The sequence below is a fragment of the Rhipicephalus sanguineus genome, chromosome 3, assembly GCF_013339695.2.
Source record: "Rhipicephalus sanguineus isolate Rsan-2018 chromosome 3, BIME_Rsan_1.4, whole genome shotgun sequence".
Lineage (NCBI taxonomy): Eukaryota > Metazoa > Arthropoda > Arachnida > Ixodida > Ixodidae > Rhipicephalus > Rhipicephalus sanguineus.
Genome location: NC_051178.1, coordinates 58,622,436 through 58,694,524, shown reverse-complemented (window position 1 = coordinate 58,694,524; position 72,089 = coordinate 58,622,436). Strand labels below are relative to the sequence as shown.

Sequence of the window (72,089 nt, the reverse complement as noted above, 5' to 3'; positions counted from 1 at the left end):
GGTTAACATGAACATGAATTTGCCGGCGCCCGCGCCAACATTGCCACAACGGGCTTTTAGCGAATAAAAAGTTATTGTCTCACTATCTTCAAACAACTGAAAGGTAAACCCGAAAAACTGGACGTGGCAGTGTTATTAAAAACCCTCAGGACCCATTATGCGTACTCCTAAGACGACTCGAAGGCGAATGCCATCTTCCTTTGTTTTTTTTTCTTTCTCAGTCTATTTATTGATCCTCCCCAGCGCTCCTCCGAAAGCTTTGTGCACATAACGTTGTTTTGCACTGCCTCCGCGATCGACCTACCTTTGACCAAGCGACAATGTCGTAGTCCCAAATTTTGGCGATCTGTGAAGTCATGATGACGTCGTAGGGAGACCTCATCACGTGCTGAAAATATTTTGCATCACTCGTGCTGACGTCGACGACGGTCAATTTTCGCGTACGATGAGGCTTTTAAAGGGACACTAAAGAGAAACAATGAATCTGCTGAGATCGATAAGTTGTGCTCTGAGAACTCTACGGTCGTTAATTTCGCCATCATAGGTTTGGTAATAGAGAAAAAAATCAAGTTCAAAGTTTCATTTTTAAATTTCTCGCTGAAATCTCCCCGCGTGACGTCACAGATTTCAAAGTGTATTTATCATAATTTGGCGCCATTGGCTCAACAAAATTACCCCAAACTTGGTGTGGTAAGTCTATGGCCCCCTCAGAGGACAATGTACTTCATTTTTACCGATTAGGGACTACGTAGTCTCTAGTAGGCGCCTTCAAACCATGTGACGTCACGGCGAATGATGCGGAAACTTCAAGGTGGCGTCGCCACCCACATTTTGTTTTTGCGCGTTTTCTCGCTTACTAAGCGTTTTCTCGTAGCAAGTGTGGTGTTCTTTGTATCGTGAAAGAGTACTTTACTAATATGAGAAAAATCGTTTTGCTCTTTAGTGTACCTTTAAGGCTTTCACCTTAATAATAATTGTTCGCGTTTTACGTCCCAAAATCACGATTTGAATCTGAGGGACGCCGTAAATGAAGGCTTGGGAAATTTCGACCACCTGGGGTTCCTCAACGCGCACGTAAATCTAACTATACGGGTCTCTAGCGTTTCAGCTCCATCGAAATGCGGCCGCCGTGTCTGGGATTTGAGCCCGTGACGCCCGGGTCAGCAATCGAGCGCCATACTCACCAGACCACTCATAATGATTTTTAAGGCAAAAAGGAGGACAAACCCAATATAGGAAACGGGACGCTTGTGCGTGTCCTCCTCTGCGCCTTAAAAATCAATTATGAACGTTCACCAGCTTGCCCAACAAAAAGTTCTCCTCACCAGACCACCGCGGCGGGCGAGGCAGCAGTGTGGAACTTGCAGATTTGGACGAACAAAAAGCAGACGAGGGCAGGAGGAGGGGTCAGTGATGACGAGCCCTCCTTGATCGTGATCGACGGCATAGTTTTTCAGTAATACCGCTTTACTGGATATTGGTAGCGGCCTCTTCTGACTTTAGTGTCTTATAAACTGGTTTTTACATTTCGTGCGTATCCTTTCCATGCGAAAACTTCAACTGACAATGCCTTCGGAACATCCGAGCCAAGCCGCTACTGTTAAGTTACACCAGTAGTGAAGTAGAGTACGCTTTGTTAACGCAATATTAGCTCCATGTCTGCCTGATTTATCTTCGCACAGCCGCGTGGGGCAACCGCTGTGGCTGGTCACGCTTACGCCTCAGTTATCCCGGCCATTTGATAACGCTAAGGAGTTTGCGGAGAAACTAAGTTTCTCTAATAACGCGCAGCCTAATCTCCTCCCTTCGAACGCTCACGCCATCCGCGTGTGAGAGCGCGAAAAGCATCGGCCACACGTTTCACGTTTAAACAAGAGCTTCGGCTTCCGTCAGACTTTTCTCCCTTGATTGTTGTAGTCATGACTGCCAGGCACCTTCCCAGCCTGTGGTGGTTCTTGAGTAGGAGGCAAATATCGCGTTATCTATATATCGCAGCGCTTTAGAGGGCACGGCCGATTGCTTCCTGCTATTAAAGACGATAGTCTTTCTTGGGGAACTTAAACGCAGAAATTTTGGTCTGTCTTTCTGTCTGTCTTTCTGTTTGTCGGCACCTCACTCGATTCAGCCACCCGGCCAAAATTGAACCACTTGCCCAAGGGCCAGCCACCTTGAACAGATGACTAGGTTCATACTTGTGTACATTTTTGATCAAAAAGCAAACATTACGCATATATGAGGCGCAACATCACTAAATAAGTATTAGGCGCTGTGTTCCTTTAATAGAAAATACATAGGTACGTAATTCTAGAGACCTTGGTTCTTAAGCTGCGCTGAAAATGCGACTGCGCTGAAACTTGTCTTCCTCCGTGCCCTCTGCACAAGCTCATTGTTGTGTTTCGGTTTCGGTTACGAATTGCACTGTACGAATGCCATGGGGCGCCGCTCTGGGATTCCTGTTTTACTCAGGCGACGTGTAAATAAAAGAGTGTGTGGAGAGTACTCGTTGAGTGCGGACGTTTCTTCTGCTTCGGCGCTTCGCGCCAAACCCCGTGTTCGGGCTGGCTGGCGTCCCCGACGGTCGCGTTCGTCACCGCCGGTCTTCGCCTGCTGCTGCGCCGGGACTACCAGCCCGAAACACAGCACTCATGTTTCCCGACGTATTGTCAGATGGCGTCCATATCACACGCAGCGCCTCTGCTATCGTCTTTAGACGACATTTGCAGCGAAGCACGCAGATACGCGGCCAATTTTCTTCATTCAAAAAGACGTCTAACCCTAAAAATTTCTGTACCATAATACATCAGCCAATTAAGAAGCGCGACATATCATTAGCGAAACAGGCTGACCAGTGGGAAAACGCGCTTACAGATGAGGAGTTTTGAGAATTCGGCCCAGTTCTCTTTTTAATCAACTCACTTCCCCGCGGCGCTAAGCACTCCTGCCCTAGGGCTGCACAAAAAGGCCCCGCCTAAGTGAGAACGAAATCCGCCAACCTGACCGATTTGCTTGTCACGAAGGCGGCTTCTCCCAACAGCGACCGCATTGGCTGAGTCCGGAAGCAAACCTTCCCATGCGCATGTCCACTTAATGACACATTGCTATGTCATCTACTAGATGACTCGAGCACACCAACCTTGCGTTGTTGTGGGTAAACCTTCAGTTTCAGTTGAATACAGCTAAAGATGCTTGTGCACCGTTTGTCAAGTACAAGCGATTGCAACATGTTTGGTAACATGAAGTACAACGAATCTACAAAGTATTTATCTTATATATATATATATATATATATATATATATATATATATATATATATATATATATATATATATATATATATATATATATATATATATAACTGTTAATTTGTTCTTCTTCTTTATATCGTCGCTAGAAGCCGCGTAAGAAGACAAGTCATTCTCCGTTAAAGGCCAGTGGTTTTCTGGTGCGGGTTGCGCTTAGGACTTTGGGGCATCCACCATATGGCTCGCTAGGCACATACGACTGCATAGTGAGGCGAGTGAAGTTCACGTCCCCAAAACGAAAGCCTGGAGCCCCTTGAGCGGTGTAGCGCATTGCGCAGGGATACGTCTGTAAGCGCAGATGCAACAGCGCACACGTATAAGTGGCGCTTTTTTTTCTAAAAAAGCGAAATCCAGAAACCGAAAGCGGGCTAAATTTCGCGGTAGCTCAAAGTGCGCCTGAGTGTCTTTATCTTCTAAAACAATTGTAATAAAGTGGGGCAATTTCTTACTTTTACGACAACTCAAAAAAGCAGTTTAGAATCGAGAATGAGCCAAATCCTGCGCCTCTTTCAATCAAACTGAACCAGATCCATTAAACCAGCGCTGCGTCAACAATCGTGACCAAAACAACCGACATGGCCACATCTCCTCTGTTTCATTTGTGTCCTAGTTGCTTTGCTATCGTGCTTTGGTTCAATAATTAGTTTTTCTTGGGCGACTTAGTACTTATTGAGTACTTATTGAAGGACATGATCTTGTAGGGCAGTACTCGAACGTAAAGAATAAATGTCCGGCTTTCGAGCATCTTTCTGCATCTTGGTGTTTCTTTTTGATTTTCGTGCGAAAGTATCATGTCTATCTTTCGGTACAAGACGGTATATTTGAAATAAAAGATATATGAAATGAAGATATTGGGCACCGAATCTATTCCTTGAAGAAGGAGTGATCCGAAACGGCGTAGCATAAATCGAGCAAAAAGAAGAACAAGAGCTAAAACATTTTCTAAGAACTTGAATACATGTCAAGAACAAGATAACGCAGCCGACCGCCCAGAAGCTTTTTGCATGGAACGACCACTCGCTCTACAAGTCTACTCATCGTCACTACGCCCATGCAACAAAGGACGGCACCGACGGAAGCCCATGGGTGATATATTTGTCGAAAATTATTGCTATATCATTCATTCGCTGCGATCTAGATTTCTTTTACGAGCTAATTCAAGCCCAAATGAAATGTTTCAGTCTTTAGTAGCCAAATGCAAACTTTACTACTGAATACCGACAATTGAGGGCTATATATATTTTAGCCGCAATATAGATTTGAGGTATTTTGAGGTATTTTGGTTAGCACGCTGGCAAAAAATTGTTGGAGCAGGCCCGACCATGCTGTCAGCAGCAAAACACTGCGTTTTTCTCAGTTTCAGTTAAAGTTGACCTGGCTCTATTAGAAAAAAAAAAAACGCCATATATTGGTTCGATACGCGAGCCCCCATCAGCTGGGTGAAGAGCGGCCCTGGCTGTTCAGGGCCGCGCGATACACTCGTTCTATGCAGCGATCATTGGCTGGAAGCACCGTCCAGTCCTGCAGGAAGAACTCTCAGCCGTAGTAACCAAAAAGGACATATTCTGACGCTCCGCGCGGTGAAGGCACACGTTCGCGTGTCCACGCCGTAATTATGCAACAGGTTACACCTTGACAACAGCTGAAACCCTATTCACGTATGAACGCAAAAATGCGTACAGCCGAAGTGTAGATCGAGAGCGTCATTGCACTCTCGCTGCCCCAAGTTGGATCCGCGTTCAATGCTCCAGATGCGTTGGCTGCTTGTAAGTCGAGGCCACCTTTGGTCAGACTCATTCAAAACAAGGTGAGTATGCCTCACAAATTACCGCTCAATAAAGGCACACTGAAACTAACAGTGCAAAAGCGCAAAGACTGTGGTGAAAGAGTTATTTATTTGAGCGTTCCCAGACACTTTTTTTAGTTGATGCAGTAACATCATTACACATACACGTATGCTGTACGACAGTCAAAAACAATGGTTCTACACTTCTTATCGGCGCTCGTCACTCGTTTTCTTTCCTCTTTTCTGTGCCGCTCAATCTTGGCGTCAGAACAGAAATTGGGGTAGCCAATTAAAAGAATACTCTTGTTGTGGTTCAACGTCCCCAAAACCACGATATGAATATAAGTAACGCCGTAGTGGAGGGCTCCGGAAATTTCGAGCACCTGGGGTTCTTGAACCTGCACCTAAGTCTAAGCACACGGACCTCTAGCATTTTGCCTCCATCGAAATGCCGCCGCCAATATATCCCGCGATGGAACCGATATTTAGCAAAAAAAGAAAAAGAAAACGCTACGTTTTGACTATTGCTCAAAATTATCGCGCAACACAAAAGGTAGCGGATATTCTTCCTGAATACCAAATTTGTGGCCATGAATCAGGTAAACGATTTGAAATTCGAAGGACGAAATTGTAGGCGCTAAATTTTCCTTAGTTGACAAAAAAATGTGAACGCGAAAGACATTTCATTTTCGGAAAGTAGAATAAAATGCGCACTTTCTTTTTTCTTTGAAAGGTAGATATTGTAATCTTGAGGAAAACAGTAATGAACGAAACCACTTTTCTAAAGTTGTCGTCCAAGCCACCTCTTCCGCATTGCTGGCGCACGGTGCTCTACCAATTAGGCACTACGTCTGCGGCTGAGCTATTTTCCATATTCTTCACTATACTCGTGTGTGTGCGTGGTCACGGCCCTGGGACCATTAGTAGCACTATCAAACAGCCTCTAGCCCTTACGCGAAAAAAGCCAACAAAGTCAGAGATAATAGCGGCATCCGTATCTCAATTGGTATGCGATGCAGCTGCGCAATAGAGAAGAAGAGGGCTCGATCACACCGCCAGAAAGCTCCCGTTCCGCTTTTTTATTTTTCACACCATTACTGTTGCTGCATTTAAATTATGAGCACTGCTCAGTGTCCTTGTATGAGCTTCCTAGCTTCAATGACTCTTGGCAGGATGCGTTGCTCCACTAGGCAAGACGAAGAAAGCTTCTGAGGAAAAGAGAAAATGTGAATTACTGTAGTATTATCAGCGGCCACGCAAGACTTCTTGAGTGAAAGGCTGTACAATACGTCAGAATTTCACATTACACTACTGTAAAAGGCACGAAAGTGGAACACAGACTAAAGGAACACACGATGCAGGTGCGCCGTCGTGCGTTTCTTTAATTAGTTGGCTGTTTTCGTGCAGTTTCCAGTAGTATGTCTTCGAACCGAAAAGCCAGTCTGACAGCCCTCTTGAAGTGTAACCATAGCTAAACCGGCTGTTCCTGCAGCCGAAGTATTAGCTGGTGTCCTTCAGCTAAGAAGCACTTCCGAACTTTTCGATCGCTTTTTCGAGAGCACTGAGCGCATCCAAGGCTACGTCGAGGGACGACAGTTCTCTGCGACGCCTCCTGCGGCCGGCGACTGTGGTGCTGACAGCAGCGCCTGCGGTTCCGGCGGCGAACGTAGCAAACAGGGCACCCAGCACTGGCAGGAAGATGATGCCGGCTCCGAAGATGATGATCAGGGGCACCCAGTAGATGATGTCCGAGAAGCCCTGCGAGAGCAGAACCCCATATTTAGTGTATAGCTGTACTGGGGCCGTAAGCAAGACAATGCCGAAGTGTGAACTGATATACTATGTGTCTTATTTTATATAGTCAACAGAATTAGGTAACACGTCTATTTCGTAAGTGACGCATTTACATACCAAGAGCTGGAATACTCGCAATGGAGCACGTCACTTGAACAAGAAAGCATAAGCACAAGAAAAGTAAAAGGTGTCGCAAATTCACTTGACTAATAGTCACTTTTAGCCACGTATGGCAATTTAGGAATTGTGGCTAACAGGGGTAAGCGAACTCACTTATTAGTCGAGTCACTCAGAGTGACTTAGACTCAGATCGAGCCGTGAGTCTGAGTCTTACTGAGTCTGTGTGAGTAATAGTATGGCGTGTTTGAGTCCGAGTGAATCCAGTTGAGGAAAATTTGGCCGAGTCTGAGCGCGAGTGAGTCCAGTTGAGGAAAATTATGGTGAGTCTTAGTCCGAGTGAGCCCGAAGCGCAAAATACATTTCTTGAGTGTATGTGAGTGGGCTCCTCTTTCTCTGACCTGTGATCCTATTTACTTATTGTCAGCATTACTACCAGCCTCATGTCTAGTCACATTCATACTGACGTCTATGCTCACACATGTTTCAACGCGTTGGCGTTCACATCCCAGCTGAATATTTTATTTATCAGAGGCGTGAGTTATGGAGGGGGAGTGTGTTTACGTCCCATTCGCAAGCTATTTGACGGGACGTTCTTAATAAAAAATGTCTCTCGTGATTTGTCTTTCTATAAAAATATCCTTACTTGGTTGCAACCATTAAAAAGTCACAGTTTCGCCGCAACGGCGAAGCAATGAATGCGATAGCAACGAATTGGAATGTAACGCGAAGAACGGAAAGCAGCTCGAAATTGCCAGCGCGTCGCTCGAGCCCAAAGGACGCACGAAAAGAACGCACACAGGACGAGCGTGAACTATCATGCGTCACAGCTCGATACTTGAAGCGCACTGCTGAAACATAAAGCAGGACGCACGAAACGAACGAACAGGTACACACAGGACGAGCGCGAACTAAATGTCGCAGTTGGTTACTTATTTCTGTTTGAACAGCGCGCTCCTTTCGTAAACGCGGCCGCTGAAGCGAGCGAAGTGACCTTCGTATGCTCTGTGACTTCAGCGCGGCTGAAAAATCAGCCGAGACTGTCCATATAATCGCTATCGCAATAATAAGTCGTGCTTTAATGTACGACATCAAAAGCCACAACCTATAGAGCACCCACTATCTGAGATACTGGCGTTAAATATACTATTCGATGCGAAGCACCTTATGGCCGAGTTCAATCCGGTGGTGGTGGTGTGCAGCGTCAACGCCCTTACTGCGCATGCGCATCCTCCTGCCCCTCCTCTCCAGCGCTCCCCCCTCTCAAGCGCCTCATTCTCTCCTGCGCAACGCCGCCATGAGCGCCAGCGCATGCGCGTCCCCTCCCCACCTCTCTCCTCTCCTACGCTCCCCCCTCTCGCGTACCTGTCGACCGCGTTCCCCGCTCGCCCTGTGAGAATTAACGGACAGGCTAGAGGGAAGACACGACGCGCGTAGCGTCCCTCTTCGCGTTCCACGACGCGAGGTCGGTAGCATGCGCAACGAACGCCATCGGAACGCAATAGTGCATGTGCTCCTGCTTCGCATCGCCTCATGGTCCCCTTTAGCGGGAGATGGTGTAATTTTTTACACCATGATCGAAAAAACTAATTATATGCTGACGCACTCATCACTCAACTCACTCCGGCTTACTCAGACTCATGTCTGAGTCTGAGTCTGAGTGAGCCCGATTGAGAAAAACCTTACTGACCCTAAGTGCCAGGGAGTCCGGTTGAGAAAATTTTGGTTAGTCTGAGTCGTAGTGAGCCGTAAGAGAAATACATATTTCTTGAGTAAGTCTGAGTGACCAACGCTTTCTTTGTCGACATATGGTAGCTGATGAGTTACACTGGCGCCAGTTTTGAGAATGAGCACCATAAAACGAGCAGTAATATTTAGTATCCCACTGCATGTCTTAACGCACGGTGCGGCAGCTACTAAAGCGCGTATTCGCGAAATGCTTGAAATTATGTACTCATTGTTTCCATCGTTTCTGACGTGAATATTTTGATGGAGAAGTTCTTAAAGTTATCGTTACTGTTCAATGTTTTTTGCACGCGAATAAGTCAAACAACAGATAAACGCTTCTAACAACAAGTTTTAGGCGGAGTCTCTAATGTGTGTACACAGTGGCTGTGCTCATTGTAGTAAGGTCGAAAGCTGGACTAGTTGGAATGATGCGCACTTTTTAATTAGCGCTGAAAGCGACGGAATACGCTCGGAACTTGTTTCTTTTCCTTTTCTACCTGAGTGCCTCCCGCAGCTTTTCCGCACTAAATCAAAATATGCTCTCATCTTTCTACGCCACACAGCGTATGTCTACAATGGTTCCTACCCAGTATGTGCTTAACTGAACATATTATAAATGCAAATAGCCGATCCCACCTTGTCATAACCTTGGTATACATCGTAGAATCCGTGGCTCTTGTAGCCTCGCGGCGTGGAGGAGGTCGCCGCTGCGTGGCCGCTTGTTGTGGAGTAGCCGGATGTTTCGGCAGTCCTCGAGCTTCCCAGACTTTCTTTGTCTGCCGTTCTCCTGCCTGAGTGTTCCTGCAGCGGACGCCGCGATGTTGACGCTGAGGCCGCGTCTCTAGAAGATGTAGCGATGACCACACCCAGCAGCAACAGCCAGACAACCCCGCCTCGCAAAAGTCGCTCTGTTCCTGAAATTCACGAACGTAATTAGGTCGGACACATTGACTACTTGGTACAGAACATAGTAACACTTGATTACTAGCGCAAAGGAACAGGGACGTGAACAGGGAACACGGTAGGGGGGTGATCGTCTGTTCCTTATTTGCGTACCTGTGCCGATAAGAGAGTAGCCATGTCTCATTACGCAAGAAAAACAAAACCCCCACTCTCGTAAAGGATGTATTGAATAACTAAAGTTGTAAGTGTTGCTTACGTCATCTTACTGCGTTGATTTCTCATCTCTTCTTGAGCAAGACACTTTTTGTAAGACGCCTTCGTCAGTAGTATTGTGAAATATGAGCAAGACGAGGCAGAAAGTTGCAAGGCAATGATTTTTTTTACGAATATCCTAGAATGTATCCAAAAAGAAGCGTTTATTTGCTTTCGTGTTGATAATGCCTCTTCCGTTCGGCCGTGAAAACCAAACGCCAGAAAATTTCAGGCATTCAAGATTCCATATATTGTTAACTTTTGCTCCTAACTGCGGGGTCCAAGTTTCCGCCTTTAAGGAAATCAAAATCTAGTCCCTGCGGTTGAAGTAAGTGAAACGAGCATACTGGGCTCCTACATGATCTTTGTCTCCGACCATGCCGCATGCTTCGCCATGCGTCCAGACGCAGTCTGGCAAGATTTGGCACATGCTCAACATGAGAAATAGCGCAGACCCAATGAAGATATTGTCAGCAATAATGGTGTAGTTTATTGTCTTCATCTATATAAAATTAATAGTAATCATCATCATCGTTTGTGTTCCCGGGTGTTCCGTCTCTATCTCGTGCGGCGGCATTGGAACACAAGCGATGTACCTTCGTACCGAACGTCGTTTGATGCTACCTGGAATTTGAGTGTTCTTTTTTTTTTGCTCACCAAAAAAACTTACAGCAACGAAGTCTAAAACCAGTTGAGCCTGTTGTCTTGCTCATTCCCCTGCATTTCTTATGTGTTATCATTGTCGTCTGTGCTACTACTACTAACTTTGCGGCCAACAACCTTTCTGAAATGACTCCGTCAATCAACATACGGTGACTAAATACTATGCTTCACAAAGTCGGCAAATTCGTTTTGAAGCAATATCCTTCTGCATTACTCCCAAGCCTTACACTGTCTGGTCAGTTATAGCTTCTCGCCGAGTTGAGCAGCTTCATCGAACAGACATTCTAAAGGTGACCGCTGTTCCCAGAGAGGATATAATGAAATGTGAGCTCAACCCATAAGCTGTGCAGTGAATCTTAGGCTAATTGCTAAGCCTCTGAAATCAGCGATTTGATGGGTCACGTGCTGGGGCCCTACATGTGTTGCTGACTCGCCCGGGTCGGCGCATGATCGCTATGCTTCAAGTCATGGTGCATCACGACAAACGCTACCAGCGCGCTACCTCAAACGAAACGAGACAAGATTTATGGATGGGGAAACAGCGAGCACACGCGGCTGTGCCGTAGTTGAGCATAACGCTAGCTTGCGCATATTGCTCGTTATTGCGCTTATAAAATAATTAAGGCCTTACATAAAAGTCTAGCTCAGAGTTGTTACTGTGCAGTATGCTGTTTTTGACAAAATATTTTACAGTGACTGTTACTATGCGCTCACTCCCCTGGTTCTTTGCATGTTAGCCACGGGCCATCTCTGGAGCCTAAATAACTTGACTAAATCGCAAACAAAAAATTTGATTGTGCCGCTAGGACTCGAACTTACGAACAATAGATTGAAAATAATATAATCTAGATCTCAGCCATTCTTTCCAGGCGGGTGAAAAATACCGTTGTTCGAGAACACGATCGCCTCTCAGCTGTGTGATTGGCTTTGTACAAAGATAGAGCTGACGTCCACGGCTACTTGTTTTAGTACCTCGCCGTTCCAATTTCAGAAACGATTCCAAAATGTAATTTCTTCATTTCCATGCACTGAAACAAGCGAACACGTCACCCTCACATTCACTAGTCTTCTTTCACCACTCAGCCTCTTCTTATGTACACTAGAGGCGCTGACAAAGGATTGTTTTAACGGCGAAGCTGTTTTACCTCGGCGTAAAGCGCGTGACCATGACCGAAAACTATCATCATCATGAACGGGTGTGTGCCACAGATTTTGGGCGGATCCCACTACTCACCGCTGCGGCGTGGCCTGTAATAACCCTCAGAACGAGCACAAGGATAGAGAGAGAATAGAGTAAGGACAGAAACAAACAGAGAGCTGGAAAGAAAGATACAAAGAAAGACAAAAATTCATGTCTAAAAAAAACGCCAGGCCTGCGCGGAAAGCGCAACACAGTCACAGCGAAATCTGGAAGAGCGGTATTTCTAGAGCTTGCTATAAACTCTCTTGTGGCTGCTAATACAAGTACACTAGCAACGTACCTACTACGCCACGAATCATAATTTTTGTGAAGTTAGGAAACACCGACCACGACATTATTCGTCATTCTGTGGAGAAGCGAGCTACCATCTGTAAGGCATTATGTGCACTTTATTGATGCGACGGTTGATGACGATGAAGAATTATGGCTGAGCCCTTTGTAATGGGTTGGAAGCTTCAAACGACCCACTAGTTGCGTAATTCGCATTGTGTAACGCCCGGTCGTTATTTAACTCTCCCATCACGCTTTATAACATGCGTCAACGTGAGACAGACAGACAGACAGACAGACAGACAGACAGACAGACAGACAGACAGACAGACAGACAGACAGACAGACAGAACTTTATTGGGTCCTGAGAAACGCTACTCTGAGAGCAACGCTGCGGGCCGCTCCCACGTGGGGATGGGGAGGCCTAGCCTCACCGCCGCATCATGGGCTCTCTGAACAGCCAGTGGTTGTGGGAAAAATTCTGAACTTCGTAAGGCAGAGTCCCAATCCTGTTCTGTGAGCAGACTTAGGCCCCGTAACGGGGGGCACCGCCAGAGCATATGTTCAACGTTACACATCTCCCCGCAGTCAGGGCAGGTAGACTCGAAAGCCTCCGAAGAGACGATGCTGGGGAAAGATAGACTAGGATAGGACGTAGTCTGTAGCATTATAAACGTGATGGCCTGAGATCTAGACAACTTGCGGTGCGGGGGGGGGGGGGAGACCGCCTACTCAACTGGTAGTGCTCAGTGACTTCATTGAAAGTAAGTAAAGCGTCCCTAAACGCCCCACAGTCAACCTGCGGACGTACGTCCACCCCAACGCGGAGGGTTAGTGTGCGCGCCCGGGAGTGAGCAGTGTCGAGGTTTGCGAGGGAGTCATGTCGGGGTTCGAGATGTGCAGAAAACCAGGTAATGCTATGAAGAGAAAGTGTCCTATTTTCAAGTGTTTTGAATGCTTCGGCAGAGATTGAACCAGAGGCAAAAGCCCTGACCGCCGAATGTCGGTGAACATTTGCGGTCTACTGTCGTCCAAAAGGGCAAGGGCTATAGCCATCTGCTCGGCTCTCGAGGGAGTAGAGTCCCTAAGCGATGCAGTATTTATAGTAGAACCCATGTGACTGACGGAGATAACAGAAAACCTAGCCGAGTGATCGTACTGAGCGGCGTCGACAAAACACACTGAACTAGAATCGTTCCTGATGGTCTTAAGAAGCGTGATGGCCCTCGCCTTGCGCCTGCCTACGTTGTGCTGCGGATGGACTCCGTGGGAATGGAGAGACATGAATGGCAGTACGCTGTTCATCCGGAAGCTGAAGACGGCGCTCCTCTGCGAGCGTAGGACTGAGACCTAGGACGGACAGAATCTGCCTACCAGCCGGCGTAGACGACAGACGCACCAGCTGTGTAGTTTCTTGGGCTTCAATGATCTCCTCTAGGGTGTTCTGGACACCCAGCTGCATAAGGCGTTCAGTGCTGGTCCGCTCGGGGATGCCCAGCACCCTCTTTATGCTCTTCCTGATCAGCGTTTCCAGCTTCTTCTTTTCGAATCCGTACCATGCGTCCGTGGCAGCAACGTACGTAATACGACTCATCAGGAATGCGTGAAAGTCTCAGGAGATTGTCCTCTCTGAGTCCTCCCCTTCTGTTCGAAACACTATTAATCAACCTGATCATGTTCTCGGTCTTGGTATAAATCTTTGCAATGGTCCGCCCATTGTACCCGTTAGACTCAATTATCATGCCCAGCACTCTATTAGCATCCACCCTGGGAATGGGGGCGCCACTGCCAGTGTCAATTACTATATCCACCTCTGATAAAAACTTCCAGTCCTTCGGTTTAGCTCCCTTTCTGTTGGGCCTGTATAAAAGCAATTCTGATTTATTCGAAGAGCGTCTCAGCCCTGTGCCGGCGAGAAATCTCCGTCTGATCGATTGCTTCTTGGAGGGCAGTCTCGACCTCTCTGCGCTGCCTCCGGGACATCAGATGGTAATGTCATCAGCGTAAAGCGTGTGGCTGATGCCCTTGACTTGACATAGCAGTTTGGACAACTCGCACATGGCAATGTTAAAGAGAAGCTGGGATATCACCGCCCCTTGCGGCGTGCCTTTGGGGCCCAGTGCGAAGGGAGCGGACTTGAGGTCCCAGATATGGAGCGTGGCCTTCCTGGATTCGAGAAAGGAGCTGACGTACCTGTGAAACGTTTCTCCCAGCCCAAGCTCTGAAATGGAGTTAAGGATGTGCGCGTGAGAGATGTTATCAAAAGCCTTTTCCAAATCAAGACCTAGGATGCCTCTAACATGTCGTGTTCACGTCTATGATCTGATGTTTGATTATCTTCATCGTGTCCTGCGTCGACAAGGACGGACGAAACCCAAACATGTTGTAGGGGAAAAGACCCTTCTTCTCGATGTACTTAGAGATGCGGTTGTGAATGACGTGTTCCGCCACCTTGTCGACGCAGGACGTGAGGGATATGGGCCTAAGATTGGCTAGACCCGGAGGGCACCCCGGTTTGGGGATTAAGACGACCAAGGCCATTTTCCAGTAGTCTGGAACAGAAGCCTGCTCCCATATCCGACTGATTTCATCAGTAAGCAACTTGATGGATTCTTCTTCCAGATTCCTGAGGGCTCTGTTAGAGATGCCATCCGGGCCCGGAGCCGATCTTCCATTAAGGTTTTGAAGAACCTCCCAGACCTCATTGGCGTTAAAGGGCTCATCGAGCTCAACGCAAGGGAGGCTTGTGTAGGACGGATAGTCAGAACAGCTCGAGGAGCCAATAGGTAGGTCATCTGCGAGCCAATCCGTCCAGTGTGGTGTCTTCATATTCAGACTGTCTGGCCGCAAGGAGAATTTTAGCAATGGCTTGCCTTTGATCAGTCTTGGAATTCGACTCGTTCAAAAGGTGTTTAAGCAAATTCCACTTGCCACCTTTTCACATTTGGCCATCGAGAGAATTGCACACCTGGGAAATTAACTTTATTTTGAACCTCAGGAAGTGGATCACTGGAGCCCTATGGGCTTCCTTGGAAACCAATAGAAGTTCACTTGCGAAGAACCCACTACGCTATAAATCATCATAATTTTTGTGAAGTAGGGAAGCAGCCACTATACAATTTTTCGTCATTCTGCGGAGAACCGTGGTACCCGCTAAACACCTGCAAGACATTATGTGCCCTTTGTTGATGCTGTGGCTGATGACGATAACGAATTATGGTAGAGCCCTGTGTAATGGGTTGGAAGCATTCAACAACCCACTCGTTGCGCAATTCGCATTGTGTGACGCCTGGTTACAGAATCCGCGTTGTGCGACACCCTGGTTGTTATTTTACTCTCCTACCACACTACATTACATATGTTAATGTGGTTCCTTCCCGGCATGAAGCCTGTATAGGGTCTTTTTGCGACGCAGTTTCCAGCACCGGCATGGCTCTGAGGTAGAATACTGGGCTCCCACGCAGAGGACCCAGGTTCGAACCTCGTACCATCGCGCGATAGTGGTTAGGACGCAGGCGGCGGCGGCGGCGGCGGACAACTACGGTGCCAGAAACGGTCCTTAAGAGCCGTTTCTGGCGTTGTGATCTCACAACATCTTTCGCTGTAAAAAAGTTGTTCACGAGGCTGGATTCGAACCCACGTACCCTTGATTCAGAGACAAACGTCCTAACCACTCGGCTATCCAGGCACTCTAGCATAGCATAGCACAGCCTTGTATAGTATAGTGTTGTAAAGGGTGGGAAAGGGAAGTGAGCGTGAGAAGGAGAGTTGTGATGGTGAGGAGGAGGGAAAGAAAGAGGAGAGTAAAGCGTAGCACAGAAAGAATTTGAAAAAAATACAGAAAGAAGAACAGACAGGCAGAACATCAACGAGAGAGAGAAAAAGATAGAAAGAAAGAGCAAGCAAGCATCGCGTCGTCTAGCGACCAGATACCTCACCACTTGGACAAGCTGCGCATGCGCTGTAGCTAAGCCACGCCTATCGACGAAGACATCGCGCGCAACCTCCGCTCTATTGTGCGTAACCTGGCTGCGTAGTTCCGATGAGGAAGCCACGCATCTCGAAGCTAGACGTGTCGGTCGACGGGTGAGTACGAACGGTGACAGGCCCGTGCTTCGCTGTGCCAAGCATTGCGCGACTGAATGCAAACTGCGTGCAATCTTTTTTTTTTTTCGACAGTAGCGTAATACCTTCCTCAGGACAGCACAAATGGAAAATTAAGAAAATTTTAACGAATCCAGCAGCAATTGTTTCAGTTGAGACAAATTGTGAAGTTAAAGTAGGTAAGACAAGGCAGGAAAACAGACAGCCGTGTTGGGGTAAGATTACCCTAATACGTCTTCAAATGGCATAAGCCTGCCAAGTGTCACGATGAAGACATTACATTTCAGCCTGCGCCTGACATCAAACTTTTCCTTACACACCCGTCGTCAACCTTTGACCAAGGCACGGATTTAAACAAAGAGGCGTATCAGACAGAACAAACATATGAGCGAACATTAGTAACGCATAGCTATAAACCAACTGCAACACGAGACAGAACCTATACTGAAGGCAACCTCGTCATTGCCAATGTTATTCTATCATACAAACATGCTACACAACCGTGACAGTACTTTAGAAATCATTACGAGCCGATAGCATCCCTAATCAGGCAATAGTGAATGCGATTACGAGATACTGGCTGAAATAGTGGGAACACCTAGCGGCTGTAGAAAGTGCGCACGAGTTGCACAGCCATAATTCCGTTTATTTTCTGGAGGCTTTGTAAAGGGAGAGCCTGCTCGCGATATTGAACGGTGTAAAGAAAGCCAGTCTCAACGAGTGCCTTAGAATGAGTATATTTAAGCGAGGGTTGCTGTTTGCACGCGAAACGATGAACAGCGCGCGGTCTCTCTAAACCGGGTGCATGGTATCCGTGATGACGCTGACCCCCAGCGATCGGCGGAAGAAGTCCTTTTCTGATGGATGGTTGGGCGTCCAGGTGATCACATGCACACCCCAGTCATGCCAAGCATTCACGTATTCGATGCTCATCACGTTATCGCTAATCATGACGACCGAGGCACCGGTTAGGAAAGGCAGCAAGCCGGAGTGGAGAGCCTTGTCTAGGAGCCAATCGGCCATTCTGTCGATCATGTGCGCTAGAACTGACTCGTGGCGTGGTCGCGTGTTGTTCATGTCCTCGTAGGCCAGGATTCCCGGCTGCCAAGTCAGCGCTGTCACAATTTGTGGATTTCGGCATCGCAGTAGGTACACGTAGTTATGGTAGAAAGAGGCGACCAGCGCCCGTCCATACAGCTCGGGTCTTTCACGAAACAGCTTGTCGACCACCTCGATGGCACGGGAGTCGGGGTTCTTGACGTCGATGATCAGCCGCATACCGAGACGAAGGCACTCCTCGACGGCTTCTTCCAGCGTGGGGACGCGCTGTCTCGGAAAACGCTCTGCGAGCGGATGTTTGCACGAGGCGTCCAGCCGACGCAGCTCCTCGAAAGTGATGTTCTCTATCGGGCCCTCACCGTTGGTGGTCCGCTCGAGCGTGTCGTCGTGGAAGATGACGGGTACGTTGTCCCGCGTGAATGTCAGGTCGAACTCGATTCCGTCAGCGTTGTTCTTCTTGGCCTCCTGGAAGGCGGCCAATGTGTTCTCGGGGGCGTCGAGGGCACAGCCGCGGTGCCCGAAGACGGGTGGCAGCTGTGAGTCGTCGTCGTTTTTCACGCCAATCACCTCTGAGACCAGGCTGTCATCGACTCGCGGTATCGAGGACCACCGAACAGCCAGGCCGCCGATAATGGCGATGATTGCGACGGCTTGAGGGGAAACCATGACGCTCTAAAGAGACACGTTTCAGGCAGACTTGCGAACGCTCAAACCGAGCTTGCGTTGGGACTCGCTGATGTCCCGTTGAGCGCCGGTTTCACGACTAAATGCGCAGATTCCAAAGCACGTTCTTCATTTTCTTCAGTTTTCACTAGAGCGTGCGCGCCCGTGTCACGCACGTGACTGAAGAAAAAGAGCATTGTTGTAGCTAACACTTTCTTTTTAAAGGGCGCCTAAACAGCGTGTAATATACAAAAAAATTAGCGCGTTATTTTGTCTTCGCGTGTCTCGTCTTTTTGGCAAACTGTGTGACGGCAGAAGGATTATTCACATCACGTCAACACAGGTACATAATCTCGTTATAGTCCATATACGAGAATTATCAGTTGTGAATTGGCTGCGTTTCTGTGCAGCCGCCTTCCTTGCGCCGCGCGCCTATCGTGCACGATCAACTGATTTCACTTCGTTTTGTGTTTCCGACTACGCTTTCCGAAATAACAGCGTGTAAGCGACAAAAGTGATATTCTGATAGGTACGGCGCTTAAGTGGTGGCGAAGAGTAGACACTGCCTGCAGGAAGGATAGTGAAGGCTAAAAGGAAACCACTCTCTCGTCTTTATGCTCGGTTTATGGGCCTTTTAATAGATTTATGGCTATTCCAGGAGCAGCAGCAACAACGCCATCGGCATTAGGGCACAAATGATCAGGTTCAACTATAAATAGGTTGACCTGCTTATTAAATTATGGCAACCGTAGAATATCAGATTGCGCAGTAGTACAGAAGCGAATTTAGCAGCATTGCTGATGATGCGCGGTAGAAAAGCTTGAAAGTTCAGGCACGACTTAATGGTTGCTGTGGAACAGCGTGAAGTCATTGTTATACAAGGTGATCTTTGACGCGAATTTCACACCTACTGCACTACTCCTCTCGGTACAAACGCAGAAAACGCCTGCGTGCGTGCGTTTGACCTTCAAGCTCAGCCAATGTGAAAGCCGGCGAAGGACCTTCAGCGAGCACTCGTGCGGCGCCTTCGGGAAGGAACTGCCGTTCAAGGTGAGCTTTGTGCCGCCACCGCCAGAGACCTGGCTGCATGGAAGTTCACTGCGCGTTCCCTCCGACAGTGGTGACGACGGCGAGCAGCGTGTGTGTGTTGTCTTGTAGCGCAACACGTTGGCTCCCTTGTCGCGGCTCGTAGTAGAAGCGGGTAGAATTCTTCTCGCTCTTGCATTGATGTCAAATCTCTGCAAGCCAATGGACTCGTCATTCGCCGAAGCAAGAAAAACGGAGCTCTCGCTCGAAAAACTTGGTTTACCGCGTTCAGCAACGGCAATCTTTTAATTTAGGATTTCTCGCTGCGCTCTTGCGAGAATTTGACGGAAGGGACTTTTTGTCTCAGTCACAAGGTCCTTGAAGCATTTATCTCTTTTATCTATTTATCTAAGACAACTGAAGTCGAGAGCCATCTTCTTTTTACAGCGGAGCTATTGAGATTGTCGTTAATCCGCGTGGCGTGACCCGAAAATTATCATCGTCATGAACCGACACGTGATCTCTTAGTCCTCTTCTTCGTGTTCGTCCTCGACATCTTCTGCTTCACTCCCAGAAAACGTGCGCAGATTTCTCCGGTGCGGGATGCAATAACTCTGATGGGCGAGAGAATGAGTTCAGAGAGAGAAAGAGAAAGACAGAGATACAAAGAAAGAGGGAAATCGAGATAAAGAAATGGAAGAAAGAGAGCAAAATATAGAAGGCGAGAGGGCGTGTAGAGAGAGAGAAAGAGATAGAAAGAAAGAGAAAGTGGGCAACAGTGATCAACAAACAGAAGAAAGAGAGAAAGATAGAATGTAGGAAAACGAGTACGTATGTAGAAACAGAGAGCGAGCAACGAAGAGATAGAGAGAAAGAGAATAATAGAGAGAAAGAAAGGGAAGAAAGAGAGACAAAGTAGAAAGACAAAGAAAGAAATAGACAGAAAGAGAAAGAGAGCAAAAAACAAACACAGAAAGAGATCGAAAAAAGAGAGAGCAAGCATAGCCACGTATCGTATTATATAGCAAGGGGTGGGAAAGGGAAGTGATGGTTAGGAGCAGTATTGTGAGGAGGAGGGAAACAAGGAGTCATCTCTGCCTGGCTGCCCGTCATTTCTCGCCCCGTGAGAAATGACGGCCAGGCAGAGAGGAGACACGACGCGCGTCACGTTTCGCTTCGCGTTTCTAGCCCGGCCGTGGTATTATCGTTTTGTTAACTCTCTCACATTCCGCGAGATGGTGACCTTAGCCCAAGCTCAGCATCCAATCAAAGACGCTCGTATGGCAGCGCCACTGCTTTCTCTCATTACGCTCTCCCCGTGCGAATGGAACGGCCTGAGCAACGGCCTGTTGCCGCAGCTAATCTCGGAGGCCACGTCATGAAAATAACGAGCGCCAAGATTGAACGCTTCGGTAGTTTTAGCTTTCCGTGCAGCGGTAAGTGGAACGCCTTCCCGCGTTCACGGCTCAAGCTACGAGCCACGGTGCTACGAACTCTACTTTTCGCGTTCCTGAAGCATTGTGCTGTATATGCGTGGGTACAGGCGTAGTGCACCTGCCGTTTCTATCCTCAAATAATGACGCTTTGAATGATTGCATATCGAGTACCAGTATTGTGTGCTTGCTGATGCCATATTTGCGCAGCATTCAGGATGTGCTGTGTCAAGGTAGTACATCTTAACTATTTCAGCTACCACATGAGTGAAATCATGATTTCTGGCGTTAACCGTTGGGCTGGAGATGTGCTTCTAGGTGTCAACGTGGGTGCATCCATATCAAACGGTGCTACAGCTTCCAAACATCAATAGACTTTGTTTGTGCAAGCTCTCATACCGCAATGTACAAAAAGCAATCAACTATATTCCTGTGAATACACGGTTCACTTTCGAGTTATACCGAATCCTATGACGGAGGGATCAACCATGTTTTTTCTTCTCACTCGACTCTATTCATCCCGCCCGAAAGCTTTCCACAACCCAGCTTGGATTTGCACTGCCTCCGGGATCAAAAGAACTTGAAGCTTTCTGCACCTTACGCGGTTTTTCATGCCACCTTTCACCGGTGACAATGTCATGCGATGACGTCATCATGTAACGCCAGGTTATGTGACATCATAGTGACGTCATGATGACGTCAAATATGTTGGCGACCTTCGACGTAATCATGATTGCACCACTCGCGTTGCCGCCGCCGACGATCACTTCGCGTTCGACGAGGCATCTAAGGCTTTCGCCTTAATAGACGCCTCGCGCTAACTGTCGTTGAGAAGGATTATTGAAGCGCTGTGTCATCTTCAGCCAATAGTTCCAACATTACGCCGTATGCTGGTAATTGCTGTTCTGTAGAACATAGGAGCTGTTTGGCTCGAGGTTGGTCCTGTGTCGTTGATAAAAAATTAAAATCATCATGAACGGGCACGCGCTGCCTTCGTCCTGTTCTTAATTGTCGTCCTCTTCTTCCTCTTCTGCTTCGCTCCCAGAACACATGCTCCGAGAAAAAGATAGAAAGGCGTAGAAAAAAATTGGCCGCGTATCTGCGTGCTTCGCTGCAAATGTCGTCTAAAGACGATAGCAGAGGCGCTGCGTGTGATATGGACGCCATCTGGCAATACGTCGGGAAACATGAGTGCTGTGTTGCGGGCTGGTAGTCCCGGCGCAGCAGTAGGCGAAGACCGGCGGTGACCAACGCGACCGGCGGGGACGCCAGCCAGCCCGAGCACGCGGTTTGGCGCGAAGCGCCGAAGCAGAAGAAACGTCCGCCCTCAACGAGTACTCTCCACACACTCTTTTATTTACACGTCGCCTGGGTAAAAGAGGAATGCCAGAGCGGAGCCCCATGGCATTCGTACACTGCAATACAGAACCGAAACCGAAACACAACAATGAGCTCGTGCAGAGGGCACGGAGGAAGGCAAGTTTCAGCGCAGTCTCATTTTCAGCGCAGCTTAAGAAACTAGGGTCTTTAGAATTACGTGTATGCATTTTCTATTAAAGGAACACACCATCTAATACTTATCTAGGGATGTTGCGCCTCAGATATGCGTAATATTTACTTTTTGATCGGCAACGTTCACAAGTAAGAACAGCTGTGCCAGTTCAAGCTGGGTGGGCGGTAAGCAAGTGGTTCAACTTTGGCCGGGTGGCTGAATTGAGTGACGTGCCGACAAACAGAAAGACAGACAGAAAGACAGACCAAAATTTTTTCCGTTTAAGTATCCCAAGAAAGACTGTCGTCTTTAATAAAGAGATATGTTGAAGGGGCTTGTTGTTGGGCTAGTTGGTCACTTGTCATTTTGAAGATATTTGGTGCATTTTGGCTTTCACTCGAAAAACACACTCACATTCACACACGCATCCACTCGGGAACACACCCCACACACAGACCGCTGTGTGTGGGGTGTGTTCCTGAGTGGATGCGTGAGTGAACATGTTTTTCGAGTGAAAGCCAAGTTGCGCCTAATATCTTCAAAAAGAAAGATTGAAATAGATAGAAACAAAGGGAAGAAAGAGAGATAAAGATAGAAGGTGAGAGGACGACCGTAGAGACAGAGAGCGCGCGCGAAATAAAGAGAAAGAGAGAGAAAGAAAGGGAAGAAAGAGAGAAAAAGACAGAGAAAGAAACTGACAGAGAGAAAACGAGATAGCAAAAGCAGAGGCAAAAAGAAAGAGAGCAAGCGTAGCCATATATAGTAAAGTATAGCAAGAGGCGTGAAAGACAGAGGTGAGAAGGCGAAAGCCTAGCCAAGCCAGGACCAGCCCACCCTTACAAAAACGGACTTAGACAATCTATAAACCACCTAAATTCATTTTTAGACAGTCTATAGTCTGTCTATATCCATTTTTGTAAGGGCACCGTCTCTGCTGTGACCCAGCCTTGCGCGACTTAGTGCAAGCTGCGCTAACTTTTACTAATATTCCATGGCTAAACACATCGTGATCCTGTCGTGGTTAAGTTAAACGAAAGACGATGGGTCAGTTGGCATTTTGACGCCATTTCAAGTCAGGCACGGAATGGAGCAGGTTATGCAGGTCTGGCATTTTTTGAAGTCAGAGAAGCTGAAAGCAGAATTGCTTTACTCGACAGACTAACGAGCATGAACGCAAATAAGTGAACGGTCATCGTGAATAAATATTTCTAGCCTGGAAGCAACTTCATGAAACCAATAGAAAATGAAGCTAAAGAAGATATAGGGCACATTATGAATAGGTTTTGAATGTAGTACGGTAATTATGTTATGAAAGGAAAAAAACATGGTTGATGCCTTCGACATATAGGAATCGGAATAACACGGAACTAAAACGTGCCCTTAAAGAAGCAACCGAATGTTTACTGTACATTGATATAAGAGAGTTTGCACAATGTATATTGATGTCTGGCAGCTGTAGCACCGTTTAACGTGGATGTACCTACTTTGATGATTATTGGTACATCTCCTTCCCGACGACTAACGTCCATGCTAAATGATTAAACAAACCCTTGTGGTAGCTGTAGTAGTTAACGGTAAAAGCGTAATCAGAGAACGAGGTGTGATAGCCAGAAGAGCGTCGCGTATTGGACGCAGAACTTGGTCGCCATCCCGCGGCATGTTAAATTGTGATTGAACACCACGGCCGGACTAGCGGGAAACGCAAAGCGCGTCGTGCCGCCCCGGTAGCCCGGCCGTGATTTTTCTCGGGGCGAGCGCGTGAGCGGGGAACGCGATGTTACAGCCAGGTGAGGCAGGCGCGCGTCGCAGAACTATTTTAGGGGCGTAGCTCCTCTTAGTCTAACCTTGTCCCATGTCAGGCGTAACCGTGGCAGTGTTTGCCGAACAGTATAATAGATGGCGCTGTCCCATAGAGATGCATGCAAACTGCAGTTGGGTGACGATGTACTAGATGGCGGTGTCCCATAGAGATACAGAAAATAAATAAAATAAAAAATAAATAAAATAAATAGAAAATGAAAAAAATTAAATTAAACAAAATAAAAGAGTAAAAATGGAAAGTAATAAATAAATAAATAATAAAACAATAACAAACATTAAAAATTTAAAAATTAGACAGATAAGAAAAGAAGGAAAAAGGGAACAAGGAAAAATAATCAAAGCGGCGTATCGCTTTGATTACTGCTGGGCGAAACCACTGAACATTTCACGGTGTACACATGATTGCTTCAGGAGCTTCGTCCAAGCTCTTCATCATTCACCCGTGGATATGCTGTAATTTTTTTTTGTTTCCTTGGTTTGGATTAGCGTGATGGTATGAGCGAGGCCGACGCTTTCACGACGCTTGCGCTAAGGTCGCCACCTCGCGGTGTGTTAAGGCATTGACAAAATTGAACTTGTATTGAAAACACACTGAATGGGACGGACGTAACGCGTTGCATGTGCTAATCGCGGAGGCCGCAGTAATGACGAATTACTTTACTCTACAGCTCCCAGAGGTCAGCACCAACCCGCCGACCGGGAGAGTGGTAGACATAAAAGGCGCGTTTGTAAAACCTCTAGAGTCTGTGACCGTGGCGCAGTGGATAGCCCCCGGCGTCTGTTGTCGCGTACCGAGCGGTCGTGTGTTCGATGCCAGTTGACGGAACTTTTTTTCTTTGCCATCTGATCGTGTAAATTTTTTCGACGTCTTCTCCGTGACGGAAATACGTCACTGAATTCTTGGTGGACCCCGGCATAAAACACTTTCGTGTTAAAAAATCAAGTGGATCGAAAATCAACTTGCCGCAAGTTGGTACATAACCTACAACCTTCCGATAACGCGTGCAATTCTCCGCCACTTGAGCTACACTATAGTCGGTATTTTATGTTTTCTTGCGTAATCCTGGTAGTGTTAGCCGGTGCCGCTCGCAGCCATGACGCCGAGTGTGGAACACTCATTTTTTTTTTCAGATGGCGTCACGTAGCACGTGATGTCATTGCGAGCTGGACGCTGACCAGTAAGCCCGCACACACTACCTAAGGCACCAAATCTGCCGGAATGAAACCCTCGCTATGAGGGCTTAATCTAGGGCTCGTTTGGCGCTGGCGCTGGCTAACACTCCAAGGATGGCTCAAAAGGAACATAAAATTCCCATTAAAGTGAATGGGAAAGCGACCGTCGCTGTAGCCCAATTGGTAGAGCATCGGGCGCGTTATCGGAAGGTTCCGAGTTTGGTCCCTACCTGCGGCAAGTTGCTTTTTCATTCATTTACATCCCTTTCCATTAGTGTGATAATTTCTATACTGCAGATAAAACCTATAAATAATGTACCCTATCCTGAGCATCGTTATCTGTTGGTTTCATTAAATAGTTTCCAACAAAGAAATGACCTCTCCATCAATTCCCCTCGTTTAGCTCGGAAGCAATTTCATGAAATGGAAGGTCTACAATGTTAGAGGTTAGCCAGGGGTTACTTAAAGCGTAAATAAACAAGCGGAAGTCATCATCGAGAAAGGCAGAGAAACGAAGGCAGTGAAGTGGATTTGAAAGTGAAACAGAAACAAAGACACCATGGATATTTTCGAATACTCCGAAAATCGACATCAGAATGAGAAATATGTGTAAGCACAAAAAGCAGTGTCTCAGTGTTTTGGACGTGAGCTCGTGGCCTGTGCACAAAACTAGAACCATTGTCGGAAACAAAACGAGGCATGGTCCTGGTGGAGGAAAAGTTCGGATACTCGTTAAGAGGTTGTAATGAAATGGCAGTATATTTAGCAAGCAAGATGCGAAGACGTCCGCCTATTAGAGGTTGTGGTCTTCAAAGCAGATGGCAGTATTGAGTCATCAGTCACTTGCAAGCAAGACACGTTTAGTTAACATATGGTAAAAACAAGAGAATAGATTAACGTTGGGCAGTTCAGTAGCAGCTTAGGTAAATGATGAATTAGGTAATTACGTGTTATTGTCAAGACAAAATGTAAAGCACAAATCTACCACATAGCAGACCACGATTCCTATTAGCTGACGCAGGCTAGATGACCAAACTGGAGCCATCCTGTTTCACCGAGCGACACCAATATGAATATTCATCGGCAATTGGGGATATTCATAATGCTTGGTGCTCCGGCAACACTGGGCGCGTCCGCCATTTTTTGCTGCGCGCAGTCGCGGATTCGTCTGCTAGCGGCTCTATAAGGAGAGGCCACGAAGAGGCTGAGCACAATTCGTTGGCAGTGCTTTCGGACCACGAAAATGCGGCCGTTTCTTTCGAAATCCAGCGCCAAATGATCAGCGGACCTCACTGTGCCGTTATGAATCGACGAGATCAAAATATTAGAGTTCTGCGCGCTTATCAACTCATGCGCACGGCAGTTGCAAGAGGCGCACCGCTTCGCAAAGCCGAACTGTTGTTTTCTGGTGACGTGCGCTTCCGATCTGAGGTAGGCGTCCAAGAAAGGTGTTCGCTGCCGAGGAGATGTGACTGTCAAAGTTCTAAGATAACTTTGCACTGCAATGTGTCTCTATTGCATTTCCCACTGATGTTATAAACGCACGTCATATATCGAAACCACGCTGTTTCCGCACGACCTTTGCAACTCTGTGCTGCTTTTCTCGGCTCATTTTTTTACCGACAGGCACATATACCCACTCCAGAATGGCGTGTTTCATAGTACCTTTTGTTTCGAAAGAAGCAAGGCATGGACATGTGTGTGAGCGGTGCGCCGCAAAACGAGACTGATCGCGCGTTCCCGAGTACTTAATGTTCGTTTACTACACACTGGTTGTTTGAGACTGTTTGAGACTGTTTGAGGTGCTGGAGACGTTGCATTTGCTTCAACTAATCAACATTATTTTCTTTTTTGCATTTTAGTCTCTCTATAAGCTGACAACAAGCCTAGGGATAAAATGCTGGCCCGAGAAAGTGTCGCAAGGCTCCTTCAAGACTTGTTTGGTCATCAGTTAAGTGCGAAGAAATGGCCGCCAGTTGGCTTGAAGCAATAGCATTCAGCTCTAAGAGTAACTGCCAAGAAGTCATTGACATACTTGATGACATCTTGGAAGAAACAGGATTAGGTTATACCCCAAGGGATTGTGAGGCTACCCTGATTTTCCTGAAGGTAATAGATGTGTGCTGGTGGTGCTGTGTGTTGGTTACCTGTACGCAAGTTCATTTCATAAAGCGTACAAGCTGTAGTGAAGAAGTGCACCCTGCAGAATTCCGCAGACGGATCGTCAACGCTATGCAGAAGAGGCTCGTGCTGAACGTTGTTGCTGTTTGCACTGACTAGGCCTACGCTCCTCTCCTGTCTCGTATTACATTTCCCGTTGTCGACGCCAAGTCTCACTTTATTATAAAGCTAACTTCTTTGAAACATTCAAGCACGCCAACTATACAATACTGGCAGTTTTAAAAAAGAGTTGCTGGCATACTTCTCTATTGCATTTCTTTATTTTTCTTTTTTTTTTCCTATCCGCAAGCACGACGCGCTTCCTGGTGCTGTTCACTATGGATACATGGCAATAGTGGTACGATACTAAGACTTGTGAACTACACAAGCGGTAAGAAATTTATCGAGTTTGAAGAAGTTTTATACGACAGCAGGTACCCACTGCCTTTCACGCCCGAGTATATTATTGCAACTGTGATTTTGGCGAACATGCATGAAATATACGTTCCCGACGTTGGCAATACTCCTCCCTTTTCTGATTAAGAAGTTTAGGACAGAAACCGGACAACTTTCGGAGACCTAAACTGTTTGGAGTTTGAAACAGATTCGTTTACTTCACGTCGCGGAGACTGGTTAACCAGCGGAGCTGGTGGCATCATAGTGCAAAAGTTCATTGCTTGACTTTGCTGTATAGTAGTTTTGCCAGCGCCTGAAGTGGTTAACTAGTCTTCGCGACGTTATGTCGGTGAAGCTGCTTCATATTTCAAGTTAATAACATATACTGGACTCGAGGTGAGTAGTGGAGCTTCCCCAGTTCCTGTTGCACATACTCGCTAGACTAGTTATATACAGCTTGTTCATTCTTAGTGGACCGCAGTTCAGTAGTGGGGCTTGCCTAATTACTGTGGCACATACTCGCTAGCCTAGTTATGATAATGATGATAATGTGCCTCTACACATGGCTCATTCCCACACAGGGGGATGGGCCAAGAATTGTTTATATGAAGTTTTAAATATGGTTAGTTATAAGTAATGTTTAAAGACAAAAGACTAGCAAACATATAAAAGAACAAGCGCTATAATTATGTGTACATTCAGACCAGACTACTCATCCTAACTAGAAATGAGCATAATTATATAGATATTCTTCATTTTTAGTGGACCAGAATTGAGCAGGGGGGCCTGTCCAATTTTTGTTGCACACGCCCTCTACGAGCTACTTGGCAGACACCCGCTAGGCTTGTTATAGACAGCTTCTTCAATTTTAGTGGACCGGCGATAAGCAGTGAAGCTTGCCCAATTGATCCGTTGTTTGGCTGTTTGGTTACTTAAAGTTATTGACGAGTCTCTAAGCAAACTGAAGCACCGTAGACCTTACAGGACTGTCAATAATATTTGAAAAAGACAACATGCTAATATCATATTCTTGAAACGCAGTGTATTCATCGATAGTACTCATCCACGGTATATAATTATGAATTGAGCTATGAATGAAGCTAAGATATATTGTGCAGCCCATACTCTGTTGCCGTCCTCCCGAACAAGCAAAGACAAATTCACCAGGCTCCTGAGAAATATAACTGCACTGTGATATATTTCCTGTCTTATTGCCACCACTTGTCCCCCCTCCCCCTCCCATACTCCTTATAATAAATAAAACCCTGTGATTAAACTTTTTCATAAGAGCACGCTTCAGCAAATCGTGATAGCGGGCATGTAGTTGCCGAACGCGGCAAGCCAAAAGCAATTACGAAATAAATTGCTTACAAATTTGGCTCGGAACAACTGTGTGATATCATCGGGAAAGTGAAGCAGTGCTCTTGTCTTTGAGGAATTATTTCACCAATCGCTTCTTACTGGATTCAACAGCCCCCAGTGCCACTAGACTATTAGGCTGAAAATTTCCTTGCTCAACATCACGATATGATGAATAACTAGTGCAAGAATCGGTGCCAGAAACGCAAACATCCTGCGTACAAACGTGCTGCTTACCCATGATCGTATCCAAAAGAGAGCGCGCGCACACAAACTCAGGCACACGCCACCACCAGTCGTTGACCACCTTCACTTTGCTCGGAGCTCGACACCCGCTCGTCCTTCTTATAGGGGCGTGACACCGCGTGCGCTTGGCAGGTGCTCTTTCTCCTCTCCGTTGGTGCGGGAAAAAAAGAAGTCACTCTAACCAGGATTCTCCCTGACAGAGGAACTGCGTGAAAGCCGACGATGAAGGGGCAGAAAAAGGAAAGCGTACGACGGCTATTGTTTTGCCGCGCCCGGTCAGAAACGAGAGAGGGTCGATTTCAGACCCGACCGACCGCCCACCGGACTGTATCCACGCGCACTGCTTTGTCGAAAGAGTAGCCTGGATCTGTCGTCTCCGCCGCGAGCGAGCGCGCTTCCCTCACGCCGAGCCAGCGAGGAATCCACCAAAGTTGAACCTCATGCATCCCTCCTCCTGGGTGACAATTCGGTAGCAAGAAACGCGCGTGCATCCGAGGCGCGCAGCACAGAGCACGCCTCGCAACGTGCACGTGGCACGGACGGCCATTGAGCAGCGCATTCAGACCTTGACAGTGGTTTCGCTCGCACGCACTTCGGAAGGCCGCTGACCCGGACCTGTGAGGCACTTCTATTGCGCGAGCAAGACCACTTGAACCCCAGAAAGCGTGGACGCTGCGCTGCTCTAGGAAGGTGGACCACAGTGGACAGACAATCACACGCGAGCACCGTCTCGCTCTTTGTAGACCTGTAGAAGAAGGACCCACGTGACGTCGCTGCCCCGTGCACCCTCCCATTGGGCAGATCTTGAAAGCATTGCCGTTCGCGCGTTGTACTCCGTGCGTGAAGGCCACCGACGTCTTAAGCCAGGATATGTGTGCATATGCATGGAGTCACTCGGTCGCGTCTTCCGCAACTGGGGGAAAGTTGTGTTCTGTTTGTCTCGGCAGGCTGACTGCGCCGCGACTCGTGCGTTGCGGTACGTGCTTGTTTCAATCACGGATCTGCGGACCAAAAAAGAAGAGTCTTGTTCGCAGATATGGAGCCCGGCGCACAAAGGAACCTACGGCTACACGACGGCGTCCTGGCATGAGTTCTTTTCATGTCGTGAGGATAGCATTCTTCTTTCACTGTTGTCGTGGGGGCCAAGCATCTATTCTTCCTTATTTACTACGAATGAAAGAAGAGTGTCACGTATTCTAAAAATTAAATTTTCAGCCCTGTCGCCCACAGAGAAGATATCTTTTTTCAGGACCACGCCTGTGAAAAGGGACACGGAGAAGTGTCAGCGATAACGGTGTTGTGGCTGAACGTAATGCTGTTAGGTGGTGTCATTTACACACGCACACATAAGTCTGATCAGAACATCTGCGAATGTGGCTGAATAAACGTACTTACTTTGCATTTAATTGGCTTTCGCTTTTGGCACCTTACGTTCGCTGGTGAAAGAGCATTACTCGGCCACAATGCAGTAGATGCACGTCAATCCCGCCCCCGATAGACTAATCGGAGCTTGGGTTTGCTGCTTTTATGTACTTTCGTGCGTGCCATGTGCATAATAGTAGAGGGTGCATCAGTGCGGGGCCCTAACCATGTAAATTAGGATAATTTTGGTCGTTCAGTTTGGTACTTAATACAGCTCGACAAGGGAATTGACTTAAATGGTCCGCCTTTTCTGACAAGCTCAAGCGCAGGCCGAAGATAGTAAGTAGATGCAATAAGCCCATAAAATAATCAACCAAGGCAAAAGACACGTGCAGGACTTAGAAGACTCATGAGTGCTTGTCTCCTAATGTTGTCCATGTGTCTTTTATGTTTTTGTTGTGGCGGTGGTTAAAACTTATTTATTTGCAGTACAGGCTGCGGAGAAGCTCCGGGTAGTCTGAGGTTAATGGCTTGCGTAGGGGGCTTATTACAGGGCTCCGCTTGCGGCTGCCGCTCTGCGTGCCCGTTCAGTCAGACTCAAGCGAAGTTCCAGGTTCTCGATGGTCAGCAGCTCTTCCCTTCGCTCTGCTGTAGGACGTTGTATCGGGGGCTAAGCTGGAATGGACTGACATGCCCACGTAATGTGGCATTTGGTAGCTTTAGCTGTGCGCCATGGGCAGCGATGAGGGAAGGGTTGCCAGGTCGAAAAGACAGAAGATAGCAGAAAATTGGAAAAAATTAGCCAACAAGTTGCCAACTTGAGCAAAGGGCAGTAAAAGTAGCCAAATGTAGCCACGTATGCGTGAAAACAACTTCGACGTTTTTATTTAATTGACTAAATGCAAAACCCTTTCACTGAAAATAAAAATAGGTGCAGCATGAACACTTCAAAATAAGAATTTCTCAGATTCGAGCAGCATGAATTGTTGACTTTAGCAATCATATCGCGCATAATGACGAAGTGTTTGCGCTGTTGCAAATGAGACATGTGACTCTTCACGCGTCTTGCATGACTTTTCTTAAAACGACTAGAAGTTGCGACAGTAAAAACGAGTTTGCGGCATGGGTGTTCCCAAAATCACAGTTGCTGGCGCGGAAGCATAAAATGTAGTCACTTTCGCAATCATTTCTTCCTGCGATGACGAATTCCAGATTCGCAGTCCGGACCTAATCCTAAGAAAGCTCTCACTAACAACTGTTGTTAATGAGCTATTGTGTTGTCGCCTTCGCCTCTTCTGTCCTGGTTTTTGTGTTGTCTCTTTAAAATGTCGGATATCCGATTTCCAATGTCGATGAGTGTGGGGCGCCCTGGATGTGGAGCACTTTCGATTCCTGTTCACTTCCAATTGCGGTTTAAAGTCGCGTTCAGCAATAGGTGATCTGCAAAATGAGGCCCAACGCAACAGTATTTCCCTGAGCCCCAGCCACTTATCCAAAAACATCTTTTTTTTTGTACGCGAGCCCTGCTTGTCTGGCAGGTTATAAGCACGTAGTTTTTTATATTTACCTTATGATTCCCACCACTGACCCTTACCCCTGCTTAGGCCACTGAGCCGCTATTTTCATTTGTGTATTCAAGGTGCCAAATATTTTGGGAGCTCGAAGCACGCTTTGGTTGCTATGTCTTGGCACCACATACTCGACCACCAGCAGCTGCGACATCATCAGATGTTCATAATTTGAATCAAATCGAGGGAAGAAGAAAGTAGCCAAGAAGGACCCAAGTAGCCAAGACGTTTTTTCTGCCGACACCGGCCTCTAAAAGTAGCCAAATTGGTGCAAAGTAGCCAAACCTGGCAACCCTGGATGAAGGTATGCCGAAGGATGTATCTTATACTCAGGGTGTGCAAATTTAGAAACGTGTCAATTTGAATTTGTCTCCAGCTGACCGATTCGTGTATATTTAGTGTCCGCTGGGGTAGGGAATAAGTTCGCCCATGTCCACTATAACGGTTTAAGATAGCCGAGTAGTCTCACGGGACGGGAACCGTTTCCTTAGAGGCGGAGTTAGAGGGTGCTCCGCTCGTACACCCTCGAGCTACTCCATCCGCTGCCTGGTTTCCCTCCAGCGCCATGCGACCCGGTGTCCATATGATCCTATGCCAAATCGGGGCTGTGTGTGTATTGGGATGTTCGCCAATGTCTGTAGCGCTAAGGGTGATATTGAATTCAGGTTGGTTGATGCGCCCTTATATGTAGTTGCGGCAAGCCGCTTTAGAGTCAGTTAGTACTGTCAGCGACTGTCTGTCAGTAGCCGAGGGCAAGAGAGAGCGCAATGGGCATTTCTTCAGCCTCGGTGATGTCGCACCGCACGGAAGCGCTGGAACGTTCTTGGAGTGTGTGGTCCGTGACTGTGGCTACTGCCTTGGTGTTTGTGAGGTCGTAGTTGGCGGCGTCACCATAGTATGTAATGTTCATGTGCTCGTGCTCTCGTTCGAGGGCTTCCAATCTAGCTTCCCGCCGTCCCTGATGTAGTCGGGCGTCCATATTGCGGGATGGGGGCGAACTTTAAGTGGTTAGAAGGTGGTCGGGAATGGACATGCGGTGAGCTGCTTCATGAGGCTGACCGGTATAGCCGAGGCGCCGGAGCAAGGCGCGGCCTGTTGGTGTTCGCGCAAGGCACTGCAGCTGCGTTGCGAGTTGCGCTTCCCAAAATCCTGCGTAAGTGCTGTGCAGACCCAACGGGAGGAGCTTGCTCGTGGGAGTGCCCGGGGTTAGCTTGAGTGCCGCTTTTACGAGCTTTGATGCGTACATTGACCATGAAAGCAGAGGGTACAGCAGTGCGATGTCCTAACGATAAAAATTGCGACAATTTTGGTCGTTTAGTTTGATACGTTTCCGCTCGAAAGGGCATTAAAATGGTCCGCCTGTTGGACACGCGCAAGCGCAGGTCGAAGAAATTTTACGACGTCCATAAAATGACCCAACAAGGCGAAACACATATGCAGGAGTTAGAAGACGCTTGGGTTTTTCTCTTCTAAATGTTGTCCGTGTGTCTTATATCTTTTTTGTGACATTACGGACAATCCTCTCATCAGGCCGAGACCTCAGTCGTGGCGCCCTAGTCATGTGCTGCGCAATTTGCACAAGAAGTTCCTTACTCTGTAACTGGCTACGCTTACACTCTAATGCCGAAATAACATATGTTTTTACATGGCTTTCAACGACGATGACAGAGACGGAGAGGGCGTCTGGGAAGAAGCAAAAGAAGACGACGTACTTGTTAGGTTGTGGTGCGCTTCTTGTTGTGCCAGCGGTATATATTTATGTATATATAAATAATGTAAGTAGTTCCCCGCCTGTTCTTATTTGCCTGTAACATATTGGTGGATATGCAGGGTAGTGTTTCTACGAATGAACTCTGCCCTGCACTTCACCACGAGTCTACTGCCACAGCTCCAGGTATAGAGGCGTCTTCACCAACCATGTCGGAAACTCCGCCACAACAGCCCAGTGCGTCGCTGAAACGCAACCCCGGGACCGCGGTACATTTACTAAATGAACAGCGATGATTTGGACCACTGGCTCTGAATGTACGAGCGTCCTAGCAAGCGTTACGGCTGGGACCCAGCTGTCACGCTGGGGAACAATATATTCTGTCTCGACAAAACTCCTCACGCCTGGTTTGAGACCCACCAGCCAGAACTTACCAGCTGGGACATGTTTCAGAAAGAGCCCCGTGCCTTTTTGGGAAACCCGCTTGGCCGACAGATTACTACCAAAAAATGATTGCCGGAACCTACCTAGACATAGGCCGAGACCTACATAACCTAAACTGAAGAACTGCTGGCCTTCTGCCAAAAGGTTGATCACAAGATGCCCAAGGCGGAGATCTCCAGCATTTTCAAAACCGCCGCAGACGAGGCGCTCAATCTTCTTGTTTTCACTAATGTAACGGCCAATGCGGCCGTAATTAAGGAGTGTTCTCGCCTAGAGCAAGCGAAGAGCCGTCTACATCTGAAGATATGCCGTGCATCCTCCGAAGAGACCTCTAGGCAGCGTGCCCAGCTGCCAATAAGCCCATGTTGTTTGACACACCGGCGCCAGCTGCTGCTTTCTATATCCAAGCCGTTGTGCGCCAGGAATTTGCTGTTTTCTCCTGCATGTGCCGTGAACAATGCCGACTCATCTATAGCACCTGTGGGCACAAGTCGCCGTCAGTACCCTCTTTGTTTCAGTAGAGTGTACTAGAACAGGAGAGTGCACGGAACGGCCGCAGCACCAATGTACAGAAAGTGAAGCCCAAACAGGGTGTATCCACCTGCTGCGCTGCGATCGGTAGTCTGCAATGTGTCGTCGTTTAAGAGTTGCGCGCGTCTCCGCCAAAGGGGTGCAGGGGCAGAATGCCCGCTTCCCACTCAACAGGCCCGAGTTCGAATCGCAGCTGTAGATAGTGAGTTTTTAATATTAGTGTCACCTTTTATAGCTGTGTTGGTTTTCCTTTGTTTCTTAAAACTAGCTTCTGTTGCTACGTATTGCTACAAAAAGTAACGTAAAATGTGAAATCTTGCTTCGAGTCTCGTATTCGCGAGTCTCGGAGGCCATACTTTACGTTTTTGTTCAATCCCGCGCGGTGGCGCTGCATATAACTGCGCTCACTGTCAAATTTCTTCTATTTTACTTCACATTTTGCGGCAGATTTTGAACCAACACGTAGCAACTGAAGCAACTTTTAAGAAACGAAGGAAAACCAATACAGCTAAAAAGGTGACACTAAGAATAAAAAACCACTATCTACAGCTGCGATTCGAACCCGGGCCTTTTGAATGAGTAACGGGTACTCTACCCCTGCACCACTTCGGCGGAGCCGCGCGCAACTGTTAAACGACAACAGATCGCAGACTACTGATCGCAGCGCTGCAAGCGGATTGACCCTGTGTGGGCTTCACTTTTCGAAGCTCGTTTCGAGCACTCCCCTGTTCTAGTACACTCTAGTTTCAGGAACCCGTCTGAATGGCGAGCAGCAGATTAAGCCAGTAGATTCCGCTATGGCCGAAGAGAACACATCGCTCGATGTTGTCGTAGCCGTGGCCCTCTGGGTCTCCTAGCATGTTTCCTATTTACTCAAGCCGCTTCCGTACAACGAATCACCGTCATCCGGCTGACAATGGGTCTTCTGCATTCACCGCCCCTGAGGACTACTGCCGGTCCATTGCGCCGTCGCTGCCTCAAAATCGTTTATCTCATTCGTTCACGAGCCGCCACTCTCCCTCTTTGTCATTTAGCCGCCGAATGCCTTCGGCAAGCTCGGCTTGCCGAAGGCATTCGGCAATTCGGCATTAAGGCAATTTATTTACAGAAAGGCAGAGAGGTCGGCCTGAGCTATAGTTTGCTCTGGCCTGCTACCGCCAAAGCTTTCATCGAGACAGGCACTCACGTCTTTGCATGAGTGCGAATTTTCGTCATCGCGTAAAGAAATATTAAAAAGATAAAAACAAAAAGAACGAGCAGTCTGTAATTGTACGTGTATACATGTTTTTCTCAAATTCTTTGACTCGCTAAAGTGACTGGGCATGTTGGTAAGACGTGGCAGAAACTAAAAGCGCACAAGACGAGGACATTGAAGAGGCATGAGACACACGAGCACTGACCTACGACAATACTTTATAAGGTAAAAGTTGCAAAAGTAGCAGTCAGTTCACCCGTGAGATCATCGAAGCAGAAGTAATTGACAGGTTGGATGACATCTGAGTGTCAAAACCGTCAATCGCTTTTTCTAGGAAGGAGCTATCGTTTTTGCGTAAACATAGGAATTATCTGCGGGCAGTGCGCACAAGAAGTGTCGCGGATTTTTTTCGCTGAATAACTGGTTGCTTGTTTTCAAATACAATATTGTTTTAAGTCAGCGCTGGAGGGTTTCAAGCCTCTTCTCGGTCCTCGTCTTGTGTACTTCTAGTTTTTATAATGTCTTACCAACATGCCCACACAGTCACCTTAGTGAACTTCAATTCTAATACATTGGGAACATTTCTGACTGTTCCTCGTGACTAGGGGTGTGCAAATAATGAATTTTGGAACCGAATAGAATACGAATACGGAGCGAACACTATTCGAATGTTTCTCGAAAAGTAAGGCAAACATTCTCAAAGCAGCCCCAAAATGGTACTGTAATCATTTTCGAAACAGCCTCAGAATTCCACATTTTATTTTAAACAAGTATTTTGACAGCAAAGCAGTTTAAGCTAGCTGTAAGTTGTATGCCGTGTCACGATTCATAAACGGGTATGTGCCACAGAAATTGGGGAAGTCCCACTACTCACCACCGGTCCACTAAAAATGAAGAAGGCAAAATTGTCATCATCATAAACGGGTATGTGCCACAGAAATCGGGCAAGTCACACTACTCACCACCGGTCCACTAAAAATGAAGACCACTGATCCACTAAAAATGAAGAAGGCAAAAATTGTCATCATCATAAACGGGTATGTGCCACCGCAGCGGTGGCTACATGGTTGAGCGTCCGCTTACAATGCGGGAGGTACCGGGTTCGATTCCCAGTGCCGACCGGGAACCCACCGGTTTTTCTAAAGGGGTAGAGGAGTACACCTACCTGGCGCTCGGTTGTTAATGGGTACTCATCTCGAAAGGTGGCCCCATAAGGTTCTGCAAAGACCCCTGGGCGCACCTTAAACCACCACAGCCTTGGTGAAATAGTTGAGCATCCGCCTCTGCTGTGGGAGGCAGAGAATTGCTGCCGCCGGGTACCTACCGGTAAAATAGGGACAAGCGCACTTCTGGCCTGGTGCTCGGCAGAACGAAGTTCAAAGTCGCTTGCCCCGCCACGGTGGTCTAGTGGTTATGGCGCTCGACTGCTGACCCGAAGGTCGCGGGATCGAATCCCGGCCGCGGCGGCTGCATTTTCGATGGAGGCGAAAATGTTTGAGGCCCGTGTGCTTAGATTTAGGTGCACGTTAAAGAACCCCAGGTGGTCGAAATTTCCGGAGCCCTCCACTAGGCGTCTCTCATAATCAAATCGTGGTTTTGGGACGTTAAACCCCAGATATTATTATTATTATTATTCAAAGTCGCTTGGGAGGGCACCCACCCTGTGGGAAATTGGCGGCATGGGACCGCCAGACCTAAAAATAAGGTCACCCTCTTTTTTTTTCTTTTTTTTTTGGGGGGGGGGGAGTCCCACTACTCACCACCGGTCCACTAAAAATGAAGAAGGCAAAAATTGTCATCATCATAAACGGGTATGTGCCACAGAAATTGGGCAAGTCACACTACTCTCCACCGGTCCACTAAAAATGAAGACGACCACTGGTCCACTAAAAATGAAGAAGGCAAAAATTGTCATCATCATAAACGGGTATGTGCCACAGAAATTGGGTAAGTCACACTACTCACCACCGGTCCACTAAAAATGAAGAAGACCACTAGTCCACTAAAAATGAAGAAGGCAAAAGTTGTCATCATCATAAACGGGTATGTGCCACAGAAATTGGGTAAGTCACACTACTCACCACCGGTCCACTAAAAATGAAGACGACCACTGGTCCACTAAAAATGAAGAAGGCAAAAATTGTCATCATGATAAACGGGTATGTGCCACAGAAATTGGGCAAGTCACACTACTCACCACCGGTCCACTAAAAATGAAGACGACCACTGGTCCACTAAAAATGAAGAAGGCAAAAATTGTCATCATCATAAACGGGTATGTGCCACAGAAATTGGGCAAGTCACACTACTCACCACCGGTCCACTAAAAATGAAGACGACCACTGGTCCACTAAAAATGAAGAAGGCAAAAATTGTCATCATCATAAACGGGTATGTGCCACAGAAATTGGGCAAGTCACACTACTCACCACCGGTCCACTAAAAATGAAGAAGACCACTGGTCTACTAAAAAGGAAGAAGGCATCAATTGTCATCATCATAAACGGGTATGTGCCACAGAAATCGGCTAAGTCCCACTACTCACCACTGGTCCATTAAAAATGAATGCAAAAACTATCATCATAAACAGATATGTTGCACAGAAATTGTGCAAATTCCACTACTCACCACTGGTCCCATGAAAATGAAGAAGGCAACACTTAGCCCAACAAACAAACGTCGGCTCCAGCGACACCCCGTGTGCACGAATTTTCCGTCTCTGAAAATGACACATGGCTGAAGTCGATTGCCCAATTATAGCGGAAGCCGATAAGTCTGCTCCATACTGATGACACGTTCCGTGTTAAAAACTCCTGTGTTGTCTTAGACTGCCTAAGGTCGTCCTCACACGAGAGCCTTGTAGTGTTTTCCATAGATACTATAGGGATTTGTTTGATTATTCACCCCAGTCTACCCTGCTCTCGTGCCTACAGAATTGAACCGCTAGATTTAGATGTACCGACTTTATGAATGCGACAGGGACTTCATGTACAGGAGTTTTAGAACTGCGTAGGTTTTACCTTCAGTCTACTTTCATTCACTGGGGCGGCCAGCCATTCATGCACAATGGACGAATATCTATCGCTTCGTACTTTGCCTCCATTCTGAGCGATTTCTTTTTAGCTTAGAGGGACACTAAAGAGAAAGAAATAATCGGTTTAGATTGATAAATTATGCTCTGAGAACTCTAATGACGTAATTTCGCCATCATAGGTTTAATAATAGAGGAGAAAATCAAGTTCAAAGTTTCAATTTTAAATTCCGCGCCAAAATCTCCTCGCGTGACGTCACGGATTTCAAAGTGTATTTATCGTATTTTGGTGCCATTGGCTCAACAAAATTACCCCAAAACATGGTACGTTAAGTCTATGGCCCTCTCAGAGAACAATGTACTTCATTTTTACCGATTAGGAACTACGTAGACCCTAGTAGGCACCGTCCATAGAGTTTCTTACTATAATACCTAGAGGGGAATCTGACGCTAGTGTCTAAGACTCCGTGAGCGGCGCTTGCTTGCCGAGTGTAAAACAAAGTGATATGAAGTTATCTACCACTAAAACTTGCTTCATTCTTTTGTGCGTAAAACTTAATGCAAAAGGTTTGCATGACCGTAAGATGGAACTGAAACCTGGACAAATTCAACCACCAGGGTATGCATTGCTCTACAATTGTTTTCCACATTTGGCATCACGATACAATCAATTATTTTTTACAACACTTGAAAAGAAACACGCTTGTTTTTCCCTCGAAAGTACGCATTATCTATTTATGGAAATAACAGTGCTGTATTCGGTGAGAAACACTTAACGTTTCGTCAGCTGCAACGCCAGGTGCGTCTAGCTGTCCAAGTTGTCTGCTCCCAACGCATCTCTCGTTTTGTTCTGAAGTCAAGTCAGAAAAGCGTGACGGTAAGTCTGCTTAGGTTCATCGTCGTTTAGCAGCCGATTTGAAGGCGTTTTGACAAGTAGCGCTTATCAAAAAACGTGAACTCTATGCAATTTCCTGCACTGGCATGGGACGCTACATCTATGTGCAGCGGTGAGTGCACGATGCGTTGCTAAGACTGTCAAATACAACCTGTAAAGCTGGAACGTCGCAGCAAACGAAGAGATCTGGCGGTCTTCATCCTCTCTGAACAACAAATCCACTGCTTGAGTTTGCTTGAGTGCTTTGCAATGCACCCCACTACCCACGCCTCGCGAAGAACGAAACTGAAACTGTAGAAAAAGATCCGTAGATAGTTCGCTAGTTAACGCAATCCAATCCGAAGCCTGTACTTCCCATCATTCCCATGGTGGTTGAACGATCTAGCGCCAGTTTCCTCTTTAGGGTGTTGTAAGAAACTCTATGGCGCCGTCAAAAGATGTGACGTCACGGCGAATGGTGCGGAATCTTCAAGGTGGCGCCGCCACCCGCATTTTGTTTTTGTGCGTTTTCTCGCAGCAAGCGTGGTGTTTTTGGTATCGTGAAAGAGTACTTTACTAATACGAGAAAAATTGTTTTGCTCTTCAGTGTCCCTTTAACTGGACAGAGGCGTCTGCGCTCGCCTACATGGTTTTACTATCACAAAATATTTTAGGTATGTAGATTGCTTATAAAATTTTTCTAGATTGCGGATCTACCTACATTGAAACGCTGACTGCCCCGCCATGGTGGTCTAGTGGTTATGGTCTAATGGTTATGGGAAGGTCGCGGGATCGAACCCCGGCCGCGGCGGCTGCATTTTCGATGGAGGCGAAAATGTTTGAGGCCCGAAGCTGCAGCGCGGTGGACGGCCGCGTTGCGCAACTCAAACCTGCAAGATCAATTGTGGGCCATCCAGCAAGCCCGTGAGGCGGCGAGGAGACAGGGTCTCCGGTCCTCCTCGGGGGCGGCCTAGGCCCAGGCCACGAATTTGCCGGATTTCTTAATAAAGTTGTTACCACCACCGTGTACTTAGATTTAGGTGCAAGTTAAAGAACCCCAGGTGTTCGAAATTTCTGGAGCCCTTTACTACGGCGTCTCTCATAGTCATATCGTGGTTTTGCGACGTTAAACACCAGATATTATTATTGAAATGCTGACTACAAGCGCACTCACCTTCTTTCCCGAGACAACCGTATCTATTGAAAATTCATCAAGCAAATCTTGTCCAGAGCTCCTCTGACTTTCGGTGCAGCCCCGCACGCTGCAGCGAGTTTACCGCCTCTCTCCCTTTTTTTCATCTTCTCTTTCCTCTGTTACCCTTCCCTAATGCCCACTGTACAGTAGTCAACTGGAAGTTCTTCTGATTAACCTCCCTGCCTTCTCCCTTTCTGATTCTTTCCTTCCTTGTCCAGAGCTCATGACTGAGAGCTGCTATGAACAAATATTTCATCTCAGAACCGTGGGGTATCCCACGCATGTCCTCGTTGTTGTTCTTTGATGCCTCCTGAAGCCCAAGCCAAAGCCACCGCAACTTACTGATGTTATTCCGTCGTTCACCAATAATTACAAAGTAGAGGTTATTCCGTATATCCATGGCATTTCGCATCGTCTGAAAAGGATTGGTGAGAGGGCCAATGCAAACGTAATTTTTACCGCACCCGATAAACTACGATGTTTTTCCAGCACCCATGAAGCCTGCTTGCAAAAGAAAGACGTCAGTCTAAGTTCGTTGAAATGCGCAATGGACCATTTACAGTCTGCCTTTGAGAGAGAGAAAAAGACTTTCTTAGAACATCAGTTAATGGACGTCAGAAGACAGTCCACCTCCCCCGTCGGCCCTTTGAGTTGCGGGGCCAAATATGTTGATCAGAGTGGACGTTGCCTGAAGGATAGTCTCCGGGAGACAAAGTGTCTCAAATCGGAAGGCAGTTATAGATTCGCACTGTAGAAAATGCATGTATAACCAGTCAATGGCCCCAAAAATGCCCACGTGTACTCCGGTACATGGTGCCTGCTCAATCATTAACCAAAGTAGTAATCGCAGTTCACCCGTGACATCAATGAAGCAGAACTGATAGACAGGTTGGGTGGCAAATGTGCGTCGAACCGTCAATCGCCCCTTCATATTTCTAGAAAAAAGGTAACTTTTTTTTTTTTTGCTTAGACAGGAATTATCTGCGGATGGTGCGCAGGTGATGTGTAATAAAATATTGTTGTAAGTCAGCACTCGTCTGTCTCACGTCTCTTCTCTGTCCTCATTTTGTGCGCATTTAGTTTCTATCTTGAGGGAATCACGCACACCGGCTATGTCGAGATAGCGCCACGTGCTGCGCAGAGGCGGTGCGCGTGGTCGTCTCCAGGTCGTCTCCATGACTTGAAATATACCAAAATTGGCATAGCAGGGGTTTGGTGTATGACGAACACGATCCACTGGTCATGACATGAATAACGCAAAATCCATGTCGCGTACGTCATGAAACCCTTTCTCTCGGTCACGTGTGGCACATACCAGCAACCAGAGTTCATCTTTTGCAGGTATGTGCCACAGGTGATACAGAGTCTCAACCAACACAGTAACCGCGAACACACACACACTGACACGCAAGGAAAGTAATAATAATAATAATTGTTTGGGTTTTATGTCCCAAAACCACGATAACATTATGATAGACGCCGTAGCGAAGGGTTCCAGAAATTTTGACCATCTCGCATTCTTTAACGTGTACTGAGATCGCACAGTGCACGGGCATCTAGCATTTTGCCTCCACAGAAATTCGACCGCCGCGGCCGGGATCGAACCCGCGAACTTCGGGTGAGCAGCCGAGCAGCGTAACCGCTTCACCACCGCGGCGGACGCAAGGAAAGTGAGGAAGCTGAAGACAGAACAGCCCTGGAAGACGCTCAACTACCATTCACTCGTCCACGTGGTCCGCAACGTGGACCATGTGGATTACGCGAAAACCGGCATCAATGCTTCCTACAATAAATCCGCCGATAGAACCAGGCCTCTCATCATTACCGGCGACTTCAGCATTGATTTATCAAGACCCAACAACGCCTGGTCCTTATACTGTAATAAAGACGGCTTGGATGTGCACAGGGCACCAAAAGACCTCGGTGCCACGTCCAGGACAGGAGGCATCATAGATAATTTCATCGTAAGAGGCATCCAGTATTTCCACCAGCTGTATTATACCTCGCACCTCACTGCTCTTAGGCCTCTCGTCGCCGGGATCACGAACGGATCTGAATAAGTCCGGTCGAGCTGCTGGGACTCACTGATCGCGGTGACGATGACCATGTTCGAGAACCACTTCCACACATGCACATAGGTCTGTGCGTGCATGCGTGCGTTCTTTCTCCGTGCGTGCGTGCGCTCTCCGTCATAACGGACCAGTATAAGCATAAAAACTGTAACAACTACCACTGTGGCTGTAACGTATACGTGCAGTGCGCCTACGCGTGCCACTCGGCTGTGTATATGTCTAGGGAAACTTTCCCGAATGAAGCTTAGTTGCGAGTAACGCCTGTCCTGTGGATCCGTGTTCCTTCTTTGTCGTGTTCGGATTCGCGCTATCCAGTATTGAAGAATATAAGCACTGCATATCAGCTTACCGCGTCTGGTGTTGGTAACACACATGTTGCCGTTGGCATCGTTACGCAGCTCTAAAGAACTGATTATATAATACATATGCGACTCTTCAACTTATGAGTGTGCGTCTACCACTTCCACACTTCTCTAGCGTCATTCCGTAACGTTTCGCTCAATCTGAAAAATTACGCCACAGTCACCATCCCGCGCATGCTTCGCATAACATCGATTGCCACGGTAGGTGGGATCTGCCGAATTTTTTTTTTCTCTGTTTTTCTATCGCTTTCTTTATCTCGCTCTCTATATTTTTTCTTCCTTTCTATCTCTTTCTTTCTCTCTATCTCTTTCTTTCTCTCTATCGATTCCCACGGTATGTGGGATCTGCCAAATTCTTTTCTGCTACTATCCCTGATGAAATGAAATTTAACGACAAAGTTATCAGAGGTCAAGACCTTTCAAACAAATTTAATCAGCACCTTTTGACTTGCGGCAAGAAGTTAAATAATACGACAAATAATACGACAAATGTTAGAAGCGTGTGTTAAATGTTATCCAAGTACAAGAAAAATCGACGATGGGGTGAGTGGGTGTGGGTGGACCCTCGCAATACAATACGCGGGCATATTCGAACAATAGCGCTAGTGCCGAGCTTCCCAAAGGTTGTTTGTTAGTGGCTGTCGGTACGCTTTCTCATCGTTTACGTGCCGTTACTTCTCTTTTTTTACATCGAAGCTGTGTACGGCTAGCTTCTGGCGGATCCGTCCGCGGGCAAAGCAAATTGAATTGTGACACATTTTCCTTCGTTGACATACCTGTACATCGTTAAAACTGGCATATGTATAACACCTACCATTCCGTAACCAATACTATGCGTTGCTAACCTCCTCCAGTTAGCCTTACATGCAGCGTGACACTTTCCCCGGGTGCAGACGAAGCTCACCGAGCGATTTACGTAGCCCGATGGTGGTGATGCTTCAGGCGGGCAACATGCACTGCTTGGGATCTACGTGACCGCCGGTTGTCAGAGGACACTTTGGCGATGACGAACGTGACGTCACTCAAACGCCTCAATATGACGTATGGTCCGGTATTCTTGGACAAAAAACTTCGTGCATAATCTTTTACGTACTTTCTATGTTGTACCAGCTTAGCCACATAGGATATTGGTCCAAGTATTTTGTATGCATTCTCTCTTATTACGTCTCAATAAAACACATTTTCGTTTGATATTGATTTGATTTGACACGTGTAGCAAAAGTTTTCTACACCCTCGAAACCAGCGATGCCTCTTTCGCAAGTGTCACGATACTCGGCGGCGGCACTTCCTACCAATCGTTGTGCCCCTTGTATCGTGGCGTATAGATCGCACTAGCGCTGTTGTCAGCGGTTGCCCTTCGGAATCGCTATGGGACGGACACGTGTCGTTCGCTGGGAGGAAGAACAGCGTGAAATAAAGGATCGTCAACGCGCGCAGAAACGCGAATTGTCGCGAAAACGAAGTGAAGCCACTGTCACAGAACGTGCAGTCGCAGCCGCTGGCTTACACCTTCACAGTAGTGCAAGTGCTCTGAAGTTTTTTAACTGTAGCGTAAATGTTATAAATGGTAACACATGATCACTCATGCCATAATCACAAAATATATTGACGCTCACACAGACAAGCATCCCAAGTTACATAATTTCACCCTCGCCTGATCACGACCCTCGAGAAAGGGAGCTTACTTGCCTGGCGTACTTTCCGGCGACTTGGAACTGCAGCACTGCTTGCATGAAGAATACTTCTTACATCTGAATCGTGCCCACGCCTGTAGTATTCTAGTTGAGCAAATAAAAAAAACTGTGATTAAAAGATCATATGCACGTATTTTCTAAACTACTACAGCAGGAAACGTCGCGCTCTCATCTTTTCATTTACAGCAGAAACAATGAGCTGAAGAATTACAGGACCCCCTAAGTAAAGGCAGATAGCAGGTAGAATAAAAATCACGGCTTTTCAGATAGAATTGAAAGTTTAAGTACAGGGGTCGCAGTAAAAAAGAACAGGGGTATTAATAATAATATCTGGGGTTTAACGTCCCAAAACCACGATATGATTATGAGAGACGCTGTAGTGGAGGGCTCCGGAAATTTCGACCACCTGGGGTTCTTTAACGTGCACCTAAATCTAAGTACACGGGCCTCAGACATTTTCGCCTCCATCGAAAATGCAGCCGCCGCGGCCGGGATTCGATCCCGCGACCTTCGGATCAGCAGTCGAGCGCCATAACCACTAGACCACCGTGGCGGGGCAAGAACAGGGGTATTAGCGTGCCTAAAGCAATGCCAGTCTGCACATTCTTCAATTAGCCATTCACTGCCCTCGGAGCCCAATCGGCGTTTCGGCTTGTCTTGCCGCGTGGTCAACTTAAGATTTCGCGCTATTACTTATTTTGCTCCGCACGCAGCCTGCTTCTGATGCACTTAAAAGTGCGTTTTTCTTTGTGCTTCAGGCTAGTTCTGGTGGAGTGGTGACAGGGTCTTCGAAAAGGTCATCCGTGCACTGATTCCTGTATCTGCAGAATGAGCTCTTTTTTTATTTGAAGTGGAGCTGCGATAACGTACCGTAATGATACGTCGATTCCAGGAAGAGGAATAGTGCTTGAACACGCGTCTTTCATGTTCGATACGTTTAGCGATATTCCATGGCGTAATTAGGTGCGATTACAACACTCATAGGAGAGTAGAAGGGGAAAAAAGATCTATGTAATATCACTCGATAAAAACGCTCGAGTACCCAATAAAAAGAGTGCCAGCTCGTTTCGTAAAAATCTCAGCGACGAGGATGAAACAACGGCACCACTATCGCGGCTGCACAACCTTACACGTGTCGCGGACCTTAAATGCCATGACTGTGCAGTAAATAGACCTTTACGCTCTATATATCCATAGATCGATCGGTGTGGTTAGTGTCTTTACGCTCTATGTATCCATAGTTCGGTCGGTGTGTAACACACCATCGATGGTGTATCAACAGTTACACCATCGATGGGCGTCATGAAACATGAAAACGCCATTATAAGCTGTGCATGCGCATCCTCCTCCCCCTCCTACGCTCCCGCCCTCTCGCGCGCCTGTCGAACGCGTTCCCCGCTCGCCCTGTGAGAATTAACGGCCAGACTAGAGGGAAGACACGACGCGCGTAGCGTTCCTCCTCGCGTTACACGACGCTTTGAATAGATGAATGCAGCTTACGGCGCGGGTCTTCGCCCCAGCTTAAGAACCTGGTGAGCCAGCTCCTAAAAAAATTACACCATCTCCCTCAAGCTCAAGCTGGTTCGCTCAAGCGAACCATCTCCTTGCTGCTTCGGATCCACATATGGTTCCTTTAGTGGGAGATGGTGCAATTTTTTTTACAGCGATCAGAGAGCTCGGCTAGAAGATGTCTATTCACTATTGTGAAAATAATTATATTTGCACTAGTGTTAATGCCAAAGGTAACAAATTCAGTCGATAAGACAAGCAAGACTGATTCATTCGTTAATGATTAACTGAGCTTTACGCGTCTTTTATCGTCGACTGTACCTTCGCTCCCTCTCTGCGAGGAGGGCGGCCGACAAAATATATGTCTAAATCATCTGTTTTTATATTCCTCTCCTTTTTCTACGTACATATTGTCACGTGGTTGTCATCTAACGAAGGAAGCAGTCGGCGGGTTCAAGACAAAGCTTCTTTTATTTGGGCGAAGCTGTGCCCGGCGAACGAGACGTCAAACTGCAAGCGATATGCGCTGTACACTGATGGCGGCGAACAGAGCGTCTGCTGTCGATAATCTGATCTTTGGTTTAGGAGCGTCGGCATTTATACATGCGGCATGGAACGTTCGACTCTTATCGCTGGTGGCCGCGTTAGTCCCAGGATTAACTCAACTGCTCGCGTTTGTGCGCTCAAGCCTATCAGAACATTCTGAAATACTCTGGAAGGTTCCCAGACATTCGGGCGCGGTTTACGCAAGACAGTGATTATACGCGTAACGGACCAGTTACATAAAAATAGCAAAAGAAGCGCGCGTGGCAATATAAATAAGCTATACAGACACTTTTTTTTAGTACAAGAGTGTTATATCCTTTAACGAATAGCCATTGAAATCTCTCGTCCAGCAACACGTTTTGCCAGCCCAAGTAAGGCGCAAACGTGGCCGTTTAATTGCTCGCGCCTGCATCTTAACCGCGTTTTTTCTTACGCAACTAAGTGGGCAACTAGTCCAACATCTTCACACATGGGGGACTTTGACATCTCACCACCTCACGCTATGCTGTCATGCTCGTGTGCGCAGAGCGCGCACAATGCCACCGAGTGAACATCTATATCAGATTATATTCAAGGCGGCACTCGATGCGTGAGACTACGTACATAGACGACACGCTTTGCGGTCACATCCAACAAAACTAAAGCGCTTTTCACGGATGAAACGGTGGACGTGGTTCGTCTAAGAGGGAGTCACGATATCAAAACAATTAAGCTTCAGTATGCTCTATTGCCTAAAACTTCGTGTTCAGTAGCAGTAAAAAACGAATGACAGCGATGTCTGGACATTCAAGCCAGCGGAAGACGCTTCCGTTGCTGCTCTCGTCACGGAAGTCGGAAGTTTCACCTGCAGCAGCCCAGTGTCATCCCGTACTAGGCAAAGTTCGTCGCGCCAGCTGCAAAGACGCGCTGAGTCAAAAGAAAGCTAGTGTCCGCGGAACCGAGGCAGCATTTGGTCCACTGTAAGCCGAGATGTTTTTCTCTTCCGCTAGGAGCGGTATGGTCCACATAATGTCCCACGATGCAACCGGGTATGTCGTTTCTTTGTGCGTATACCCTCCTAGGAGTCTGTTATACAATGTCTACGCGAGTATCTCGCTATGTTCCACGAAAGGAGGCAAGCGGAAAGGGGCGGGCAGATAGGCGAGGAGGGTGTGGAGAGCTGCGTACGGGCCGAGCTTGCCTCACAGCGAGGGTGCAGCTCTTTTGTCAGCCAGCTGTACGGCTCGCTGACCAGGTGTGAGGTTTCGATAGAGCGTGGCAACACGTCTTCCGGAAGGACTCCTCTCAGCCTCTCACACGCAGTCTCAGAGATGCTCCCACATACATACACACAGACATCATACGACGCCCGGTCCAGATATGGCCGGCCGAGAGAGGCGTGATGCCTGACGCTGCTGCTCCCGTTACCAACGGGTCCGATGAGGACGCCGCTGCGACCATGTCTCGCGTAGTGAGACCAACCACGCCTATATGCAGAGCGCAGGTGTCTCGTAGTGCGATGCATCGCGGCGGCGTCGCGGTGTCGACATTTCTCTCCCACGTCCTGTCACCCTCTCCGTTCGGAAGGGTCGGCAGGTAGCGGCGCTTTCATTTGCCTGACCCCGGGCGACGCGCGGTATCATTAGTGCGCCTGTTAGTCCCGACTCGGTAACCTAACGCGCCGTCCCGTCTGCACCGTTCATCTCGGCTGGCCCCTCACCTCTTCGGAAAGGTTTACCTTGTCACCGGTTCAAGCGCAGCAGGAAGGTAAGCTGGTCACCATCAATGCTCACCTTGTACATTTTGTAGATTTATTGCGAACTTGCGCTTATTTCTGCGTGGAAATATGTATTGTTGTTTATTGTTATTCATTTTTGTGTTTTCACCGAGCGTGTGCCGTCACTGATATAATTAGCACACATGTTAGCAAAGGACGCCAGAAGTGCCGTTTCGTTGGGATGTGCAATTTCTCGGTTCCGTGTCGCGAGTGCTGCATAATTTTGTAATAACTTGATCAGGTATGCTTTGTTCCTGATGAACAAGAATACTGCGCGTATATTTAGACCATTTTATTTAACAAAACTAGCTACCAACATTGCGCGAAGGCCAAGGGCGTGACGTCGCACCAACCTGTCTTTTTCGCTTTATAAAGGTTGCGAGCAGCGCAAGCAATTTGAGCTTGTTGTGTCTTTTATCCATCGTTTTTCCTTGCGCTATCGCTACGCTTTCGCAGGATGTTCCACTTCTCTGGAGAGCTCGGCACGCGTGATAACAACAACAATCATATTTAACATATTGAAACAGAGCGAAATCACGACGCGGCCAAAGAGAAAATGGGACAAGCCACAGCGTCCAAGAACTGGCACCAACTGGCCCAGCTTTCACTCACCATAATTAGGTTCAGGTAAATTGCTTATGCATAGAACAATAACGCCCGGAATATTCGGTATGTTTGGCCGAGCGTTGAGAACGTTCGCCGTAGTGTTCCTGGCATTCTACAGCCAACATTCAGAGGCATCGTTTAAATGACAAACACGCCGGATCTATGACAACGAAGACGATCAAATTTTTTGAGGAGTGGCGACTGATCGTAAAGGGAATCTTATTTTATATGTTAGGTGGCATCCATAGGAACCCCCCTCTACATGTCGTGCGCGCATATGCAATCAGACACATATTACTAAGTCATGCTTATGAGATCAGAGAACAGAGACCTCCAGAGAGCAATGTACAGAAATATATTGATGTACCAGTAAATGTGCTGCTATGTCGCATAAAGCTGTCTTCGTTTATGATCGTAAAATAACAGCGCAAAAAACGACGGACGGACACACAGAGACAAGCGAGCCCTGACTTCCAACTGGTTTATTTATGCAGAAACAGAACTTTATAGCACTCACATATCACAAGAAACAGATAATTACATCATGCGCATTACATCACGTTCGTCCGTCGTTCTTACGGTGTTATTTTAGGATCATGAACTACCAAATAGCCCGATTTACTACTATTGTGTCTTCGTTTAAAAACTTATTCGAGTCAACAGTGCATATTTAGGTGTATCTAAGTGCGAAACAGCACACTGGGCTTCACCGTACCGCAAGTTTGGCGGCTCACTTCTCTGAACCGAAGTCACACAGTGAATTTGTTCCGCGATAATATACCTTTCGGCACTCCTCCGCAATTCGCAAACTAAAGAAGTTTTGCAATGTAATTAATTCTATTGTTAGTGGACTGGAATTTTCCTTTTTCGTGACAATAGCGTCCGGCAGTTGCGGTAATCATGTTAATGGACTGGAATTTCTAAATTTATTTTTTATTTCAATAAAACAAGAGAGAATGCCCCAGAATGCAGTAAATAATAGAAATTCCTTCCCAACACACAGTTTCAGTGTATTTCTGTCAAGTTAATTCGTACAGACTAGTAGAGTGTCTAAATATAGCTTTCTTTATAACTCTCCAGAACACCTCGAAATCTAGGCGAACAACTATGTTGAAGCAAGGAACACAGCACGTAAGATCTTCTGATTTTCTTGGCGCTGTGCAGCGAATAACATTGTTCATTATTGTATACACTACAGGCCCTACGTTTTCTAATAGAAACACAAAATGTTTTCAAAAAACAAGAAAACAACTAAGAAGAAACAGAAGAAACAAAGGAAGCTTCGATGTTCATTATGAAGTCCAGAGTACACAATGCAAACATTTGGTGAATTAGGTAAACCATTGCATTTGGTTATTTACCAAATTGAGCGTAGTGGAATTGCAAGATTTTGTGAGTGGGATCGTGGCCGACGTCTGCGCCTGTAATTGAAAAGCAGTGCGTCTGGTTGGATCAGCTGTTGTGTGAAAAAGTGTCATTTCCGCGTTCACGCAGGCTCTCACCGGTGCGAAGCGTCAGCCCACCAGAATAACCACGCAGCGGCCGGGCCGCCATGGGACCCCACTCGTCGGGGGGTTTCCGCTGGCTGACCCTTCTGGCCCTGGTCGTGGTCACGCTGCCAGCGGAGGTGTTGCCCGCCTCGCGCAAGAAGTCTTCCTCGTCCAAGAAGACCACCTACTACTACTATCAACCGGCCGAGTACCGCGGTCACTGGTACCACCAATGGCCGGACACCCTGACCAGGCGCTCGTTCGGTTCATGGGAGGACACGTATGATGAGTGGCTACCATGGAAGGGTGTCAAGTATGTTTCCCTAAGCAATCAACAAACCTCATGCCGCGAACCTCACGCCTGTCTCGCAAGACAGCCAACCGTCGTTACCCTTACCATGACAGCAGTGTTGCAGCGATAGTAATTCACCGAAGAGTGCGGCCATAACGATTATTGAGCTTTTTGCTGTAGCCAATATTCTAGACGTGAGAGAATATACAGTTCGACAGTTCATCCAACTAATTGGAGCAGATAACTAGTGATTGAGTGAAGCAACTTAATCGATGCCACTATAAGAGACGCAGTCGAAGACGGCATAAAATAATGTGATACGAGTACTTGAAAATACTTGCCGGCCGTAGCAGACACACACGCGCAAATACGAGCAGATACACACGTGCATATGGGGATCCCTTTCGGGGGAATTTGCCTTCGTCCTGCGATAGAGATAAGTTACTCCGCTGTTAACGATGACAATTATGGTGATGAGGCGAGCAGGTGTAATCATTGTGCCTACATATTGCGCACATTGAGTTATCTCTAGCGATTACTCTTTCTAAGTGCAAAGCGCCCTCTCATCTCATATCGCTATAATGTACGGGGCCTGCATTGTAGAAATTCGACGTCACTGTATCTTCTTTCATTAGCGGCAGTAATGAAGGGGGTGGGGTGGGGGGGTGTATATGTGCGGCTTGTTAGTGCTTACAGCAGAATCACTTTATGGGCAGCAAGTTTGCGGCACGAGCGCTAATCTGCAGAATGATCTGTTGAGCGAAAACTTTTGTTAAATAATCCACAAACCCTTTTTGTGGTGTTGTAGTGTTGACTAATGTGTTGGATACATCGCAACATCACCTTGCATAAGGCGCACTAATTCGTAACATGGCAATTACCGCGTTGGCGCCCGCAACTGTACGGCGACAGTCAGAACTAGAATCAATGATCAAATGTTTGGATATTTCTTCAGATACCACTCATGGGGAGGTCGCCGTTATATCAAAGCACTAGAAATACGATGCAAGCTCCTCCACTCTCGTCCCGTGGAAGCATTTCCTCTAAAAACTTCTTGCTCCTCAAATCATTTTTCAGCACCTCCTTCGGCTCTCTTTTTTTCTTAACAGCGAAGAGCAACACGCGCATGCAGCACATGTACGCTTTAAAACACACGAACTCCCTGCAATATATTGTCACGTGGTTGTGACGGTGAAGTAGGCTGCATCAAGACTGGAAAATACGGAACTCTTTATTTGGGCGAACTTGTGCCCGGATGCTCAAAAGTCAAGGTACAAGCGATTCACGCTGAACATGATAGCGGCGAACATAGCGTCGTCAGTCGGTAATCTGGTCTGCAGTAAGGCGTGTCGGCTTTTATACATGCGGCATCGAGCATTCGAGCCTTATCGCTGGTGCTCGTGTAAGCTCTCGAATACACTTGACTATTCGCGTCCTGCGCCTAATCTTAACAGAGTGATCCCAAACAGTCGCGAAGCTTCTAAAACATTGCGGCGTGGTTGGTGCCGAGCGTTGCTAACAGTCTTTGCGGGTGAAACCCGAACACATCAAAATGAAGCAATAAACACGCGTGGCAATATTTTTTGTAATGTTGATAATTATCTTGGCTTCATGGTATTTGCTTTTCTTGTGTTTTTCGTCAACATCTGCATTGTTTTGGAAATTTTGTTTTTGTAATATCGAATGCAGGGTGACGCAAATGAGTGATTTATTTGTTTATTTATTTATTTATTTATTTATTTATTTATACTGCCATTTCACAAGAGGATTTTAGTGGTAGAGAAATTGCAAACGGGAGTAGTACAGAAAAAAATTTGCACGTTTAGAATATTGAAGAAGAACAATTAAACACTGTATGTGCAACCCATAGTGAAGTGTCACAAAAATAACTGCACAATATTTAGCACTGAGAAAATACGTCATCAAAATAAAATGTAGGAAAACCAGGAACCAAATCTACAGATTCTTAGAGATACGATACAAAAGTCTCAATGATGCGGTTGTCGGATGCTGTCAAATTAAGGAGGAGGTCAGAGTTCATTCAGAAAAAAAAAAAGTTTCAAAAACCGACACCTAAGTGAACCCTTGACGAAAGGAGGCCAACATTTGGAGAGGTGGCTGCAGAACATCATTAGTGTGTTGGTTACAGTCTCTGACAGCACTCGGGAAAAAATAATATTTAAAGCAATTATTCCCAGATTGAAGGGGTGTTACACTAACATGATGGTTGTGCAATTATGCTATTTTATCCTCGAAATCCCAGAAAGGCATATTTGCGCATGCTACGCTGGCACATATGTATCTTAATGTTGCTGCAAAATCAGCAGCTGTTAGTTCGCGCCCAGTGTCCTATACATGCATTCGCCGACTTGCCCCAGTATTGTTCTTTTGTTCTTCTCCCGCACAAAATTCGAACTAGGCCGCTGTCGTGCTTTATTTAAAGGGACACTAAAGAGGAAAAATGACTTTTCTCGTATTAGTAAAGTGGCCTTCCACGATACCAAAATCACCACGCTTGCTGTGAGAGAACGCTTAATAAGCGAGAAAACGCGCAAAAAGATAATACAGGTGGCGACGCCACCTTGGAATTCCCGCACCATTTGCCGTGACGTCACACATTTTTGACGGCGCCTGCTTGGGCCTACGTAGTTCCTCATCGGTTAAATCGAAGTACATTGTCCTCTGAGGGGGGCAGAGACTTGATAAAACGAGTTTGTGGAAATGTTGTCGAGCCAGTGGCGCCAAAATACGTGAAATGCTCTTCGAAATCTTTTATGTCACGAATTACAAAGTTCGGCGCGAAATATAAAAATGAAACTTTGAACTTGGTTTTCTCCGCTAATAATAAACCTATGGTGGTGAAATAAACTACACAAATGTTCTCCGAGCACACTTTATCAATCTAAACCAATTCATTGTTTCTCTTTAGTGTCCCTTTAAATATAAGCAAGAAAATTGTTATTTCGCAGGACTAACAAAGGCACCCATTTAAGACTATGCTACATTGAGTTAAACCTTAAGAAACGGAAGTTAAACCTTCTCGAGAAGCAACCACTGAAGCATCACCATTATCCAATAAACCCCATTTAGAGCTAAAGTGTCCTACATGATGGCTACATTGGCCACCTTTGCTTGCTAGCTGCTACAGTTGGTGTTTTCATATTGATAGCTTATTCATTACCTTGCATCTACATACGGCTTTACAAAGCAAGCAGGAAAGTGTAATAGTGACACGTTGGCAGCCTGTGGCAATATTTCTTTGCCCATTTCCAATGAACGGTGTTTACCGGCATTTTCCAACGCGCCAATGCCTTGTGCACGCATCGCTGCTGAGAACTGTTCTGCGCGGATATATATGTCCGCGTGGAATTGTGGATCGCTTCCACGCATCCATGTATAAATATAGAGGCATAGCAGAACCTCCGACACAGCGATCAAATATTCATTTTTTTCTCGATTTTACAGATACACGCTGGCTCCTGCATTGCCGAAAATAGGGTAATTATTAAATTATTTTTCTAAGCGTGTTCACGAGCACATCCAAATGTCTTGCACAAAAGTTTGCGATGGATACCCGAAATAGCCGATGGGACAGCGAGGCATGCTTGTCGTTCTCAGCTTGAGATCAATCAGTGCAAAATTTCTACCTTATCACATTATCTGTGCGCTTGTTCTATCTGTTACGATCAAAGGAGCACTTAGAATTGAATCATGGCCAAACAAGATAACGCGCGTCATCTTTTGTTGCTATGTCGTATGTTCAACGGCGCTCACGTGTATCCTATCTTCATTTTCGGGAAAAGTGTATGTGGTGTCTGCGTATCTTTTTTTTTTCCGGATATACCTACACATTCCTGCCAGTGTATGTATGCTTTCTTTCCCGGTTTTTGAGGAGGAATACGTACAGACGTCCACGCCAGCCATCTCACTCTAAGGAAACGTGTGGAAATTAAACAGATGTAGGCTGCAAACTTCATTCCCGAAAAAGGCCGGTCCCCGGCCGAAACATGAAAATAAATGTTTCTCTTTTTTTTGCCTACGCTTCTTACGTAATAATCACCGGATCCACGAAAACTTTACTCGTTAATTTTTACATCAGTGGTGTAAAATGACTATGTTAGGAAAATATTACTAGGTGACCTCTTCGGGTACCTGAATAGGTCACCTATGGTAAGTCTCGGTATGATACTCCTACAGGTGTGATTGATGACGCGCGATGGAGTATACAGTTATTAAAGATCCTACTGACGTTTTTCTTTTCTTTTTTTTACACAACTATCGTCCAATGAACGCCGAAGTGCTAGGATGAGCTGTCATTTTCATTCAGCCTGAAACACCATATGTATGTGGCAGTTACTGTTCAAAAGTACGCACAAAAAACACAGCCGCGAAGATTACGCTGAAGAGTGATTATGCTTTCATAATGCGGCGCATGTATCATCATTCATGAACGAGCCGCGGAAAGGAATTGAGGGGCGGCATTTTGTTCCTTTGCCTTTTGCGGCAGGTCTCTGCATATTTTCACGCAGACGCGTTTTAGTTCAATGAATATCGTGACCTCCGCAGAAACTTAGCTGCCGGAAGCACACTGCATTCTGTGTTTGCCTTCGCGCTAAGGGTTTCGCACGTGGTAAAAAATGAGCATTAAGCGAACCTGACGTTAGGAAAGTTGCAGTTTTTGTTCCATCTTACTACTTTTAAAAATATCTCATGGGAGAAAAGAACTATTTTAATCAGCGTAAGGCGGAAGTTAGTGCTCCGTGCGGCGAATGTGCTCAGACATCAACGTAAAAATTTACTTGCTGCCTCACCCTTAAGTATGCTAGGCAATCATAATCATACTAATGGTTGCCATAGAGAAGAAGAGAATACCTCTGGGCCCATGGCAAAGCAGCACCTGTGCGCTACGTGCCACGAAAGCGCTGTTGACTTACTTGCGGGCCACGAGCCTGAACGAAAGTTTGTAAGCTTGTGTGGCTGTATGTGTTATGCGTTTACACTGTATGTATAGAGCACATTATATCATCTGCAATTATGACATATCTAACCACTAACAACTTCTTCTTACCAAGTCAGCATGGTTTCCAGCGTGGCCGTTCATGCGAAACTCAACTGTTTGAACTAATAACCGATATTCACGAAGCCATACACAATAAAGCAGTCATTGATGCTCTATTTATAGACTTTGCCAAAGCCTTTGACAAGGTCCCCCATAGCCGCCTAAATATGAAACTCAACGCCCTGAACATCAACCCTAAGATCTCTAATTGGATTGCTAATTTCTTGTCTGATCGCTACCAGTCTGTTTTTGTTAATAAAGGTAAAATCAGGTGTTCCGCAAGGTACCGTGCTCGGGCCAATCTTATTCTTAATCTACGTCAACGATATAGCTAACCACCTGTCCTCCCCAATCAGACTTTTTGCAGACGATTGTGTCATTTACAGACAAATACTAACCATACCGATGTCAGTGCACTGCAGTCTGACATTAACCAAATCACCCGCTGGTGCAATCAATGGCAAATGGAAGTTAATGTCTCAAAAACGAAGTACATTCAATTTACGAGAACTACCAAGCCCGAGCTACATTCTTACATGATTAACAATATGGTAGTTCAAAACCTGTCCACAATAAAATACTTAGGCGTCCATCTTACACAAAACCCCTCATGGAATGCTCATGTTGATGCAATAACTAGTAAGGATTCAAGAGCCCTAGTATTTATTAAACATAACTTGCACTCTGCCAACCAGTCCACCAAACTTCTCGCATACATAACTTTAGTTTGCTCAAAAATGGAATACGCCGCCCTTATTTGGAATCCTAACCAGCAATACCTAATTCATAAACTTGAGGCGATCCAAAACAAGGCAGCCCGCTTTATCACAGGAAAACATTCACGGTTCTATATCATAACAGCAATTAAAACGTCATTGAAATTACCTGCACTAGAAAAGCGTAGGCTTATCGCACTACTGTCTCATTTCCACAGACTTTATTTCAGTGATTCATCGTTTTTACAGTCACAGATTAAACCAGCTCATCGCATTTTTCCACGCCTGGATCATGCATACAAAATACAACCCATGTTTGCGCGTACTAACTTCCTTTGTGACTCACCACTGTTTCTTGCAATTTATCATTGGAGTAAACTACCAAGCGATGTTGTAAGTGTGCGCGATCACGGCACATTTGTTAGCAAATTAAAGGAGATGTGGAATATCGAAATGTAAAATTTTGTAGCTATCTCTTGTTTAGTTTAGTTCCAATATTACCTGTAATATTGCATACCTTGTTTCATGCCTTACTGAGTGCTGCATTGTATTACCATGTTTTGTTTGTATGTAGACTTTTTGCACTTTTTCGATTTTCCTTTTTTTCATGTTCTGTGCAAATATTTCCTTTGTAAACATAACCCTACAGCATTGTAACTACCCCCCCCCCTATGTAATGCCCCCATGGGCCCTTAGGGTATATGAATAAATAAATAAATAAATAAATAAATAAATAAATAAATAAATAAATAAATAAATAAATAAATAAATATCATAATCGTCAACCAGCACCTGGAGGTGCATGTCAGGCGAACAGCCAGGCAAACATCTCCAGCTTCATTAAAATGTTTATCTCTCTATCGAAAGTATTTTTTTCCTATACCTTCGTGCATGCGATCAAATAGGTCGCATCAGGTATTAATGGTGTAATTTCGATACAATGGTCAGTGCTTATATGCACGGTGTTTCAAGAGATGTCTCTGAAAATCCTCAAAAATAAGGAAAATGAGATATTTTCACGCTGCCTTCATAATTACTTTTTCTGTGGCGGCAGACATCTTAAGATGAGGAGAGGCATCAGTTACGACAGTAAAAAAGAAATTAGCTTAATTAATTTTCTAATTACTGGAGAAAGGCGGTCTGGTTAAACTAATATTGCAGCCCTTCCTGCGAAGAGCCTGTTGCCGAATTCACATTTCACAAAATCAGTCGCAGGCAATTATTAGCGATATAACGAAATTTGACAAATTTCGCCAGCGAGTCCTAATCCGAAACTCGGAAGAGCGCAACTGCCGTACTCTTTCGAGACGCCCAGTATGAGCGAGCGACGTTCTACCAGCCAAGGATCGACTTCGCATCGTGGTTGTGCGGCTTTCGTTTGCGATTATAGCACGTAGAGAGCATGTACGTCAACAAATGCAGAATCCCACTGCAATCGCCGCCGGGAACAGTGACGTCATTGTGGTCCTCTGCTAGATGCGCTCTTCGGAGCTTCGGTTTCGCTTTTGCCGGTGAATATTGTTGATTTTCATTGCTCCGCAATAATTACCAGAGGCCGACTTTTTTAACTTTCAAAGCGACAATGGCCTCTTCGCAGGAAGGTCATCAATTCTCCCATTTGACCCAACCGCCTGTCTCCACTAATTAAAGAGCTACCTAGTTAATATTGCTTACTTACTACCCTAATTGCTATGTCTAGTCATCACAAGATGTCTCCCACCACAAAAAAAAAAAAACAGTTGTTATGAAGGCGTCGAGCACATGTTCTATTTCTCCTATTTTTGATGATATTCGGGCGCATTTCTTGAAACACCCTGTATATCTGGTTGTACCTTTTGTCAAATATACTCGCTCACGCACATTGCTTTGTTCTTGTTTCCTTCCACCTAAAAGCGTGAAGACGCTTCTAGCGCACAAGCACCATCACCTCCATCACGGCCACGGCCACGCCCGCTCGGGATGTGGTCTCGAAGCGGTCCTGGTGGGAATACTGCTCATTGTGCCGTTGGTAAGTGAATGGCCATAAATGCGAGAGTGCACAGCGTCTAAAGCCATGAAACTCACAGGGTCTCTTACGCATGCTCTTAAGACGACTCCAACCATCTTCCTTTTCGCCCCCCCCCCCCTGAACATTTCTGCCCCTCATATGGTGCTGCACTGATTCGTGATCGAGCCACCTTTAACCATGCGACGCAATGCTATTTGCTATTTGACGTCATAATGACGTCGTGATAACGTCAGACAATATGATGCTAAGTGACGCTACGATGCCGTCACAGATCACGCCATCTGAGATTGCGTGAGTTTTTTTATCGTTCGTGTTAACGTGGACGGTCACTTTTCGTGTCCGATGAGGCATCTTAAGGCCTTCATCTTAATAAATAAGTGGCATTTATTCCCGAAGCAATCTTAGCAAATGTTCTGGGCTACAAACTCTTGATATTCACAGTCGCTGCCTTTGGAATGCCACCAATGTACTCCGTGCGTGTAGACCTGATGATTCGCTGTTATAGCTAATATGCCGGCACATTGCCTCCTAGTTGTTTCGGCAGGCAACGCCTAAACTTCTAAATCATGTCGAGGAACCACTCCAATTCTTAGCTCTGCGTCACTTGCGGCTGGCGGTAACGGCGGCGTTGTTCTCGAGTTTGATATGAAAGAGAGAGAGAAAGCTTTATTGTGGCAGAAAAGCTGAAAGGTCTGCCTGAATCAATTTTCTGGCCTGTTACTCAGCGTTAGGAAGGGGGAGGGAGTGCGAAAGAAAGGAGAGAGAAGTTGTTGATGATGAGAAAGAGGAAGCAAAACCTTGAATATCCAAAACTAATTACAGTCTCAAGTCGAGTTTTGTCTGGCGTAAAAACGTGTTCAGCGCTTTCAGAATATCGCTCTGATCACGAGGTGGTGGTCCCAAGAGAACTTTTTCTGAAACTTGTTGTTTCGTAGATTTCAACAAGACGGTGGCCATTGCATTTCTTTGCGTGATATAGAGTGGGCAGACGCACAAGATGGGTTCTCTTGTCTCAGGAGTGCCACATACCTCGCAATTCGGACTGTCCGAACAGCCGATTAGGAGTAGGTAACGACGAGTGAACGCCACCCTTAGTCGCAATCTGTGTAGTAGGCTTGTGCTGCACCTTTTCATGATACGAAAAACTTCCACATTAGTTTAGGGGAAGTTGCAAGCTTGAAGAGGTGAAAAATCGAAGAAATGGAAGGTTCCTGCGACACCCCGTATTCTCGATTCCTTCATCTCTTAGACATTAGTGAGTGACGAGTTTACGCGAATGTCGAGAAGAAAATTTTTGGCATATTCCTGACCAATGTTAGCAGTGTTTGAAACTAAGCGTCCTACTACTCGCCATAAAACTTTGTTTCAGTGCGCATCGTGTACTCCATGCACTTCACTATACTGTGTAGCGGTGTGCGCGATGCATATTGTGACGGGCTGAAGTGGCTATTCTTCTGTAACGGGGGCTATTCTTCTTTATATATTTATCATGGGGCCTAGTTAAATGTGGAAATGGGAGACGTTTTTCAGCGCACAAGACATCACAGTATATCAACAAAATGAGTGCTTCTGATATTTTTGTTCATTGGGCTGTCCGTCTACCTGGACCAAAGAAACGCCGGCGAAGTACTTGTTGTAAGTATGCATTTCACCATAGCTGCCAACGCACGCTGATAATCTTACTATACATGGCATGATCGTTAGCATGCGTCGATAACTATGGTAAACGTACACCAGTCCATTAGCTAACATTTGCTGCTACAGTTGTAAACTTCGTTCATGCTCACTTACATAAATGCTAACGGCGCTGAATACTTTAAATGAGGACTTTCTTTAGCTGGCAAGACGGGAATATCGGATGGATTTCATATATATCCCGCATATTTTCACCATTCTCTGATAGAAAGAAAGAGAAAGGTGACCAATTTTTCCATGGAGGATTAGAACCTAATTGCTGTGCACTTGATTTTTGCACAATATGATAGTAACTGGTAGTGTAATAATATTAAGAAGCTAATTACCCTACGCTTTCCTTCGCTTCACTAAATATTAACTTCGTATCCAATACATCTCTTCGCCTACATCTCTTTTTCTGCTATAATTTTCACTGATAGCGTGACACAAAGGCGAAATGAGTGCACTCATTTTGTAGCACAACTTTTAGAAAAGTATACATATAAGTACTTTTTTTTTCAGCTCGAACCAGACGAGGACAAAAGATCGATAAACAAAGAACCAGAGACGGTTTCTCGTTCTTAGCTCCTGGCCTGTTGCGCACTGAAAAAGACTTGCGCAAGATCATGAACCAACAAACTCGCATATGGGTCCTGCACTTTAGTACACTGCATGCAAGTGCACTAACAGGTGTCCATTAGCGCCAGTGACAATTGCAACTGCGCCCGAAGACATGAGCCGCGTCATCCCAGAGGCGCCTGCATACCTGCGCGAGGTGGATGAATTCATTAGTCACGCTCCCCCCGAATGAGGCTGCCAGACCGTTCGATCGTCGCGGGGGCGATTTCGTTAATCGGTCAGCCGACAAGCCACGGGTCAATGCTTTTTAACGCTCCACGGCGCGCCAACGTCGAGGCTTAATAACTGGACAAGTCGAGCAAAGGGCTGAATTAAACTTTTTTTGCTTTTCAGCACCGGCAGCAGCAGCATGTGAAAAGTTAATCGACGACACAACCGGCGCGCTTATTTCTTGTCTGGTGCTTTTTCTCGTTATCAGTTTTGCGTTAAATTGCTATTTTTTAGAAGGATTTCGAATGTCGTTCATTACGTCGCTCATTATTGAGAGATCAGCGGACGCGCTTATTGCGCAAAAATAACGGCAGTTTTTTTATATATAATGTGCTCGCGCAAACGAATGGCTCATAATTAACGACAGCGCAACTAAAAAAAAAGGACGGAAAGAATGGCAATGAGTTTTGATATCGATTAAAGGGGATTAACTTCCGAACCTGCCACTGCGTGGGGGATTCAAACTACGCCGTGAAAGTTAAAGCCGTCCTCAACCACTTTTCCACGTAATCATCGAATGACCTCAGTATCGGAGTTTATTGCCTCAGGAAACTATTGCCGCAGAAGTTTCTCGAATCCTTCAACAATCAGCGGAGTTAAGGGATTTGTCCCACGCTTTAAGTGCTTTCCGTATTCTCTCGTCACGACGATCGCGCATAAAGCTACACAAGGAGGGATGGCACCGGGTGAAGAAGTCACGTCAGCTCGCGCCATGACCTTGCGCTCGCATGATGAAACGTGATCGCTCTCTTGTTGCGAGTCCAGTGCTCGCTTGTTCGGCTACTGTGTAATTAATGTTAGCGGATTATGGAGAGCGGCACCGGCACGTTGCGCCACCCCATCATCTGACTGGCGCATCTGATCCAAACGCCACTCTTGATTTATGTCTTGTCCAATGGCATGCTATCTCTTTAGTGACGTCAAACAGCAGGCGCCGGCAGCTCCGAAGAGAGTGAGCACAGGCCTCTGTATGGAATGAGGGTGCCTGAGAAAATGCAACTTTGCACTCCGCTTCTGAGCTCTTCTTGCCGCATATGACAGCAAGATTTGGCTGAGCTGTTCATAGTAATGGCTACTTTTCGCAGGTTGTTTTTTTTTCACCATACCCGAGGTGTAAATATTCGAATTAAGTTTCACCTCGGAAGTTCTGCAAATGTAGTTCAAGTGCAAGTGCAAGTGTTTGAATTTGGACAAGAGCAGTTGTGCATACATCCCCCGTTGGGTTTCGGCTGTCCCATCCGGGAACTGAAGCAGTATACCCTTGCACACAGCATAAGAATACAACAGGCATTGTAAACCTGCACAAATGCGGGGTATGTAGATTTCGAATATTCTCAGTGCGCGTTTCGACATTTCCTTTTTACCAGAAAAGTTTATATTTGCGTATCCGCGAAAAATGTGCCCCATCTGGAAACAGGTATCTGAAATATAGGACATTATGGACACATCAAAATAAAGAAGTTAAATATGCGAAATAGAGAAAACCTAAAAATTGTGGTCATATTCAAACAATGAGAGACAAGCGCCACCATGGGTCGCCATATAGTTTTGGTAGAGAAACTATGTAAGGCGAGTCATTGGCGAAAAATTTATTGCACATAAAGAATGTGTGAACGTGTTCAGCCAGGAGCTACAGGTTGTGATCCGAAGCAGAATAAGCGGGAAATGTGCCCGGACGGAATTTTCGCCTTATCACTCTGTGTTCCTTAATCTATAGACATTTATTATGTATTTTTAGGTATACGGGCTGCTTCACCTGCGAATATCCCAATATGAACCTCGTGATCAGGTCACCCCAGTGGTCACTTCAATCAACAGTTACGTTTGTTTATAATTTATTGATGCATGCAAGACGAGTTACTTGCATTGTCAAACTCGACATGCAAACATGTGCTCTTATGAAGGCGTTTTAGTTCTGGGCAATGCAGCAAACTGTGACTGATGCTGTCATCGCGGAACGAATACGTTTGTATTCATCGAAAGCAGCTAAGGAAAATCCAATAACAGTGAAACTTTTGCGAATTCGTTCTGGTCTTTTTGCACACTTTCTGCACCACACATGGAACAATGTATCTAGTCAAAACAAATCACGGTTCATCACCGACTGATCGATACTGACTTTAATGTTCTAAGTCATGGCATAGACGCCTTTTATTGGAATAGTCCTTACTCCTCCGTAAAACACCCATAATTGGTGTCATGTACTCAGTTCTCACACGAGTATTCTGACCAGCTGACATGAGCGACTAGACACTGAGCCGCATCTTTAAGTTACATCTAATTGTCGCACACCATAAATTCCTGAGGATGATCACGGGAAAAGGACAACGGCCTTCACTGGCCATCTCGTTTCGTAACGCATTACGTACCGTACAGGCGTTCAGTTGTTTTTGTAAACTACTTGCTTCAGTTATCTCAAAAACTAACTAATTTTCTAAGAGCCATTCATCTTGTCCTCTCCCTTTTGCTTTCAGATGGTGCTCATAGGTCTAATGCTTCCCATCGTGCTCATCATCATCTCAGTGATGGTGGGCGCCCCGCTGTTGGTTCCAGCCGTGCCACCCGCCCTGCTTCCCCCCCTCACCACAGAGGCTTCACAGGGCCGACGCCGACGCCAGGTATTCGGGGAGCCCCTAGAGGACGTGCTCGTCACCACACTCGAGAAGCTGCTAGTCGCTGTGGCCAAATACGGCGATCTGTGACGCACCGTTCATCGCCCACTGCCGCCGCCACCACGTTTTTGTGCATACGCGGTCGTCACTGTGCCACCAGCGCCGAGGCAGCTACCCGTACCGTGGCTTTGGAAAGGACACAGAAACCTTCGTTCAAAGTCGTCGATGCCATTCGTTATGGCTCAACACATTGGCGACACTATTGAGAAGTGTTAGGGTATGTGGTCAGACACACTATTGAGAAGTCTCGAAGGTATGTGGTCAGTGACGACATAACGTGACCTGTCTGGCCCCTGTAGTGCTGGAAGTGAAAGTATCCAACGATTTTTGTTCGGACTGCTGGACGCCACCGTTCCGCGACACCTACGTGTTCAAGCGCAGTGCGCTCGATCTTTGGTTTTGTTGGTTTGATGTTGTACGTAAACTGGTCGCCTCATCCAGCTGGCGCCTATGCACAGTTTGTAACCAAAGCCTCTTGTCCTACAGCAAATGTACTGTACACAATCGATACAACGAAACATTAGCGTTCCCCTTTGCTGAGGCCTAACTGGCTTTGCTGAGGCCATCAAAATATACGAATGTGGCCTCAGACTTTGATCGGCCAAACATACAAGGCGCGTCTGGCACCACAGGAGGATACATGTTCTCTGCAGAGTGCGTTGCCTGGAAGGAGCAAATGTCATTATAGTTTTATGGAAGATACCCAAACGGCAATTCATGGTGTCAACTATTAATTCAGGCGAAGCAAGCTGCACGCTTAAACGGTCTCGGCTCATCTAATGAAACTCTCCATGTTTTTGAAGCAACGGAGTGTAACAAACATTCTGTTTATTAGACCAATTAAGGTAATCTCTAGTGACATTATGGTCTGAAAGAAAGAAAATGCGTGTCACAACCTACACTCTGTCCTTGCGGCTTGCCCAAGTTTATTGTTCCGTGGTGACGAAGGAAGCCTACTAGGCATGAAAAGTACAATATTTCAGGTACAACTGGATTTGGTTAATGGTCACTGCAATTTATTTATTCTGACAAAGGACACGGTAGTCGAGTGCTTATCTCTTGGATAGAATAACGTATTTATTCACCTGGCTACATTAACAACATCCACGAAACAGATTTCTATTTTCAAACATTTTTATTTTAACTAGCTGAAAAAGTGCTTTACGGTCTGCATGTTACAGCGTCCGACCACTATGCGAGTAGTTCACCATTTATGTTGCTTTTTTTATAAAGTTGCCAATCATCTATTTATGAACATGTCATTTGCGGTTCGTGCAATTTGCGGTCAATAAAGTTTCGGAGTGACAACGCTAAAAACACTAGAGTCGAGATCCTCATTACGCATCTAATGATCTGAATGGCGACTTTTTGACATATATAGCGTTTTCATTTATTCTTCAGCACGGCTTCGGAAACTCAACAAGGCCTGTTGTTAATGGCATTTTTAAGCGTTTTCGAGCTACCTGTCATGACACCACTCGCTCCGTGCACCGTACCGGAGATCGCAGATTTCCACTGTAACGGTGTTTCTCGCGAAAACTTATAATAAGGCGTCGTTGCAACAGGAGGTGGGATTTGGAGCTGTTTACGCCAGGGCTTACCCCAGCCAAGCAACGAAAGAGGAAATACCAGAATATGAGCCACATTTACGATGTTGTACTGGAGCTCTAACCATGGATGCTTCTCGGAGCCTCACCCTGAGTGAGTTGGCAAGCTACCTGCAGATGTCGAAAAATATGTTACAGTTGTTTTTTCTTTCTGTTCTTTTTTTTCACGCTACCATTTTCTACGTGGCTGCAGACTTCCTGAAACGTTGTGCGGCTCAGATAGCCCGACGGTCATTTTCAACTTCAGAACATATGTCAAATGCCTAGCTGAACGTCACGAAGTGCTACGCGCGCAAATAGAGAAGCCTAGGATAGACATACATGACCGCAGCTATAGCTGTAACGTCAAAACCGCAGACACCTCATACAAAATGAATAAATTATAAATTCACTTCGTGAAATCAATACTTAACTCTGAACAAAGGAATGTCATTGCTACATGCAGTACACAAAGCGACCTGCGTGTCCGAATGGTGCGGCAGTAGTCGATCGCGCGGAGAAATCCGTGCGAGAGCAACCGAATTCAACACGCACCAAGTGCACGGTACTAGGGTTGGCAGTCGCCGGCCGACAAGTACTTGGATGAAGATGACATGTGCGCAATAATTCCTCAACTAATATTCCCTCCCCCCATAATTTTCAACAGCGGCAGAGAACCTTTCCCTTCGTTGAGATGAAAGTTCTCTTCATTGACTTATTTACCGATAACTGATTCTTTCGTCGACAAGGAAGATCGTGTTTTGTTCCACTGGCCATAGATCGTACTGTACAATAAGCTTGCTATAAGGAAGTGCGGAAGGGCCTCGCTTTGGTGAAGGTGAGCGGAGTTTCCACTTGGGCTCGTTTGTTCAACATAGTGAAGGGAACAGCGCAGATGCCGACGAGGACGAACAGATGAACACGGTAGACAAGCGCAGCACAAGAAAGCCAATAAGTGTCATTTTAAAACCAGTTTGAAGCTGCCCGTAATACACTTCATTAGAGAGATATGACCGGTGCAGCTGCGAAAGTGCCTTGCAGTTTCACAGCCTGCGCAATTCTGTAGGCTTCGTTTATGTTTGTTTGTTTGTTTGTTTGTTTGTTTGTTTGTTTGTTTGTTTGTTTGTTTGTTTGTTTGTTTGTTTGTTTGTTTGTTTGTTTTTAAGGCTCCGCGAACATCTTAAGATTGCGTTATTTTCTAGAGTACAAAGGATACTGTTCGCATGTATGCTTATTGCCACGCGGCCAGGACCGCAACTGCTGCCGCCAAGTAACCCTCTGGGTACGCGCAGCTACACGGCATCGCTACATGACAGCGGACGCTCGGAGTGCGAGCCCGCTTTGTCCCGGCGAGAGGAGAGGACCGTGTCAGCATTGTGAATCGCTCGGGTGAAGCAGTAATGAATGCCGCGCGGCGAGTAAAGCAAAACGCGACGACAGAACAGGCGTCACGCGCGACGTGCTCAAACGCTGCAGCAGCCGTCCCGATTTCGTCAAGGTGGCCGCGCCGTCGTCGCGTGCAGCCAGCGCTATATCCGCGACGGCGATCTTTGTGCACGACAGTCTCTGGCCTCGTTCTCTTCCTCGCCGCGACGACGAGCTGCTGGAACGACCGTGCTTCGCGGTCACGGTGGCCCGTACGCCTTTTTCAACGTGGTTTTTCAATTGGCGCTGCCCACGCAGGGAACGCCCACAGAAGCGTCACCATCGGAGGGGTTTCCCCTCTTTTCTACTTGTTGTATAGTTAAAGGCACAGAAAATAAAATAAATCATTTTTATAGCATTAATAAATCGCCCTTTCCCAATACCAGAAGCACAGCTTTTGCCGCGAGAAGACACATGGTGAGCGAGCGAGGAAACCCGCAAAAAGAAAACGCAGGTGGCGATCGCCACCTTAAATGTTCCCGCACCAGCTCGCTGTGACGTGACAGACTTCTGCAGCCTATGAGGGCCTGCATAGTTCTTAATCGGTAAAAATAAGGCACATTGTCCTCTGAGAGGCCCATAAGCTTAGCGCGACGTGGTTCAGAAAGTTCCAGTGACCCAATGTGGTCAAAATACGAAAAAAAAAAGAAAACACTTCCAACTCGCTGACGTCACGCTGATGCCCGTGGCCAGAGTTTTAGGGCAAAATGTCGATAAAAATGGAGCTTTTAGCTGCATCTTCTTTTGTAGTGTTAATCCTGTCAACGATGGAAAGGTAAATTGATGCAGGGTTTCACGCCAGTGTCCCTCTAAAGAGCAACTCTCGTCCGAGCATCCCATGCCCACGGATCTCAGTAAAACTTTTGATATATATATATATATATATATATATATATATATATATATATATATATATATATATATATATATATATATATATATATATATATATATATATATATATATATATATATATATAATTATTTATTTATTTATTTACTTATTTTAAAAAATTCTGCCTATGCCCCTTGTTGTGTCGGACTTGCCGTCAATTGCTACTGAAAGAAAAGATACCGCAGTTTAACAAGACAAACGGCTTCGTGATCCCCTGACAAGCCTGCATCGCTACCGCGACTGAACGAGGTCGAATAGCGGGTGCTGTCGCCGCGCATCCCCTTCATGAACATTTGTCGCCTCACTAGCGGCTGCAGACTTCTGAATCGTTCAGTTTCGCTGTGGTTGAAGCCTTGAGCCCCTCAGCGAAGCTTCGAAATTTTTTAGGGGCCAAGCACCTTATGGTCTCGGCTTGTCATGTCGTCGTCACGGCAAATCAAGTTGTCAAGCAGTGGTAAAAACGAGTGTACAATTAGTCAAAACCGATTCAGAACAAACTAACATTATTTAAACTAATTTTATATACCGGAATAATCAGAATTTAATTGCAATAATTAACAGATTGTTGTCAAATACCGTCTCAAGACTGGTTTCAAATGCCAAGTCTTCTCCCGTAAAGCATACTTCGTAGCATGTTGCGGTGTGTAACACGAAGACAACTTACGAGAAGTCTGCCTCTCATTGAAATGATTAAAGGAAGACAGGGCGCCACCGCCTCAGCAAGGGCGCGATTACTTCTCCCTCCGGCGCCCAATCAGCGCTCGCCGTGCGCCGAGACAGAGCGAACGGCGCGCGTTGGCATCGGAAACGTCATTTCTGCGATGGACGCTGAACTGTAAGCTCGAAAAAAGCGAGACCGCTCTCGCCCGCAAAACACAACGCCACCCAGGGCCAATGAAGCTGAAACACCGGCGCAGAATGCATGCTTCACATCTCTCCAGGTTTCACGTTAGTGGAGCTGCTGAAACATTTGCTAAGCTTCGTTGCTTGAAGAGTTTTGTTGCGATAGCAATTATATGGACAGTCTCGGCCGGTTTTTGCCGTTGCCGTCGCCGCCGTCATGCACCGTGTATATATATATATAAAGCCACAAACAAAAGTAATTCAGAAATACCCCTATTGGAAAAAGACAAATTGTGGACATGGTGGAAACCACCATCCACCATTATAGCGGATTAATGTAGTGAGTGGATGGTGGACAAGGTGGGTGGATAATGGACGGTGGTGGATGCGGACAAGGTGGGTGAATAGTGGACAGGTGGGTGGATGATGGACAAGGTGGGTGGATAGTGGTGGACAAGGTGGCTGGTGAAGTAACTACTAAAACAAGCTAGCGGTCTGAGTGCCGCATAAACCACCTGCAGGTGTTTTTATATTCGAATTCTTTTCTGATATAGACTTAGACTGCGACATCCTAGCTTCGCTCTGTAGTTTATGGGGGTGACATCAGTGGCGAAGCAGAGGGGGGGGGGGGGGGGCACACCGGGCCCGTGCTCCCTCCCTTCCGAAATGTTTTTCTGCCATTTGTTACAGAGCACGAAATGACACTCGACCACACCTACCTGCCGGACCCCACGTCAGATCAAGGTCGTGCCCCCCCCCCCCCTCCCGAAAAAAATTTCTGCCTACGCCAATGGGTGACATGAATTACTAATTTTAGCGAATAAGCTCTCACAGTGCCTGATCTGATTTCCACTCCTCGATTTACAATTTACCGGATTTCGAAATTTTTTGAACTTTACGAATATTTCAGAATCGCTAGTGTTCAAAGGTGAGTTTAACATATTACAACGAGTAAACATCGCCTAGCACTGCTCTTGGCAGGCTTGTATGTGCCGCTGTCGAAAAGATGATGAGGACGAGCTCGTGAAAAAGACGATGAGGTCGTTGTGCCAGGGATCGGACCAGCCTGACGTTCTGCTGTACTGCTAGTTACAGGTTCCCGTTACAGCATCACGTGACATGCCACGAGTAAACATCGCCTAGCACTGTTCTTGGCAGGCATGAATGTGCCGCTCATACTGCGAAGACCGCTGTCTTAGCATTCGCTCTATCGTTGTGGCTTCACGGAGGAATTCCGCCACAGTAGCTGGTGGGTTGCGCACAAGCCCTGCAAACAGCTGCTCTTTTACGCCCCGCATCAGGAAGCGTACCTTCTTGTCTTCCGCCATTGCGGGATCAGCTCGCCGGAACAGCCGTGACATCTCCTCAACGAACATGGCAACGCTTTCGTTTGGTCTTTGGTTCCTGGAATTGAGGAGACGTTCTGCTTGTTCTTTCCGGTCGGGACTTCCATACGTGTTCCGCAGCTGAGTACAAAACTCCGGCCAGGTTGTCAAAGCAGCTTCATGGTTCTCAAACCAAATGCGCGCTGAATCCTCCAGATAGAAGTAAACGTACCGGAGCTTCCGATACTCGTCCCATTCGTTGGCGACGGCGACACGATCATATTGGTCCAGCCAGTCTTCAACGTATTCGTATGCGTCCCCATGGAAGGGTTTTGGGGTTCGCAGTGCGTTGAAAGGCCATGGGGCAGACGGGGCCGTGGTCTGTTCCGTCTGGCTTGCCGTTGTCGCGCTTGCCATGTTTCTAGAGCGTTCTGGAAGAGGGCCGAATTGGGGTGGTAGGCCTAATTGCCGCCGACTACGCCGAAGGTCAGCTGGTTCTTCCAAGGCGTCGCTGTTGGTGTCGGGATCTTCCTGGTGGTCGCAGCGCATAGACTGCTACCCCGCAACTCCACCAGTAATGTCACGTGATGCTGTAACGGGAACCTGTAACTAGCAGTAAAGCAGAACGTCAGGCTGGTCCGATCACTGGCACAACGACCTCATCGTCATTTTCACGAGCTCGTCCTCATCATCTTTTCGACAGCGGCACATACAAGCCTGCCAAGAACAGTGCTAGGCGATCTTTACTCGTGGCAATATTATTATCTGCAATCTTAAAAAATAGTTTTGTTGATCCAACGCTTTCCTGTGTGTTTTTTTTTTATTTTTCCTTTTTCATAGATCTCACTTGAACAAGTTTACCACAGCACAACATTTTGGCACAGGCGGGATCATATGCATCATTGGGGCCAGCAGCACTTATCGCGACCGCCCGCTTCGTGCTGCATAGAAGTGAGCGGAGTGTCTACAACGACTCTACCTTAAGAGCACGGGAGAGGAGACTAAAAGAAAATTGAGTTTTAGCTTTCCTTTGGCGGTGAACGGGAAACCGCTTACGGGAGAGTCTGCTCAAAAGATAGCCAAGATTTTGGAAATAAAAAAAGCCTTAAAGAGATAATATTTGCGCATGAGTAACGCTACGAGAGCTTTGTTTTTGATCAGTTAAGACGAATATAGTGACATTATCATTAAAAGCATGAGACAAAGAATAGATATGTGGGTTAATCAATTTTATGTTGTGTATAAATCACTGCTTCATTGAACTGCCGTCCTCAAAAAGCGGTACTTTACGAAGAAACATCCGTGACCTTTGAAATCGTACTGGCGTAATCTCGGAGGCTTCGAGCCATTGTGCGAGTTTTTACTAGCTTCAGGTAGAGGGCGCCAAGATCCTGAAAGCCGCTTATGAAGTGAGACAAGCTCGGAGAAAAGTTACGTTCCAAGAGGAAGTAAGGAATATGAAAGATTGTACGTGGGCGCAGGAAATGTTCAGGCAGCTGTACAAGAAGAGCTTTGAATCAGAATGGAGAGAAAGAACTAGGAGGTAAATCTGCACGTATCTGGTTGGTAATGTAAATGATACGGCCAGGAGCGTCAAGAGAAAATTCAGAACCGCGGAGAATACTATACATGACTTGCATAGGCGTACGCACTGGAGGGGGGGGGGAGGCGCCCCCCCTAGTCATCTAAGAGGGGTGCGCCAAGTCTGCCCCATATATTGACTTAGTAAGGAGGGGGGCGCTGCCAAGAACATTCGCGCTCCCTGCTACGATGGCTTGCACTCACTGCACTCACGTCAGGGCCTGAAATTTTGCATGCCAGTTCATCATCAGGGGCGTCGCCAAAACTTTGTCC

General features: G+C 46.5%; 2 protein-coding genes across 2 annotated transcripts in view; one reads left to right on the top strand and one right to left on the bottom strand.

Moving 5' to 3' along the window:
• The window catches only part of LOC119385501 (glycerophosphodiester phosphodiesterase 1-like), a 37,648-nt gene extending 19,716 nt beyond the window's left edge, over nt 1-17,932 (bottom strand). Inside the window, exon 1 of the mRNA XM_049414008.1 lies at nt 17,606-17,932. Within this exon, the coding sequence (XP_049269965.1) occupies nt 17,606-17,845 (240 nt within the window). The 5' untranslated portion in view covers nt 17,846-17,932. The remainder of the gene's footprint in view (nt 1-17,605) is intronic.
• Nucleotides 17,933-50,954: 33,022 nt separating this feature from the next.
• LOC125757824 (uncharacterized) lies at nt 50,955-64,200 on the top strand. Its single transcript, XM_049414007.1, has 3 exons — nt 50,955-51,205; nt 58,853-58,967; nt 63,965-64,200. The coding sequence occupies exons 1-3, from the start codon at nt 50,955-50,957 to the stop codon at nt 64,190-64,192; spliced, it is 594 nt and encodes a 197-aa protein (XP_049269964.1). The 3' UTR covers nt 64,193-64,200.
• The last annotated feature ends 7,889 nt before the right edge of the window (nt 64,201-72,089 follow it).

Coding starts and splice junctions, on each gene's coding strand:
- LOC125757824 (XM_049414007.1), top strand. CDS start 50,955: ATGGGACCCCACTCGTCGGGGGGTTTCCGCTGGCTGACCCTTCTGGCC. Junction 51,206..58,852: donor CTACCATGGAAGGGTGTCAA/GTATGTTTCCCT, acceptor TCCACCTAAAAG/CGTGAAGACGCTTCTAGCGC. Junction 58,968..63,964: donor TACTGCTCATTGTGCCGTTG/GTAAGTGAATGG, acceptor TTTTGCTTTCAG/ATGGTGCTCATAGGTCTAAT.